The 71,443-nt window shown below is 38.8% G+C and overlaps 4 protein-coding genes across 5 annotated transcripts; 2 read left to right on the forward strand and 2 right to left on the reverse strand.

The window, feature by feature from the left end:
• Positions 1–5,638: 5,638 nt before the first annotated feature.
• On the reverse strand, positions 5,639–28,646 carry esyt1b (extended synaptotagmin-like protein 1b). Its single transcript, XM_038288030.1, has 52 exons — positions 28,009–28,646; positions 26,684–26,725; positions 25,530–25,664; positions 25,010–25,083; positions 24,846–24,918; positions 24,642–24,731; positions 24,426–24,481; positions 24,189–24,309; positions 23,917–24,093; positions 22,462–22,544; positions 22,247–22,295; positions 22,058–22,147; positions 21,862–21,957; positions 19,985–20,056; positions 19,813–19,899; positions 19,576–19,725; positions 19,362–19,475; positions 19,101–19,277; positions 17,377–17,462; positions 17,246–17,294; positions 16,951–17,040; positions 16,747–16,842; positions 16,580–16,651; positions 16,399–16,485; positions 16,162–16,308; positions 15,746–15,852; positions 15,483–15,657; positions 15,196–15,372; positions 15,033–15,115; positions 14,504–14,552; positions 14,315–14,404; positions 13,757–13,852; positions 13,457–13,528; positions 13,075–13,161; positions 12,845–12,991; positions 12,626–12,765; positions 12,421–12,487; positions 12,255–12,337; positions 11,999–12,140; positions 10,308–10,484; positions 10,135–10,217; positions 9,477–9,525; positions 9,256–9,345; positions 9,052–9,147; positions 8,893–8,964; positions 8,730–8,816; positions 8,496–8,642; positions 8,263–8,405; positions 7,089–7,220; positions 6,908–7,010; positions 6,589–6,638; positions 5,639–6,251 (listed from the first exon to the last, which is right to left on the reverse strand). Exons 1-52 carry the CDS (start codon positions 28,348–28,350, stop codon positions 6,224–6,226), a joined length of 5,427 nt encoding a protein of 1,808 aa, XP_038143958.1. The 5' UTR covers positions 28,351–28,646; the 3' UTR covers positions 5,639–6,223.
• Positions 28,647–32,905: 4,259 nt separating this feature from the next.
• zc3h10 (zinc finger CCCH-type containing 10) lies at positions 32,906–38,356 on the reverse strand. Of its 2 annotated transcripts, none has more exons than XM_038288083.1 (3): positions 38,304–38,356; positions 35,481–36,756; positions 32,906–34,370 (listed from the first exon to the last, which is right to left on the reverse strand). In XM_038288083.1, exons 2-3 carry the CDS (start codon positions 36,603–36,605, stop codon positions 33,855–33,857), a joined length of 1,641 nt encoding a protein of 546 aa, XP_038144011.1. In that variant the 5' UTR covers positions 36,606–36,756; positions 38,304–38,356; the 3' UTR covers positions 32,906–33,854. The 2 variants fall into 2 exon arrangements, with proteins under 2 accessions (XP_038144011.1, XP_038144010.1); XM_038288082.1 differs by having other exon boundaries at positions 38,161–38,340.
• A 361-nt stretch (positions 38,357–38,717) lies between these two features.
• On the forward strand, positions 38,718–41,347 carry LOC119785418 (dnaJ homolog subfamily B member 9-like). Its single transcript, XM_038288095.1, has 3 exons — positions 38,718–38,862; positions 39,013–39,259; positions 40,980–41,347. Exons 2-3 carry the CDS (start codon positions 39,022–39,024, stop codon positions 41,282–41,284), a joined length of 543 nt encoding a protein of 180 aa, XP_038144023.1. The 5' UTR covers positions 38,718–38,862; positions 39,013–39,021; the 3' UTR covers positions 41,285–41,347.
• An 823-nt stretch (positions 41,348–42,170) lies between these two features.
• Positions 42,171–50,832, forward strand: si:dkey-28n18.9 (sorting nexin-6). Its single transcript, XM_038288104.1, has 14 exons — positions 42,171–42,426; positions 42,629–42,739; positions 42,897–43,004; positions 43,403–43,463; positions 43,569–43,693; positions 45,802–45,885; positions 45,965–46,039; positions 46,139–46,169; positions 47,319–47,406; positions 49,009–49,048; positions 49,125–49,211; positions 49,302–49,391; positions 49,568–49,633; positions 49,746–50,832. The coding sequence occupies exons 1-14, from the start codon at positions 42,421–42,423 to the stop codon at positions 49,881–49,883; spliced, it is 1,110 nt and encodes a 369-aa protein (XP_038144032.1). The 5' UTR covers positions 42,171–42,420; the 3' UTR covers positions 49,884–50,832.
• The last annotated feature ends 20,611 nt before the right edge of the window (positions 50,833–71,443 follow it).

Consider the following 71,443-nt stretch of genomic DNA (forward strand, 5'->3'; position numbering starts at 1 on the left):
GACAAAATGTCTTTCACGACGTCTGCATCACCTACCTTCTCAAGTGATGAGGTTTGTTTACATTTTACAGATAGTATTTCATTAGTCTGTGTAGGGTATATATTTCATGCAGACTTTAACAACTTGCCGTAGTTACTTTCGAGCATAATGGGTAGGGATGGGGATCGTTAATATTTATTGATATCGATACCTTTATCGATACTCCTTATCGATCCGAGTCTTTATCGATACCACTATCGATACTTTTCTGTTATTTGGTGGAAAGACGATGCAACAAATTTTTTTAACAGAACTGGTATTGCTTTTATTGCTTAACAAGTGAGCATAACAAAAACGTTTCTAGCCTTCAATAAACATGGCTAATGTAATAGGCCACTATGAAATGACATAAAACTAACTAGAATATATTTTCACAATTGTTGGTTAATGTATTGTCTACTGTCACTTTTCATCATGTTTTTAGTGATTAGGAAAATATTTAACAAATAAATAATTGTATTTTAAATTAAATTAAAATTTTTAATAAATGTTGGCATCAGTAGTTTAATTATATATTCTAAAATAATTAGAGCAATATACAACTGTATTACTCATGTTTCTCGCCAAAAACTAAATTTCCCGTTTTCTTTACGTTACACTTGAACGCATCATGATAACCTAATTGTCGTTTTACTGAGCCAATCTGAACGCATCATCAGGCAGCACGTCTGAAACTATTTACTTTTCAAGCTAACTAGCTTGTATGCTTCCGATTACAAGATGGATTTCACAATTACTATTTTTAACTGACCGGACAAGCTACAAAGTCTGTGTGCGCGCTTACCAGTGGTACTCTGAGTGGATGATATAGACGGGCCCGACTGTGGTGCTGCGGCAGCAGCAGGAGGAGGAGGAGTCTTTTCCGTTCAGCCATTCTCGAGTCGCGAGCAAAGTTAAGTGCCAGACTGCACTTGTTTTACTTTTAATATCTGTTTGCTTACAATTTCATTCCAAAACATTGGTGGACATGCTGCAGTGATTGGATTGATTAGATTTAAATGCTGTGACGCGACTCAAGGGACACACAATTATGTTACAGGACCTCCGGGAGAAAAAAAAAAAAATGACCAGACTCAATAGTGGTATCGATAAGCCCAAACGTTATTGATTTTCGGGTTTTGAAAAAAGTGGAACCGGGTCCTTGATGGAACCGGGTTTCGATCCCCATCCCTAGTAATGGGCGATCTCGCAATCGCTAGTTTGTTGGCTCTGCGCTGCCGTAGTGCAAAGATGTCTGCCTCCATGGCTGCGAGACCCGCTCCTATGTAATTATAAATAACAAATTCTAAGGCAACGCAAATATTAAGGTTAAGAGGCTGAGCTCGTAGATGATGATAAATAACATAGTTATGTATAATATATTACATTTCTGACTGTATATCCCTGTAATTATTACACACTGTAGCTTTAAGCAGCTAATTAGAACTGGTTAGTCCTTTTATTTAAGTAACCTAGGTAAAGTGATTAAGGAATTAGAATTATTATTAATAGAATTATTATTAAGCAAAGTGCTATAAAACTTATAATTTAACACATGCAAACTTGCATTGTAGATCGTTTTCTTACATGACAAATGCTGAGAAAAAAAATGGTGATATAGTTAACAAAGAACTTATATATAGTATTATAGTATATATAATATACATATACGCACACACACATATATATATATACATATATATAGATATATCTATATATATATCTATATATATCTATATATATATAGATATATATATATAAAAAACTGTTTTCTCACCCCTCGTGGGGTGGTATGTGTCATCCTCAAGCTCGGGTCCTCTACCAGAGGCCTGGGAGTTTGACCCCAGGCTCACACCGACTCCGGTCTTACCGTTGCGGTGCGGTGGGTGCGGCGCCGCAGTGATTCCAAGTCATTAAAAAGACGTAAACCTCTCTCACTGGCTGCTGAGCAGTCCGGCTGCGGTTAGCGAGACACTCCGGCGCTGCAGAAAATTCCGCAAGAAAGCTATCCTTGCGGCGTGCCGGAGCCCTCCGCAACAAGCTCTCGCAAATATCCTTATTTGGGCCGTGTTATCGCTAAAGTTACGTGAACTCAAGTGAACTTCTGTTAAATCTCCGGACCTGTTGCCGGAGCCGCAGAGCCGCACCGCACCGTAGTCAAAAGGGCGGTGTGAGAGGGGGTGTGCGGGAGTTGCGGTCTCCGTCGGCTCGGTAACCGCACCGGAGCCAGTGTGAGCAAGGGGTGAGGGTTCTGCGCAGTATCTTAGCTGTTCCTAGGACTGCGCTCTTCTGGACAGAGACCTCTGATGTTTTACCTGGAATCTGCTGTAGCCACTCTCCTAGTTTGGGGGTCACAGCCCCCAGTGCTCCAATTACCACTGGCACCACTGCTGCTCTTACTTTCCACATCTTTTCTAGCTCCTCCTTCAGCCCTTGGTATTTCTCAAGCTTCTCGTGTTCTTTCTTCTTGATGTTGCTGTCGCTTGGGATTGCCACATCTATCACTCCTGCCTTCTTCTGCTGTTTGTCGATCAACACGATGTCTGGTTGGTTAGCCATCACCTGTTTGTCAGTCTGGATCTTGAAGTCCCATAGGATCTTAGCTCGGTCATTCTCAACTACCTTAGGAGGTGTCTTCCATTTTGACCTTGGGACTTCCAGCCCACACTCATGGCAGATGTTCCTGTACAGTATGACAGCTACCTGGTTGTGGCGTTCCATGTATGCACTTCCTGCCTGCATTTTACACCCTGCTGTTATGTGCTGTATTGTTTCAGAGGCATCTTTGCACAGTCTGCATCGGGGGTCCTGCCTGGTGTGGTAAACCCTGGCCTCTATTGATCTTGTACTAAGTGCCTGTTCTTGTGCTGCCATGATTAGTGCCTCTGTGCTGTCCTTCAGTCCAGCCTTTTCCAGCCACTGGTAGGATTTTTTGATATCAGCCACTTCTTCTACAGGTATTTGTCTGTGGTATACGCCGTGCAGCGGCTTGTTCCTACCATGATGGTTCTCCTTCCTCTTTCTTGTCCTCACTTTCGGTTTTCTCCTGCCTGAGGTATTCACCAAGCCATTTGTCTTTGGGGGCCATCTTTCTGATGTACTCCTGGATCTTAGTTGTTTCATCCTGGACAGTGGTCTTGACACTCACTAGCCCTCGGCCTCCCTCTCTACGCTTGGTGTACAGTCTCAGAGTGCTGGATTTGGGGTGGAACCCTCCATGCATGGTGAGGAGCTTTGTCGCCTTGATGTCAGTAGCCTCTATCTCCTATATATATATATACACTATATTGCCAAAAGTATTTGCTCACCCATCCAAATTATTGGAATCAGGTGTTCCAATCACTTCCATGGCCACAGGTGTATAAATTCAAGCACCTAGGCATGCAGACTGTTTTTACAAACATTTGTGAAAGAATGGGTCGCTCTCAGGAGCTCAGTGAATTCCAGCGTGGAACTGTGATAGGATGCCACCTGTGCAACAAATCCAGTCGTGAAATTTCCTCGCTCCTAAATATTCCACAGTCAACTGTCAGCTGTATTATAAGAAAATGGAAGTGTTTGGGAACGACAGCAACTCAGCCACGAAGTGGTAGGCCACGTAAACTGACGGAGCGGGGTCAGCGGATGCTGACGCGCATAGTGCGAAGAGGTCGCCAACTTTCTGCAGAGTCAATCACTACAGACCTCCAAACTTCATGTGGCCTTCAGATTAGCTCAAGAACAGTGCGCAGAGAGCTTCATGGAATGGGTTTCCATGGGCGAGCAGCTGCATCCAAGCCATACATCACCAAGTGCAATGCAAAGCGTCGGATGCGGTGGTGTAAAGCACGCCGCCACTGGACTCTAGAGCAGTGGAGACGCGTTCTCTGGAGTGACGAATCGCGCTTCTCCATCTGGCAATCTGATGGACGGGTCTGGGTTTGGCGGTTGCCAGGAGAACGGTACTTGTCTGACTGCATTGTGCCAAGTGTAAAGTTTGGTGGAGGGGGGATTATGGTGTGGGGTTGTTTTTCAGGAGCTGGGCTTGGCCCCTTAGTTCCAGTGAAAGGAACTCTGAATGCTTCAGCATACCAAGACATTTTGGACAATTCCATGCTCCCAACTTTGTGGGAACAGTTTGGAGCTGGCCCCTTCCTCTTCCAACATGACTGTGCACCAGTGCACAAAGCAAGGTCCATAAAGACATGGATGACAGAGTCTGGTGTGGATGAACTTGACTGGCCTGCACAGAGTCCTGACCTCAACCCGATAGAACACCTTTGGGATGAATTAGAGCGGAGACTGAGAGCCAGGCCTTCTCGTCCAACATCAGTGTGCGACCTCACAAATGCGCTTCTGGAAGAATGGTCAAAAATTCCCATAAACACACTCCTAAACCTTGTGGACAGCCTTCCCAGAAGAGTTGAAGCTGTTCTAGCTGCAAAGGGTGGACCGACGTCATATTGAACCCTATGGATTAGGAACGGGATGTCACTTAAGCTCATATGTGAGTCAAGGCAGGTGAGCAAATACTTTTGGCAATATAGTGTATATATATATATATATATATATATATATATATATATATATATATATATATATATATATATGTTATTGCTTCATTCTCCCACTCCTCGGAGTGTTGATTGCATTGCAGGATAATGTGTGGAGTGTGCACAGTAGTTTTATGATCAGCTATAATTCACCTTAAAAGACACAGAATTTACTTAATTCTTTAATAGAGGGTTAAAGACATTTTTTTAAAACCAAAATAATATTAGAAAAATCTCTTTGCTAAATTAAAATTTCTCAACAGATAATTAATATGTGGTTCTTACGACCACTTTTGAATAAAAAATTAAGATTTTTTTCTTAATTTTTTTTTTTTTTTTTTTACAATGTTTTGTGTTTCTGTATCCCACCAGAGTGCTTGAATGAATAAAATGTTTTGCACTCTAAATAACAGAAGACATTTCATTCACAAATTAAATTGATGAACAGCACATTTGTAGTAGTTGTTTTAGTGAACCAAAAAAAAAAAAATCAAATTATTTTTGATTAAATTAAAATTAGTCTTCTATCAGCAAGTGGAAAAAAAGAGCAAAAGAAATCTGTTTAAAAGAAAAAAAAAGGTATTTGATTTGATCTATGATAAGTATGTGGCAGAAATAGTTTCGGGATGTAAAGAAATCAGTAGAAATGTGTCTTCCAATGAAACATAACCGTGCACTGTTTGATTTATTTCAGTGGAGATAAGTTATTATTAATCTGTTATTAAGGTTAAAGCAGAAATAAAAATCCCATCCATCCATCCATCCATCCATCCATCCATCCATCCATCCATCCATCCATCCATCCATCCATCCATCCATCCATCCATCCATCCATCCATCAAACCTACCAGCCATTCAACCAACCAACCAATGGTATCCCTCTAGGTCTCCTCCTGGTGGGACAAGCTCGGAACAATTCACCTCGGAGGCATCCAGGAGGCATTCTAACCAGATGCCTGAGTCACCTCAACTGGCTTCTCTCTACGTGGAGAAGCAGCGGTTCTACTCCAAGTTCTCCCCTGATGACTGAGCTCCTCACCCTATCTCTAATGGAGAAATATAAATCCCCCAAAGATAAAACATTGGTCTGAAGCTGGAAAACAACTTTATTTTACACCATCTTTCAGCAATCAGGATTTAGTCTGATTTTTGCAGATATACACACAAATATATCAAAAGTCATAAGGCTAAACTGTAAAAAAAAATTTGAAAAAATGATTACAGCCAAACTCCATGGCAGAATGCACTGAAATGATTAAAACTTCAAGCTTGTTTTTAAATAAAGTTTAAAATACTGCAATGGTACCAACACATTAATTAAAGTATACATTAAACATCTCTGTCCTTCAAACAGGAAGCTCTTCTACTTTAAGATTCTCCTCACAGAAAAAAAAATCAACAAAAGTAAACAAAGTACTTCAAAGGCCTCTTCATCATTCACCTCCTCAGCTCCATCTTTCCACTCCATTTCTTTCTCTCTACTTAACTGCTTCTTTCTATTATCTTTGGTGCATGTGCAATATAATCCACTTTATACTTCATGGCAATACACAATGAGCTGCGTGGTTGCAGGTAAAACTACAGCAGTTGTGCAAAGGTGGGAAACAGAAGGCATCTGTGAGTGTGACAGCAGAGTGGATTCATTAAACTCTCCAAGTGAGCAAGCAGGGCAGCTATTCAGCATCATCAGTCAAAGTAAACCTGTAATGAAAAACAGACTAATGAAAAACAAAAACACAACCCAACATTAACTGAAGAGAGAATGTAATTAACAAGAAACCACATTGAAAGGTTTAGAGACACCTAACGGCCGGACACTTTACCATTTGATGATAATTTGCTTTTAAAACCAACTCCTCCCATGAGTTAAGTAGTTTTTAGCTAAAATTCTTTATTGGGAGAATTTATACACTATACGATAAAGTAAATGTTGCTATTTTCATATTAAATTAATAAATAAGTTTGTAAGGGATCTTATCCAGAACCAAAACAGTGCCTTTATACAGTGTTTAGGGTTTGTTCAATCAGTTAATCTCACCAGTCAGTGACTCCAGAAGTCAGGTCAATCTGGGCCAACTCAATCAGCACCTGAAAGAGTAGATTAGTAACTGGGATCAGTTAGTCTGCATGTAGCCTGTGGATTTTAGTGAGTGAAAGATAAATAGCATATTTAATGTAGAAGAAGTAATCAGCCAGGCTGCATGCCGAAGATTCTTCCTATTCATATGTACAGTTTTTTTTTCTGCACGTTTTTTGGTTGAGTTACATCACATTGCCTGTATAGTTGTTTTTTGGTTGCCATAAATGTATGGTGATAGCACAGATAAAGCTGTATATGGATGCAGCCTCACACTGACCTGTCCAATAACATCCGGGCTCCTGAAAGAGGCGGAGTTATTTTTTACTGACACACTGAGGCGCCTGAATCTGGCCTCATCCTCACGCAGATCATACTCAAACCTTGAGAGACATGAACAAATATAAGAAAACAGTTCAGAAAATAAACAGCTACAAACTATATAGAGTAAAAATGTTTACCTTTCATTGTACTCTGGGTTGAGGTCTTTTTTCCTCACTGCTGTCTTTTTCTTGGTAGCTTTACTTTTGTCTGGGAGCAGCATGATGGAGACATAGCTGTCAACAGAGTCCTTACTTGGAGAAACCAGACCTCTGTGTAAAAGGCAAAATATTTAACTTAACCTTTTTGCTTTTCTGTGTAAAAACATCCTTAATAGGAGAAAAACGTGAGCTTATTTGAAGCAGAGGCTGTATTTACAAAGTCAGGAATGCTCAGTAGATGCCAGACATAAAGTAATGTTTCATATGTCATTATTGTTTCTTTGCAGAGTGAATCCATGTAGTAACAGGATATAAACAAAAACTGGTTAGTAGAAACGATCTGTTGATGTCAGGTAGAGAATGCAGCTTTTTGAATATGACTGGTGGTTTTCAATACTAATGAAATTAATATAGAGATTTTCTGAGTTTACAACATACATGAAGTTTATTCTTTTAAATTCAATCACATATCTGCTCTGGATCAGCTGCTGGCTTTTCTTAAATGACTCTATATCGGGCAAAAGATCAGAATTTAGGGGATACAAACAAATGACAGAGGAAATAATCCAGATTTCTCCCTAAAATAGCTAAATGGCATGAATAAAATAGCTTCATTTCCAGTATAGCTGGTTTCAATTATTGAAATAATCTTCAACTAATTTAGTAATTGATTAATCATTATTTGGAGTATAGAAACTGTAAAACAAGCCTTTAGCTGACAGAATGACCCACATAGAGCAGTTATTATACCAAAATATAATATACAACATTTTTCATTCAAAAATTTGCTCTATCCAAAACTCCTCAAGTGGAAAGGTTTTAATTCAACCTGGTTTAATTTCATTAAAAAATAAAAAATTCTTTAATGAACCTTTTGCTGTCTGAGTATTAATCAATTATTGGAAAAAAATAATCAACAGATTAATTGGTTAGCAAAATAATCGTTAGTTATAGACCTAGTGACTACAGCATGATATAATCAAGCATGTCTGTCATTCTATTTAAAATTTATTCTTATTAACAATCTAAGTTTGTTCAAATGAGATCAGTGTGACATGGTTTGGTTTTTGTAACCTAAAACTAGTCTTTGTGTTAACATGGTCAAATTCAATAAGAAAAGTTACAAACACTATCTGTATGTTTCAACACACACCTGCAGGCATGGACAATCACCACCAGTTTTCTCTCCTTTGAGCTGTAAGACAGGGACAACTTCACCTGACCATTTCCAGGTGCAGGAGCAGTACAGGGCAGAGTCCCTGAATCAATCATGTCCACCATCTTGGAGTTCAGGATCTGTTAGAAACATAATAAGACTATCTGTATTACTAATCAAAGCTAAAAGCATTCAGATGAAGCGTGTCGACATTATTTTAGATCTGTCACCTTAAGTTCAGCCCTCAGCAGGATCTGACTTTCAGGTAAGGCTCCATCTAAAGGAAACCACTGATCCAGGACCAGCTGTGGTGCAGCCAGAAGATTCTTAAGTGTGATCACCAGAGCTCCAATTGGCTCATCCCAGCCACTGGACAGCTGCAATCCAACCAGAGGGATAGTTATTTTTGACAGAATTTAAGACTATTTAGTGAGCAACAACAAGAGATATGGGAACCATCCTGCCTTTGCCACAAGCATCTGACGTTTAGGATCATGGACCAGGAAGTAGAAAGACTCATTCCACTGAGGATCTGTACTCCGGTCACACAGCTGGCGAGAGGTGAAACGCAAGTTATTGGAAAAGCTGAATCACTACAAGACGAGCAAAAGGCTTTAGGAGTCTCACTTTAGTTTTGTAGGTTGTTTCACCTAGAACAAGCTCAACACCTGCTTTAGGTTCTTTTCCACTCTTCTTAAGCTGTATTAAAAAAGGAGCAATGTTTTATTTTACATGAAATCATATATGCAGCAGACAGTGATGATAGATTAACATCAGCTGACTCACTGGTAGTGAATGTGCTCCCTCCAAGTAGACAGAGAGCAGAGCGGCTGAGGGAACAGCTTTGTTCTGATATGACTGCAGAGTTTGAAGCTGCAGCACCTAGAAACATGAAGCACAGCATCTTGTTTACGTTGTTTGCACGCATCTAACCAATATTTAAAAGGTCATCACTCATAGAGGACAATTATATAGTCATAGATGGCCGACCTGTTCTACTCTTGCTGAGTTTGACACAGTAGGAACCCATTCTAGAATCAAATGAATTTGTCCAGATTTCACATCCTTCAGAGAGAACCACTGCAGCAGGGAGAGAAGAAGAGAGATAGTTACAGATAAACAGGCTGGACAACACCCTTCAATAAAATATATAACAACACAAGGTTAGGAAGTCACAAGATGAGTTTCGGGATCATGAGTTACTGACTAACCTGATCTGTGTACTGTGATCTGATGACCTCATTTAGCTGAACAGTGAATCTGTAAACGGGAAAACAGGCAAATGTTTAGCAGAATCTCACAGGGCCTTAAAAATGCTCATGCAAGCATTAAATTCCTTATATTTTATACAGATTTAATGTTAGAACAAATCAAAGGGTTTTGTAACAGAAAAGCTTAAAGAAAGAAAAACTAAAAGTGGTTAGAATTTGTATTCAGCCCACCTTAATCAGTTTGTAAGACTACATTTTGGTGCAAATAATGGTGCAAGTCTGTCTTTGTATGCCTCTATCTGCTGCACACATAAAAAGAATTAAACTGTTGCTAGTTTTTATCCCCCAAACTTCTCCATCTTGGGCAGAATGAGTTAAGAATCTCTGTGGATATTGATTTAAAGTCTAAAATGATTTAGGTATGTCTCTGACTGAGCAATTCTAACACATACATAGACTTTGATATAATCGATTCTACTATAGATCTGCATATAATTAACAGTTTTTGTCCTGTTTCACGGTTTAACATAATATCCCCTCTAAATAAGAAATGTGATATTGTTACTAAAGAATGTACATATCCAGTGAAAAAAGGGGAAAGTATAAATAGTTTTGTGAGGCAATATAAATAAAAATTGTTTCAACAATTCATACACACCGTCCTAAGAAGTCATCTGAATCTATGTCCTTATCAAATGCTTCAAACTTGATGTCCTGATTGCTGCGCCCATTCACAACTACCTGTTCAAAGAAGCATAAATAAATGCCTTCAGAAAAACAAGCAGACAGGAAGAAAACAAGCTGTTATATTTGAAGCATCATCCTGCCTACCTCGTACATCTCATTCCATGTCGGGTTTAGGTTCTCTTTGATGACATGACTTTTAAAAGAATTCTCTCCGATGTTGATTTTAACATAAGGATCACTCTTGCCCTTCACCATGCCCCCCATCAGGTTGTCTTTTGCTATTAGGTTCTTGGCTTCCAGCAGGTGGATCCTCAGCACCCCCTACAGGAAGAACATGTAAACTGTTTAAAACAAGTTCATAAACACAACTTAAAATCTGGCATTTCTCTTCATTTTGGTAAGCATTAAATCAATCAATTAGGGTAAAAGGGTGGTCACATGTTTTTTTTTTATTCTAAAATGTATAGAAAGCTGCTATATTCTTCTTGTTTTCTGTTTCAACATCAAACCAACAACACAAGCAATTTATGAGTCATCCATCCTTTGGTAAATCCCAGGCTTTATTTTGAGCTTCTGGAGATTTTACAAGCCGACACGAGACAACCACATATGCATCAAAATACTGGGAACCAGCCCCATCCATGAGACTACAGGAGGATAAACAGGCTGAAACCAGGCAGCATTTTTCCCTTCAACCATCCACCATCTGACTATATTATTATAAACACAGGCAGCTGCATCACAGACCTTAGATCAGTAGAGCTTTTTCAAACGAGTATCACCTCTTGTTATAATGCATTTTGTATGTAGTGTCATAAAGAGAGTTGTTATAAAACAACTATTTAACAGGACCTGGGCTTTGATTAGTTGGTTTTTAACATTAGCTAATCTGATTCAGATTTCACTGGTGCTGCATCAGATCCCAGTCCATATCCACAGCAGCTGTAGCAGCTGCTTCTGTCCCCTTGAACCCCAGTCGGCCAAAGCAGATGGACGCTCACACTGAGCATGCTTCTGCCTGAGTTCTCTTCTTGTTAAAAGGGAGTTTTCCTCTTCACTGTCGCTACAAGCATGCTTGGTAACTATGAACCAATCTGACTATATGATCTGGTTGAATTGTCTCTGTAAAGTCCCTTGAGATAATGTGTTGTGTTTTGGCGCTATATAAATAAACAGAATTTAATTTAATTAACTAACTGAAGGTTGTTGGTTTGTTTTACAAACTGATGAAAATCATATGCTGCTAAATCATTAGTTTGATGATCCTATTAGTCCATGGGCAAGGCAGCAATCCCCCTAAGTAAGCCCTCTGTATCTATAGCTTTCCACTTTATTGCATGTATTATCCAACTGTGGTTAACATGCCTTGTTACACAACACTTATGGGATTTGAGGTGAATGCAAAACTTGAAGTTGAGACTAAAAGATTTCTATTCTTCTTTTAAATGATTAGAGATCAATTAAGAGCTTTGATTGTCATAAATGTTTAGTCAGAACAATAAGCAAACACACTTTTAATTGCAACCACGAAACTATTTTCTACTGCGTTATTATTTTAGTACTAATTAATTAGACTATCATCACGCTGCAAATTGACAATGGGAATCTGCTTGGGGGTCTTTTATTTAAAAAACAAAACAGATTTATAATTAGAAAGTTAAAAACACATCAGTACTTCATTTCTTTCTTTTTTTATCCTCCACACTTGAATTCCGGCTCTTCTAGCAGCATGTGACTGTTTGTGGACGTTGCCAAAAACACAAATACTTAAAAAAGAAACAATGCTGGCTGTTGGAAGCCAGTTGTTACACTTAAGACTTTATTTGAAAACGTACCTCTTTACCAAAGTCTTGACTCGGCACCGTGTGTGGAGGAAGTTTTGGACCCACTTTGGGAACGTCTACGACCTCTACTGAGGGTGCTGGATCAGTGGGTATACCTGTCACTGTAGCCTTTGCAAGACCTCCTAAACCTGTCCTGCACACATTGACATCCAGAAAACACTGCTTACTGTGCTGTTTTATAGCTATTTTTTTCCAAAATGAATTTGTTGTGGTAAAATGGTGAAAAGGGATTATTTGATTCACTCACTCTGGCTGTGGCTTCATGTCTCTTTCAACCTTAATGAGTGATTCAGTTGGAGCCTCTTCTGCAGGTGCTGGCTCCTCCACTCGCTAATAGAACAGTATATTGGTTACAAGGGTTTAAACAGACAATGAGGACAGAGTTATTTCTGCCTGTAAGCTATGTGACGTACAGCAGGAGAATGGGATGTATCATGCTTGGCTTCAGGGTGTGCAGGATGGACCGACACAACAGGGGAACTGAAAACACAGTGAACATAAAAGTCCGTCATCAGTAAAACTATTGGAATATAATATTTAACAAGATGTCTAATTTTCACTACAGTATAAAGTTTAAATTATTCATTATTTAAGGCACATACTGTATGGATAACTCACTCATCTGTTGCCAAGTTTTGTCTTTTTTCCTCCTCTTCAGCTGTTTCCAGCATCTTTTCAGCAGCAGCAGCAGTTTTACTTTCTTCTTCTGAAACAGCTACAGATGTCTGTGGAACTTCTGTCAGCCGTGTGTCAAGAATCTTCCAACAACAAATTTCCACTTAGTGTCTCTGTTGTCAGTTGAAAGGAGATAATCTGAGCATGTAAATGTTGTCCTACTTTCAGCTCTGCTCTGAGGAGGATCTTGCTTTCAGGTAAGGCTCCATCCAGAGGCATCCACTGGTCCAGGAGCAGCTGAGGCTCAGAGAGGAGCTGCCTCACAGGGAGCACCAGGGATCCCATCGGCTGATCCCATGCACTGGATAACTTCAAACCACAGGATACATTAACGTCACTATTTGACAGGAGCAGACACCTCAGTGGTTTTGTGAAGCATTCAGGACATGTACCTTCACTATGAGCATCTCTTCATTTGGGTCATGGACCTGGAAGTGGAACGCTTCACTCCATTGTGGAGATCTGGAGCGATCACAAACCTGCCGACAGTAAAGCAGAGATAAAAGATGATAAGGAGATGGTATAAATACATTGTTCTTGAGTAACAATTTACATTTTATCTTTCTACTACATATTCCTATCAAGTCTGGTGGGGTTTTTGGTGAGAACAACCGCTTTGTATGTTCAGAATATTTGCTTTTATTTAGCTATCATCACCATTACACAGCTGTGATGAAGTGGTACAAATAAAATAAGTAGCTAAAAAGTATTTAATGCAGATAAACTCATGTAGACTTTGTAGATTATTTAATTATTTTGTTTTCAGTTTCATACCTTGGTTCTGTGAGTTGTGCTCCCAAATACAAGTTCAGCTCCAGCTTTTGGTTCCTTACCACTCTTCTTAAACTGCACACAGCAAAACACATCCCAACATTATAAAACCTTGTATCCCTTCCAGTAATTATGGCTGCATATCCAACACAAAAACCTCAAAACTGCTCTTTAACCAGTAGTTCCCTTCTGGGAGCATTTCTATGTATGACTAAATGAGTGCATGCACTTTGGACCTCTCATCCATCTAATTCCAAATAACAAACTTGTATGTTTCAGGATACTAAACTGGAGACCACTCACAGGCAATAAGTGTGCTCTGTCCATGTAAACAAAGAGCAGGGCTGCAGAGGGAACAGTCTTGTTTTGGTAGGACTGGAGAGACTGCAGCTGCATCACCTGGAATCAGATCAAAAACTCATCACAGTGACTCAGCACTCAGAGAGAAGCACAACGCAGAGTAACTGGGATCAGATATACAACTAAAGATGGAGCAGCTAGGCTTTTTCCTGACATACCATACACAGATAACAGTTTGAGCTTTTCTGTAACATCTGACCAACAAGTTATTACAAAAACATAGATTGGGAAAACATGGAATTAGAGGATTATCCCCATGTCTGCATCAGAGCTTATGACCCCCTCCTTCAATAAGCATTTTATTTAAACCCATGGAAATGAATCAAACATGCTCTGTCAACTAACAAAATGCAGAACATTTTTCCGAGCTACCAAACATTAACCAGAGCTAATCAGCAAAAGATTTTTAGTCCACTGACTGCATTTAACTTAAGAGAATCGAAAAATTTAATTAAAATATAGGATTGGAATTAGAGAAAAAAATTATAATAATGTACTAACCTGTTCCAGCTTGTCATTACTGGACACGGTTGGCACCCACTCCAGTATAAGACGAAGGCGACCGGACTTTACATCATTCAGGCTGTACCACTGAGACAAAAATATTGATTTACAGACATTATTTATTAATTCATACATTAGCCATCTAGGAAGATTGATCAACACTGCACTAGCAAGAGAAATACCAACCTGATCTATGAGTTGGGAACGGATGATGTCTGAGAGATTGATCTTTAAGCTGTTGAGAAGGAACAACAGAATGTAGCAACATGAATACAGACATTTGCTAAATGAAGTCAGATTTTAGGAATGCACCAATCCACATATTTAGTGCAGATTCCAATACTTTTCCTAACCAGGGCTGCGTTTACTTTAATGTTATTATCATCATTACTGATGACATTTTAGAAGCTTTCATAAACTCCGATTTACAACCAAGGAAAATAGACTAAATACATTTACCCCTACAAATTGGACACGTTTTCCAATAGCTAACAGATAAAGATATTAATATCGGATTAGTGCATCTCTACTTAGACTGATAGACTGTCTATTATTAAGGAATTGGAGGAGATATTTTTTTTAGGGATGCACAGGAAATCAACAGAATATGTATTAAAAAAAACTTTTATTAAAAATATAGATTTTTCAAAATTTGCAGAGGTTCTTTATTCCTTTGTCACCACATTATGGCAACATAAAAATTAAGCAGCCTTACCGGCCCAAGAAGTCATCTTTGTCCATATCTTTGTCAAACAGTTCCACCTGAACCACCTGCCCTGGCTGAGGTCTTAGAACCACCTGGTCAAACACAAAGCTGTTTAAAGAACAGTTCTACAGATGCTATAAAGTCAAAAGGTGTGTCGCTGTAAATCACAGACCTCATACAGCTCATTCCAGACTGGGTTGAGGTTTTCCTTTACCACAGCGCTCTTAAACGTGGCCTGACCTATGCTGATCTTTGCGTAGGGGTCACTTTTGCCTTTCTTCAGACCACCCATTATGGTATCTTTGGCAACCAGACTCTGAGCCTCCAAAAGGATGAGTCTAAGTAGTCCCTATAAGGATGGAAAACATAAATGTGTATTTATTTAGATTTAAAAAGCTTGTAATGCACTGGAGCTTAAATGGAATGATACAAGCTATGGTTGAGCTCTTTATTTATTACCTCACTGGCAAAGGTGAGGTCTGGGGATGAGTGAGGAGGTAGTGATACAGTTGGGCTCTCTAATTCTTCCTCTTGATCTTCCTTCAATGCAGTTTCCTTTACTTTATGAAACTCCTCATCCAAAGGCAATGTGGGAACAATGGTTTCCACAGGAGGAGTTTCCACAGAGGCTGTCCTAAAACAGAAGCACCATCAAGATATGATTCAATTAAAGAGATTCTCAGGCAGAATAAGTGGAAATAGACTTTTCTGAACTATCTCACTTGAGGATTGTGTCTGTTTCTGGTAGGGGCTTGGCTGGAGCAGGGTCTAACACTTCAGACATCTTAGCCTTTTCAGTAGGAACGGGGCATTTGGTAGGAACCAACACCTGTAATTAGTTTAGTGAAAATAAGCAATGGTTTGATTAACATGAGCATGATAAGAAAAACAAAACAAACCAAGAAACTAGAGCTTAAGAAAGTCTAAATAAGCCTCAGTATGTATGCTACATGATCATGATCAACTTATTTCTGCTGTGACGTTACACCACGTCTGTAATATTCAAGGACCATCTGAAATCAGGTTATTGTTGGTAAATAATCTAAAACAGCTCATAAGTGATTTTAAATTAGTTTTATATATTTAAATCATTCAATCTTAGATGCTTGCTAAAAAATTAGAGTTTAGATGATCCTACCTTAAGTTCAGTCCTTAAAAGGATTTGACTCTCAGGCGAGGCTCCATCCAAATGGAACCACTGATCCAGGACAAGATCTGGTTCAGACAGCAGCTCTCTGATAGGAACAATCAGAGAACCAATAGGCAGTGTCCAGCTGTGGGAAAGCTGAACAAAAAGACAAACCATATTGTTTCATGTTACCTCAGGAGCCTTGTGACAAATCTCTCTTTAAAATCTACATGTCCCACTACTTACCTTGAGAATGAGGATATCCTGTCTTGGATCACGAACAGGGAAGTAGAATGCCTCGTTCCATTTAGGAGAGGTTGTACGATCGCATACCTTCAGAACAGATGGAAAATCAGCAAGAATTAACCAACAACTAAAGCATTGGGCCAACAGGCGCAAACAATATTAGTGGAGTTTAGGATCTTACTGTAGTTTTGCGTGACATTTCACGAAGACTTAACTCCACTCCTACTTTTGGATCCTTTCCACTCTTCTTTACCTAAAGACAACAAGAGGAAACCGTATTTTAAGGGAGATCCTAAACTAACAGAGTATTTTACCTATCATCCAACATAATGGTATAAAAGGACTCACTGGTAGGCCATCTGCTTGTTCGACATACACAAACAGGAGCCCTGCTGAGGGCACTGCCTTGTTTTGATAGGACTGTCTAGAGTGGAACTGAAGGACCTGAAGCCACAGAAAATATTAAAAGAGGTAATTAAGTATTTTCTTTATTTAAAGAAAACTCAGACTAGGTGAATTTTAACGATTCAGTCAATTTTAGCACGTTCTCACCTGGTCTAGCCCGTCTGGTTCTGAAGATGTTGGAACCCATTCCAGGACCATGTGAACTCTACCAGACTTCACATCGTTCAGCGTGTACCACTGACAAATAAAAACACATTACTTCAATATGAGAACAACTGGGTCTGCTTCAAGCAAACTCCTTAATTATTATATTAATTTATGGAATAATATGCTCGACTTTTCGCAAACTAAATATCAACACTTGAGTAAAGCATATGGATAAACCACTTTTTTTTTATTAGTTTCTCATGTTTTGCTTTTTGAATTCTATGTAAACTTCTACCTGGTCTGTGTACTGAGAGTCGATGATATCCTTCAGACTTATCTTCAGCCTGCAATTCATGAAACAGAATGTTTAAAGTGATCATTTAAAAACGATTTGTCATACAATTTGATAAAGAGATGCAAAGTTACCTTCCCATGAAGTCATCTTTCATGTCCATGTCTTTGTCAAACATCTCCACATGCAGCTCCTGACCAGCGAGCTCCGTCAGAATAACCTGCAAAGCACAGAAGTCATATTGCTTTCAGGCGACATTAAAAAAACTTATTGGAATTAGCAAACTCCAGTCACCATTTGAAATGAATAATTAACAGCTACAATGTCCTACCCAGATTCCACTTATCAAGTCTACATACAGAGTAAAGCTTTTTGAAATATCCACCAAAAAGTCCCTGTCGAAGCTCAACTACTTATACCCTTTCGGTTATATATTTCCTTTGATTCTATGTCTGTTTTGCCTCCAGGAAAACATGCATCTCAATTTTCTGCAGTAGAAGTTTTGGTTTTCATGTATTAAAAAACAGTTTTGTAGATTTTGGTTCATCATTTTCTTGATCAAACACATCTGCATTTTCTCTACCACCTTTTACAATGCTTACAGTGAAAGGGAAACTGTATTGGTGGATGCAGCTTTCTGTCTCTTTTTACCAAGGTTTTAATCATTAACTAAAACTAATGAAATAGAATAAAAAAACAAACATTTGTATTAACTGGAATAAAAAAAAAAACTGCAACTCACAAAAAATGAACTGAAACTATAATTAGAGTTTACAAATCTTATTAAAACAGAATATAGAATGTGCTTAATTGTAGTTTGCATTTTATCATAATGCATTAACAGGAGGTCTAGTTTACAGTCACTTTTTTGCTGTGTACCGTGTGTACCGTGGCACAACAGCAGACGGCAAGTACAGCAGGCAGGTCATTTGTGTTGCTGCAGCAGTCTGTCCTCATTAGCGATTTTATAACTAATTCAGTAAGTCGTATTACACAAAAGACTAAAACGTATAATAATAATAATTGAACTTTACTGATCTCACATTGGAGAAATTTATCTCTGCATTTAACCCATCCCCTTGGGAAGCTGTGGGCTGCCATCTTGCGGCGCCCGTGAGCAGCGTGGGGTTAAGGGTCTTTGCTCAGGGACCCAAAGTGGCAGTCTGTGGGATTGGGGCTCGAACTCAGAACCTCAGGAATCCAAGCTCTATGGTCTAACAACTAGGCTGCCACTCCCCACTATTATGTAAACTAATAGAAACTAAACCAAAGACTAAGCATTTTCCGAAAAAAAAAAAAAAATAAACTTAACTAGCCAACAAATACCATTAAACAAATGAAACCTGAAATAAAAAATATCTCAAAAGTCAAACCTAGATGAAAAAAACTAATAAAACATTTCCAAATTATTTCGGCCTCGGTTTGCTGTGCTTTCAAACCAACAGACAGATGTCTGTGCTAAGAGTTTTAATTTATTTAAAGTATAACTAACTGCTCCATACACTGATGAATGTAGATACATTTGTCAAATCTGATTTCTATTTTTAAAAAGGTGAGAAATTATTGATAAAACTTTGTGGGTTTGAGGGTCATGCATTTTCAGAAATAAATTAAAATGAAAAGTAAAACCACGAATGATGGGTTATCTGTCACTGCCAGATGAACGTTAGGGTGACTCCCTTCAACATAATGGTAAGGAGGTGGGGACTGCTTCCAATATCAATAGACCATTTCAAACTGCAGAAACAAGTGTGTATTTTTTCCACATACATGCCAATCAACAGCAAATAGATTGGGAATGGCAAGCTAAAACAAAAAATTTATTCTGACTCAGAACATGTGCAGGTGCCAGATCTACCTCATACATCTCATTCCAGGTTGGGTTCAGATTTCCCTTTATAACTTGACTTGTGAATGTTTCACCCCCAATGTTAATCTTGACATACGGGTCACTCTTTCCTTTCACCATTCCACCCATCAGGTTGTCTTTCGGAATGAGATTCTGACCCGCCAGGAGGTGGATTCTAAACAGCCCCTGAAAACAAAAACATGGTTGAAGACGTACACTAACCTTAGCAGCAGCTGTTGAAATAGATTTAGTGACATTGTATTTTAATACCTCTGTAGCAAAGCTGGGATGAGGGGAGGCCTGCATGGGCAACTGTTTAGAAACTCCAGCAGCCAAATTAGAAGAGACTTCAGCTGAAATACGATCCTCATCCAACCACAAGACCTGTGTTGGAAGAAGAACGACCAAAAATATAAATGAACTTCTGATTATTTGATTTGTAGAATTAACAGCAGAAAAAAAGATAAACTTTGCTGTTATTCACCCTGAGAACTGAGTTGATATAGATGCGACTAGCAGTTCCAGAGTCTTCCAACTGAAACCACTGGTCTAGAGAAAGATGGGATGTCTTCATGACATGGGAGAGAGGGATGGTCACTTTGCCCAGAGTCTGCACGCGGTCAGCATCCTTCACCTGATTATAGGAAGCAATTTCAGGTTTATGATCTTTTAAGGTGTACTGAATCATCTATGCTTTGTTTCAAATCTTGATGGCTGTTACCTGAATGTTTATTTCTTGCGTGCGAGGATCTTGGATGAAAAAGGTAAAAGCTTCCTCCCATTCTGGGTTGATAGTTGTGTAACAAATCTTAAAGAATAAATCAATGATAAATAAATAACAACAGAAAGTAGAAGAAAAGCCACAGTTCCATCAGTTCTCACAGCATTTTCACCTTGCTGTCTTTAGTGGTTCCCTGCACGGATATCTGCACCATGGGATTGGGCTCCTTATTTCCCTTCTTCATCTAAATTTCAGACAAAATAAGAATACAATGTAAAAAAAAATAAACACACATATATTTCAAGGAAACATTACAGAGTTACATGTTGACAAGTTTGTGATTATGGTCTTTTTGATTATCAAAACTCACAGCCACAGCTGGAGATTGGATGGATGGATGGATGGATGGATGGATGGATGGATGGATGGATGGATGGATGGATGGATGGATGGATGGATGGATGGATGGATGGATGGATGGATGGATTGATGGATGGATGGATGGATGGATGGATGGATGGATGGATGGATGGATGGATGGATGGATGGATGGATGGATGGATGGAAGGTTGGACATTTTGCATCCAATAAAACCCAAATTCAGTAACTCAGTAATTTAAAATGTTTCAGATTTGAAGTATAAGTTTTGCTATGACTAACCCAGTAAACAAATTATACTGCTGACAGTCACTGTCATCCTCCACAACAAGCATCAGCCTCAAAAAGTAATTTATAAAGACACTGGCTGCTTATGGAGGGTGGTAGAAACAGGACACAAGGAACAGAGATAACCACAGCCTCCAGGGAACTGGGAAAAACAGTCCACTTAAGGATTTGAGATAATAACAAGGTGCAGAATGCAGCTGGAGTTACACTGAGACATACCAAGGGTACAACTAGAGCTGAACAATTTTTGCCAAAAATCAAAACTGTAATTATTTGCAACTAATGTTGTGATTGCAACTTTTCATTGTACTAAGTACCAGCATGTAAATGTTAGCCTCCATGCTTTTAGTTTTCATGGCTTGAAAGCTGACTTGTTTTGAGTCCATTGTTTCAGGACTGTACTGTAACCTTTGAGTGAAAAAGCTCTAACTTCTGCTATCGTGCATGGATCTGCATGCTAGCTGCAACTCTCTCATTTCCTTCTGTGTGATGGCAAAGTCACTTTGTTTTTTGCCAGCATTTTATTAACCCACTTTAAGTGTATTACCTCCATCTAAAGGGCTAAAGGGAGAAATTTGGTCTATTACTCTTTTTAAATGTAATATTACAACAAATGAGTGTCCTTTGTGATTATTGTGTTTTTCTAAATTGTGATTATATTGCAAAAGCAATTAATTGCCCAGCCATAGCTATAACAACCTCAAGGACATAATCTGTAGATATCCCAAGAGGAAGATGAGCATCACAATACCCAACAATGCAGGTGAGCTTCATGCTGCTATCATAGCAACCTGTGCTTTCTTTATACCTCAGCAGATGCATCAAACATATGAGGGTGTAAAGTGCTAATTTTATGGGCAAAGGTTTCAATAGATTTGAATTTTTGCATTAAAATCATGTTTTTAATGGTCCTTATAAATTTTATTAAACCATCATATAAAAAATCCCAATTATTTTGAATGCATTACTCTGTGTTTAATGAATAATGAGATGCACCTACAGTCAGTAGCTCAGAAAACGTGGTTATGTTATGGCTGTGTGTTTGAGGCTACCATGGTTACAGCAAGGAGTCACACTCTAAAGTAAAAAAAAGGAACTGTGCTTAATGCAACCCCCTCAACCACACAACAAATATTAGATATGACTCTCATTCCAGTCTTCTTTGCTTATGTTACCAAATGTTAACCCAAGCTGAAACTGGGAGTCAAGCAGCTTTAAGTTGGGGGCATTTTTCCACAACCAACAGAGCGGCTGGAGAGCAACTCAACCAAGATGAGGAATGTGAGAGAGGCAGCAGCTCCAGCTCTGCCCCAGTTTAACCACACAGGAAGCAGCACTGAGCTAGGCACGAATGCGGGCAGAGGGCAGAGATATTTGACTCACGGGAAGTGCCTCAGCTTTGTCAAGATACACAACCAAGATAGCTGAGGAGGGGGGGTGCGAGTTCTTGCTGGTGACGCTTTCATTCCTTTTCAGGACCTGGAGGAAATCCAGACACATGTAAAAGGAAATACTTACTTATCTTTATTTGTTTATCATTTAACAAAGTTATATTTAAACAGAACATAAAGCCTCCAACCTGCTCAAGTTGTTCAGTGTTTGGCTGCAAGGCCAACCACTCCAGTTTGAAATGAACACGTCCAGATGTCGTCTCTTTCAGTGTGAACCACTGGAAAAACAAATGCACTCGTATTTTAGTTTATAGCCTAAACACATAAAAAGCTGCTTCAAGACAATTTAATTAAAGCGATAAAAGCTGCTGACTTACATCATCAACAGCGATGGATCTCTTCACAATGCCCAAATCTAATTTAGTCCTGCAGAGAAATAAGTTGCAACACAGTATGGAAAACAATTCATTACTGTTAATAACCAACAAGCTAGCATATAGGGATTTTTTTCCCCTACTGTTTGCAATAGGCAACCAATGAAGGGTGAGAAGTGAATATGATAGATACAAAGACATGAATTATGCACATGTACCTTCCCAAGAAATCATCCTTGTCTGTGTCTTTGTCATAAACCTCCACCTCCAGCTCCTGACCCGGCACTTCATGGACAATAACCTTACGTACAACACACACATAATGGCATGAGGACTGACAGAGGGATTCGTATGGGTGCTGTCTTTGTGATGTATGAATGAAAACTTTTCAACACAATATGAGTCTGATCCCTCTAAGTGAAATGAACCTCTATAAACTGATGAAATAGAGAAAGTTCTTCAGTTGTATACAGCTGTGGTCACAACTATACAAACTTTATTTTCAGGCATGAACAGGGTTAAGGTCGAAGCTTGGGGAAATAATTCATAATGGATACAATGATGCTGCTTTATGCATTCCAGTCCTGCTAGAGCACCTAGCTGTTTGTCAACCATCTGACCCAAACTCTGAGCCTTACACTAAAGTATATTGGTTGGAATATTCAAGAACATCCAGTCTACTGCCTGTATCGATGTCCAAATTAAAAGAAGTTTACAATGGACATGGAGAAAGAAGAGAGAGGTACCTGCTTCAAAATCTGCACCCTAATCCCGGATTGAAATTTACAAAATGAATGTACTTCAGAGCTAAAGCCTTTCATTAAAAAAAAATAAATAAATTATTAAAATATTGTAAGAAATGCTTAATTTAGACCAGAGTCCCTCAATCCAAGTTCTCAGGTTTTGGCGTCCTGCACCTTTTAGATACGTTTCTGCTTCATATAATGAGTCAAATAACCAGAACATTAGCAGGACTGTGGAGAACATGACTACATACCGTGGAAATAAAGTTATTTGATTCAAAAATGAGGAAACAAAAAAGTGCAGAACTGGACTTGAACATGTTCTCTTTTCTAAAGTAGGTAATCTGTGATAATCTATTTCACTTCTATGATCTATAGCTAGAAAAATATAATAGATTGTAAGTATTGTAGGCAAAATAGTAAACCGTTGAACTTGCCTATTGGTTTTTTTGGGGGGTCAATGTATATATGATGATGCTGCACTGCATGCAAACACAATTATAGTACCGGTAAGCACTAAGTTCAGCTCCTTTAGCAGGGAAAGGGGGAATAAAGTGGGATTTGAAAGCCCACCTTTCTGTTTTTAAATAGAAATTTACAGACTATAGCTTTACATATCAACACAAGTATCAACTATACGTATATTTTAACCGTGGTATTTGATTAAAGCCAATTTCTACATAACGTTTAGTAATACATTCACTCCAGCCAAAAGAACTGGATCTTTTCAGTTCTATTTCAATTAAAGAGCTAAATTGTGAACATTTGTAATTTAAGGTCTTCTAAAAGAATAAGGATCCATGACACACCTCAGAACTGGTTCTGAAATATATCAAAGCTTCAGGAAGGTCCTGATCTCTTCTCTATTCAATGATGTAAATGTATTACATACATTTTAAGCCTTTTGAGAACATATCTGCTATTCCTCACCTCATACATCTCTCCCCACTTAGGAGAGTCGGTGTTATCGATGTGTTTGGAGGTAAAGGTCTGAGGACCCACCCTTAATATGGCATATGGGTCAGATAAGCCAGCCATGACACCTTTCACATAGTTGTCTTTGGCTGCAAGACTCTGCGCCTCCAGCAGATGGATGCGCACCACTCCCTGAGAAAGAGAACAGATGTGAAAAACAGAATCAACTAACTCAATTATTTGTAGGCAGTAATCTAATGTAGACCATGCAGGTATTGCAGCCTCACCCTGGGTAGGGGACAGCGCAGCTGAGCCACGTGCAAACCAGGGACCAGAGGGACAACTAGACGGTTTGGCAGCACCAAGAACGAAGCTATGGCGTCCATGATCATGCTGTCTGACATAACACTGTAACAAATGACAGTTTTTTATTTTCATTTTATTCAATTAGGTTTAGAGAAAAAAAAAGCAGGAGTCATTGCAACTGAGTGAAATCTAAGAAAGCCCATCTCAGCATGACTTACTTGAGTCCAGGAATGTCCAATAAATTGGTCAGTCCAGTCCAGTTGATGTCTAGTTTCTGGGAAGAAATGAGAGCACTGACCTTAGGGAAAATCAATGGGAACTGACAGAGAATCAATAGCAAGATAAGACTACAGAGGGACACGTGATAGTCACATCAAAGAAAGGTTATAAAGCAGCATTAAAAGGACAAATAGAAGTGACTTAAATAGACCTACAGGTCGACGGATGAAAAACATGGTGACGGCGCCCACTATGGGGACATCTCCAATCAGTGGCTCCAGAATCACTCGCATCATCCCATGTAGCTAACAGTGGAGAAACAAAAAAAAGGTTGAAAAGAGGTTTAGTTGGAAACCTTAGGTGGCATGTTGTTGTTAAAGAAGCAGACATGTATCTGAAGGCTGGACACAAGAACACACCTGTATTCCTTTCACTCCCGCTTTGCAGAAATATCTTTTCACCTCAACATTGATCTCCACATTTCCTACATAACTGAGGAGAAGAGAGCAGAGGTGTTAGTTACAGTAACGCCCGGCTAAAAGTTACTGGGACGTGGGAAATATATAAAAACAGAGGCAGACACCTGATGTAGAGGTCAAGCAGAACTTGACCTTTGTCATTCTCTGTGTGCGCCTTGATGCCCACCACCTTCATGGGCTGAAGCAAAAAAAAGGACAGAATATGAATAAGGAAAGCATCATCTAGCATCAATATTACAAGAATCTTTAATTTGATTTAGACCAATTTAACACATTTTAAACATGCTTTAATTCTAACCCATTCGGCTGTATTTTTAGGATCATACCCCTAGCATGATGGTGCCACCAGCATATTTCAGTGTGATACTCAAGGTGATGTTCAATGGTAGTATTTTATCACACTCAGGATTTTGCAGGTAGTTAACACTTATTTACGCACATCTACTTGTGAAAGCAACGTTTTTACTCAAATGCAGAATTTCCTCACTTCTCTGTGAAAACTATGTCTCTAAAAAGCAGCAGACAGATGGAAGGTTAATTCCATCTGTCTGCTGCTTTTTGTTAATCCATCACATTAAAGTTTATGGTTTTCAACCCTTCACTGTATTCTCTCAATGCCATCACCTTGTCTCCCATGTCCACTTTGGTGAAGTTGAGGGTCTGGAGGTGAGCGCTTGAGGCTCTGATAGAGGGAGCGATCGTTTCTATCAGCAGCTTCTCCAGGTACTGGCCGACAAAGGGCCACACCTGCTGCAGCACCTGGATGGGAAAATTAGCACATGGTATGAGGAGGATTTACATGTGAAAAAAAAAGCTATACATATTTGTAAACAGCTGCTTTCTGCTGTGGTAAATAAAAACATGGGGATTTGTCAGTTAAATAACAAAACTATTACTCAAATCTTCAGCTGCCAAAGGCAATAATAAAAGAATGACAGTGGCAGCTGAGAAGGGTAGAGACTTCTCAGCTGTTAGTCTGATAAGTTGTTTGGTTACTGACATGCGGTTCCTACATACATGTTACTACATACATGTAGAAACAGGTTTTTATCATCAACACTATGTAGAGATCTGTGCTCTGTGTGAACAATACTGCAATGAAATAATGTTGTTAAGAGTTTAGTTCAGTTCTTCCAGGGAAAGAATCTGAAGCCAAAGGCAGAGCTTGGCTCAAAGCCTCGGTGACTCTGGAAAAAAAAAAAAAAAAACACAGACGTTTATAGTCTGGCATAATTATGGAGTGAGTCATCAGCAGCCTTCTCCTGTGGAGGACAAAGAGAATCTGCTGACTGTCCCTCATATAAGCAGTCTCAAACCAAAGCTTTGTCAGTAGTCAGACGCCTAGATCTCGTGGTCCTTCAAGCTGGATTTATTTTTTTTATGTGTATAAAAGTGATCATAGTTTCTCTGGCCTAAAGCACAAAGGGGCTGCATCTTTTCTTTTTTTAGTTTTAAGGGCATGAGCAACTCCTCCCCCTTCCTGTCAGCCCGGTTGACTGCAATGAAATGGAAATGTTGAGTGGGCTGCCTGGCGCAGGGCCTGCTCTCTGCAGTACAATACCTTTACTAATAGGGGTGTGGCCCTTTAAGGGGACTAGCAGCAGCAGCAGTGCTACTGTTTATCATATAACACCATGTAATAACCTACCATATGCTTTCAACTTTCAATCAACACTGCAGCTGGTCTATTGGATGGACAAACCTGCTGTTTGCACGTATAAGGAACTGAAAGTATTAAATTGAAGATTGGAAATAAAACAGATCATGCAAAGTCTCACCTTATTCAGCCATTCAACCTTCTCCACGTCTGGAAAGTTTACCTAAAAAACAATGCAATGAAATACTTTAACTGTCTGGAGCATAATAAAACACATAACAGCATGGAGAAACAATCAGACAGAAAGAATACCTGGAAATCTCACCAGGTACCACCAGACACGCCTGAAACAAATCATTTCAAAACAGAGGGAAGAACTCCAACAAAGCAGGTCTCAGGATAAAGATAACTTTACATAAAAAACTGGAGGATTGCTCATCGATCTAAATGTATCAAGAGTTTTTGCTATCAATATTTTATTGTGTTTTTTTTGTTTTAAAGGGGACTCTGAATTTACAATGTAAGTTGAGTGGAAATCGATCCAGACTGGTGCTTAGTTTTAACTGCTTTAGAGGAAGGTTGCGTGCTGCCAGGTTATGCAAGCAATCACGGAAATCACAAAAGGTACCCACAGCCACCTCATTTGGGTGCAGCACGATGCTTTCAGTCAAATCAGGCACATGTGGCTTCTGCATGGTAGTTTTTTTTTCTGAGCACTTCAGAACCATGCAGCATGTATGAGCCCGCATGGCCTGCAGCACAGATCTCTAAGCCAAGTTTGATTTCAGCTGCAAACGATCAGTGTTTGAACATGCTATTAAGTGGTTGTTGTTGTTTTTTTTTTAGTGAAAATAAGTATTAACTCTCACTGCTGGATTTGACAAACACAAAACCTTTTAAAAAGTGCATTCAACACTAGCTAGTTAATGACGACAACTGATCCGTTGCTATTAGTTACCGCTATGGTGGAAAAGTGACTTTCAAATGATTTCAACCAATATATTCTAAATAATTCAACTTCTATTTGTGTTGCATGGGATGATCTTTAGTAATGGAATCTCATCATTCAAGCTGCATTTATAACAACAAAAAACCAAAACACATTTGAATGCACATGGTCCAATTTACTCCAGTAATTTTTGGAATGTTAGATTTGATCTGATTGCACCAATTTATGACAAAATAGGAAAACAAATAAAAAAAAAAATCAGTACCTTACATATACCTAAGTGAGCAACACTGTGTTTTAACTGATTTGATTTATTTTAAATAAAAGCCTTGCAAAAAGGAATGGTATTTAAGCAAATAAAAAACTATATATATATATTCTAAAGATAGTGGTTGGAGGATTTGAGACCAAAAACATCCAAATAACAGGCATTGGTTTGGTTAGTCAGCTGTAATAATTGAATTGGCATGAATGGGGTGTAATCTCCAGAGGATGTATTACTGATACCAGGCATTTTTTAATCTTTATATTTCAGAGGTATGGGTGTTGGTCCCTACCCACGCAGGGAGGTCTCTCTTGATCGTGGACGCTCTCTTCCATGTGTGCTCCTCCTCGTTGTCCAGCAGCTGTATGGCCGACTTGAGGCGCTCCTCCTTCGCCTCTCGGGCATGTTTCCATCCCGTATAGACCATCATGCCGCACACGAGCAGGCTGGTGCTGACCCGATAGTAGCCGGCCAGATAGACAGGGAGCAAAGCGCTGAGACATTTCCCGAAGGTCCACAGCACAGCCACGGCGCTGATTCCTTTGGGTTTGGAGGCTTCTGCGGCTCTCAGGTTACTTAACGCATTCTCCTCAGCGCCCTTGGCTTCGGTCGGCTCCGACTTTTCACTTTGCATTTCTCTGGTTTTTATATTTAACGCAGTTTAATAAGGGTGATGCGGTCGTAGTGATCGGTGTATGGACGCACCTAAAGGCTACAGGTCCATATCAACATCAGCGCGCGGTGGAACAAACGGACGGCTGCGCGTGAACTTCAGATTCCGCTGCTAGTGAAATGAGAGCATTAGTGTTCAAACATGCTGTAATGGAAGTTAAATAGCGCAGTAGGTCTGAAGGAACACCAGAGAAGAGAACCAAGTTTGTGCCTCACCAGCGGTCCGTTAGCTGGATGAAAACACGCCCACTGCCACCACAGGGGGAAAAAATGCATCCATGAGTTTTTCGGTTCTGCGTCACACTGTCTACTTCACCATTGGCCTATAACGAAGATAATTAGGGCCACTGAAAAAATTAAAAAAAAGTTAATTGACTTTTAAATATAATTTCAGTTTATTATGGGGAAAAAGTCAGAATTCTGACCTTAATTTCAGAATTCTGACTTTTTTCTCAGAATTGTTACTTTTTTATAAGAATTCTGACTTTAATCTCAGAATTTTTTACTTTTCCTCAGAATTCTGACTCTAATCCCAGAATTCCGACTTTAATCTCAGAAATCTGACTTTTTTTCTCAAAATTCTGACTTTTTTTCCTATGAATTCTGAATTTAATCTCACAATTCTGACTTTAATCATACAATTCTGACTTTAATCTTATAATTCTGACTTTAATCTCAGAATTCCGACTTTAATCTCAGAATTCTGACATCCATATTTTCTAAATAAAGACAAACCATACTTTCCTGCAGCCTTTGCTAACAAATAGACAAATATATTTAACACCTATGCTGTGTAAATAAAAGGTAAAGTGGACAAAATTCTTTCAGGTTTGAGTTCTGGGGCGAACATACTTTACATTGTCGTTACTTACTTTTATCAATAATCATTCTGCAAATAAATGATATATAAATCTACTAATATCCACATTTAATGAATTTTTAAGGTTTTATTAAAGTAGTTATTTATCTATGATTTCACTGAAGATAATATGATTAATATAATTTTATCTTTACCCCAAATAATTCACAATTTAGTTCTCAAAAGAGCATGAATTCTACATATTTAATGTTTGTATATTGATGTGCATAATTAACCACATTGTTTCTGTTGTCAAGGAGTTGTAAATATATAAACAATTTTATTCTTCAATAAGTTTGACATTCCTCCATTAGAGTATTACTGGGAAAAAAATGGTAGGGGTGGCCATGGCCACCCTTAGCCCCCATCTAGCTCCGCCCCTGCCCAAAAGCCTCCACAGTGTGTTGCAAAATGAATCATTGTCAGAGACCTTTTGCCCATTTTATGTAACAACCATAAATCTACTGCAATTAATTTAATTTTGACTTTTTTTTTTTTTTGTGACTACGTGAAAAGGGGCTGTCTCACAAATTAAAAAAACACCCCCATCCCCAGGCAATACCACCCTTCAGTCTTCAAGGTTATGACTCTATAAGTCCTTCCTTTTTTGCAGTGTCTTTGAAGTCCCACCCATTCCTTAATTAGACTTAGGTTGGACCAACAATTCTAAATGTTTTTTTATTTGCCACATTGAATCATCATCATTAGTTAAACAGTTAAAAAATGTTAGTCTAGGATTTGAATCTCTATCTATCCTTTTAACTTATGATCTGAAGGATTCCATTGTTGCTCTGGCTGTGTTTAGTGTCATTTAAGAACTTTCCCATCATTGTTAATATTTTTGAAATCTCAAACTTTTTAAATTCATATTCCCATCATCTCTTGATCAGCTTTCCTGCTCCTGTTAAAGTAAAACAATCCCACATAATGAGGCTACCGATACCATCCTTCATGGGGGGTTTTAGATTTCCCCCTCACACTTTTGCATTTACTGTAGTGAAAATATTCATGTTGTAGTCTGACTAGAGCTCTTACTAGTCTCTTTCTGTGTTTGCTGTGTCCACTATGTGTTCAGTGGGACTGAAAATTGAACCTCTATAGGTCCTTCTCAAAATATTAGCATATTTTGATAAAGTTCAATATTTTCCATAATGTAATGATCAAATTTGAACATTCATATATTTTAGATTCATTGCACACTAAATAAAATATTTCAGGTCTTTTATTGTTTTAATACGGATGATTTTGACATACAGCTCATGAAAATCCAAAATTCCTAAATCACAATATTACTATATTTCATCTGACCAATAAAAGAAAAGTGTTCTTAATACAAAAAAGTCCATCTTTAAATAATTATGTACAGTTATGCACTCAATACTTGCTGGGGAATCCTTTTGCAGAAATGACTGCTTCAATGCAGCATGGCATGGAGGCAATCAGCCTGTGGCATGGCTGAGGTATTATGAAGGCCCAGGATGCTTCGATAGCCGCCTTTAGCTCATCCACAGTGTTGGGTCTTGCATCTCTCAACTTTCTCTTCACAATATCCCTCAGAATCTCTATGGGGTTCAGGTCAGTAGAGTTGGCAGGCCAATTGAGCACATTGATACCATGATCAGTAAACCATTTACCAGTGGTTTTTGCACTGTGAACAGGTGCCAGGTCGTGCTGAATAATGAAATCTTCCTCTCCATAAAGCTTTTCAGCAGATGGAAGCATGCAGTGCTCCAAAAATCTCCTGATAGCTAGCTGCATTGACCCTGCCCTTGATAAAACACAGTGGACCAACACCAGCAGCTGACATGGCACCCCAGACCATCACTGACTGTGCGTACTTGACACTGGACTTCTGGCATTTTGGCATTTCCTTCTCCCCAGTCTCCCTCCAAACTCTGGCACCTTGATTTCAAAGTGACATGCAAAACTAAGCAACAGTCCAGTGCTGCTTCTCTGCAGCTCAGGTCAGGCGCCTCTGCTGCTGTATCTGGTTCAAAAGTGGCTTGACCTGGGGAATGCGGCACCTGTAGCCCATTTCCTGCACACGCCTGTGCACCGTGGCTCTGGATGTTTCTAGTCCAGAGTCAGTCCACTGCTTCCGCATGTACCACAAGGTCTGGAATCGGCATTTCTCCACAATCCTCCTCTAGTGCTTAGGGAGGGGTTTGAGATTCAGCCTTAGGCAGAACCATACAGGATGGTTGCCTGAAGAGGAATAAGGACTTAAGGCCTATTGGCTGGAGCGTTGGCGCCTGATGAGGTGACTGAATGCAGGTAATGCTGGGATGAGTCTTCCAGTTTGAATATGCATCTAAACCTCATATTAAAGGATTAACTGTTGCACTGTTATTTTAGTTTCATTTTTCCCCTACGAAGGAAAAACATACAAATAAATAAACTGGCCCCATCCTGACCCTCCTGGTAAATTTAGTCTAGAACCGCCACTGGGGCCTCTTGGCTGTGTTTCTCATTATTATCCTGCGTTTCATTACTGTTGACTTAAGAAGTCAGAGTGACATCATCTCCAAGGTGATATAGCTTTCCAGTTTCCCACTTTCGGACACTCTTATATTATTGGCCACTAAGACTGGTGTACCATAACAAAGACAAACAAATCCCAAAACACTGTTCTCTGTATTTTTTGCATACAAAAAGTTTGGAAAGCGCTTGTTTTATAAACATTTAAAAGTAGTAAGTACACAAATAACTATATGTAAAAAATAAAAAGGACTGATAAAAAAGTTAAAAGTCAGAAAGTTCTACTATTGTTGATACCATGAGCCATCTTGTAGCTGTTGGGGTTTAGTTGTATTGCCCTGAGTTTTCAACTAGTAATTCAGTTTTAATTTTTATTTGTATACTAGGTAGGTTTATAGTCATCTCGTACTTTCTATTACTCATTTCTCTTAAATGTTCAGTCCGGCCTGTCTTGGCTGTTCTCTACAGGTATTGAAACTTTTGATACATTCAGACAACAAACAGAGAGTAAATAACGTTAAAGCACTACCAGCTGCACATAACAATGAAGGGGATGAATACCTACACTGCATACTTGGGAAGTAAACAACCCTTAAGGATGCATTGTATCATTTCCTTTCACTACATAACTATGCACTCATTTGTGTCGTTTTTCACTTTAAAATGCAGCCTAGTCGTTCTGATAGAAAAACCTTTCCTGCATCTTTGGAACTCCTTACTAAAAATAAGATACAAAAACTAGATGCTGAGGCTCGATTCCAGTGAGTTTTAGGAAGTGACTGATGTGAATAAACAGGGACTGACTTCCCATACTCTCTGGGAGTCCCGTCTGGTGAGCAGGCATTAGATACGGGCCGTTTCAGGAAGGAAGGACCAAATTTAATGCTGTGCTCACAAGCGACCCTGGTTAAAAAAAAAAAAAAAAATCTATTTTTAGCTGTATGCCCAAAAAAGGGCCAGATATTTCTTTTTTTTATCTAATTTCAGTTGATATATTTTTCAAACCACCAACTGTTTACCCACTGATTACAACCAATTTTGTCAGCATTTTGTCTTTGGATTCCGGCTCTTTTGGGGCTTTAAGCAACCAAAGTGTGTTTATAATTCAGGCCAACCCTGACAACAGTAACATAACAAAGTTGGAATATTTTCACCCAAAAAAAACAAACAGATACCTGTAGTCATTCTACAATCTTCAAGCTCAACTCAAGACATTAAGCTGAGCATCTTTATTAAAACCCAACTGATTCTGAGACCCAACAGATTCAGTGACTCAAATTCTGTAAGGGCTTTAAGTCACGTTTTAACTATATACATAAAAAAAAAAACTTCCAAACATAAGGTCCATACAAATCAAACTCCAAATCTTAAGAGTGACATAGAAAAACTCACTACAGAGTTCACAATTCACAAAAATAACATTAAAAAAATACAAATGAAAATGCCAAAAAGCAAGCTACTGTCTGATGGACATCACAATTTCCCATGGTGATGAAAACAGACAGACGGTGCCAAATGTTACAGCTGTTTGAGGAGGGACATATCTGAGGCTCCTGAAGAAACAGATTAAGTTCAAGTTTACACAGCATAACTCCACCCAAACATCTGAACCAACAGGATGTTGAAGGCTTTAACCACTTGAAACCATGTCTGCCTACAGTTGACTTAAGTATCTCCACCTACCAGTTCAAGTGTAGGCATAAAACATACATATAATGAAACAGGGACATAAAACAGGACTCATCATGGCTGTTAAAGTACCAAAATTAATTTACAACAAACCAATCCACAAAAATATAAACACAGATGGATTTCCTCTGTCTTCATGTGCAGCCACGGAGAATCTGGAATCTTTAAGGGAGGGAAACTTCACACTTTGAGTTTATGTCTGGGTGAAAAATCCCCTCTAGGTAAATACACGTTCCAGACACTTAACAGATCAATCAGTCTCCTGGAAGCTGATATTTATAATGTTGCCATGCAACCCAAGTCTTCAAAGTATCCTGGTGTGGGGGAATAACATTTCATTGTTTTGTTTATTATATTAGTCCTAAACTTTAAATAAAAGTCTCTATGTTAAAAACTCCCCTCCAGGACACTAAAGTCTAACTGAAGAATCCAGCAGTTATTCAGTGAGGCAGGGTTGTGATTCTCATGCTTTGACTTGCGATGGGGTACGACACCATTGGGGTGGTAGCGTGACTCATGGTGATCCCAGGCAGAGGCTGCGTCATGGACACGGCCACCGGCGCCACGGACACCGCCACCTGGGCCATGGAGACGGGTGGTGCCATTCCCTGGGCGATGGTCTGTGCGAGGGCAGCTGATAGAGGGGTAATCTCAGCGGGGTTGAGGTGAGGTGGGGGAGCTGTGGGTGGGGCTGCATTGGTAGGCGGAGCAGCGGGGGCACCGGTGGGAGCCACCAGGTCCTGCTGAGTGACAGGCCGGGGCTGCAGTCCTGCGCTGCTGAGGGTGGTGTGGGTCTGGGCGATGCTGTGGTTGTAGGAGCTCACTGCACCCACAGGGGGCGCCAGATTCTGCTCGGAGGGAGCAGGCGTGGAGGACAGCGTCATCACCTTGGCTTGGCTACGAAACTGGGCGTTCTGCTCCAGGAGGACCTCGTTGGTGGCAATGAGATTGGAGACCTGAGGAGAAAACAGAACATGACTGATCAGGCATTGATCTTATGGTTTATGTTTTATGCATTAAAAGGTTTGTCTTTTTCCTGTAAGTTCTACCTGATTACCTAAAAATCATAAAACAACAAAAATAAATAGAAACTAAAAAGTGTGTAACTGAGCTCTGTTACAGCTAGATGGAGCTGTTGCATTCAGTAATAAATGCTTTTTATATTAACTTCAGGCCTGGTATTTCTATTTTTTTGTTCTTTAAATTGAGGTCATTATATTTCTATTTCCAAAATGATGTTGGAAATTTTTTTACAGTAATATATAATGTTTAATCAAGAATTTTAAGACCCCAAAGAGGAAAATGTAATAATCCTCTCTGCTGATTATTTTCCCCTCTGTCTAAAACCTAAAAATCAATAATTACTATCTCTTTAGAAATGACAGTTTCCTTTTCTAGATATTAATTAAAAAAAAATAAAAATAAAAGCTGCTTTCTTTGACAAAGCCATGCAACATTAGTGGCTCAAAGCTGTTCGATTTTGCTTGACTACGAGCCAAAGTGACTCTTTAAACAATTAAGAAGGCAGACCCCTCACCAAAACCTTTGAAAACCAAACCCTGATTTTAAATACTGCATTTAAAGGAGACGTAACTGAATAAAATGTTTCTTGAAAATATAAAAAGAAAAAATCCCCCCAGGTGTTGGAAAAAAAAATTCTTAGAAAGTGCCCAAAAGACAGTTTAGTTGTTCTGGTCTGTCAGAGGGAGAACAACAAAAATATTTGTGGAAATATATAGATACATTTCAGACTAAACATGCTTCTGTTCCTGTCAAGCAAAGATAAATTCCCAGAGAAATCCTGAATTCATGATACCATTTCTAATAAAGCAGTTACTGATTCTATTGAGAGCGTTTTAGGTAAAGCTAATGACGGTTTGTGGGACTCATCACCATTGCTTTAGATTCTCAGGTTTACGCTTAAACAGGTTGCAGGCTAATTAACATCAGATTAACTTTATTTTTCATGACAAGAATTTCTATTTGAAAAAAAAGTAAAGAAAAAAAAAATGATTTGATTGTGCATAAATACAGATATACAAGAGAGTATATAAAATGCACTTAACCTGCTTCTTTAACTCTTCCACTCTCTTCCTCAGCAGTGAATTTTCTTCTTCCAGGAATCTGTACTCCAAAGGACGAGGTGGCAGCGCAGCTTGAACCCCCAGCTCGTAATGACCCCCTCCACTTCCATCGGTTAAACGAAGACCTTCCAATCGCCGCCTCTTCAGCTGTAGAGCGGTGTGATCCATAGAAGCCTCTAAAGAGCTAGTGTCAAACAGCCCATTTTCAAGCAGGGGATCATACACAGAGCTCCTGTCATACCGCCGCTGTCCCGAAGAACCGATGGACAGACAACCACTGATTCCTCCTCCACCGAGTCCCCCAACCCCTGAGAGACCTACATCTCTGCAGCTACCGAGGCTGGGGCAGCCGGTCCCCATCATGTTACCTCCACCTCCCACAAGTCCTTGGATTCCTCCACAAGTGCCTCCTCCGCTCATCCCTCCCCCAGTGTTCACCATCCCAATGGCTCCCTGTCCTACGACACCGCCCACACCAGCTCTTGAGGGTTCGTATTCATAGTCCTTTTTGACATGGCGAAATTTACATTTGTTTCCTCTCTGGCACTCTCCCTTAAGGAAGTCTCTACAGATTGGCACCTCCCCTCGGCTCAGAGGAAGATCCATCAGAGACAGGCCAAGTCGCGCTGCAACCTTCCCTCGCAGCCTGGGGGGCAGCTCTCCTGTTTTCTTGTAGTAGTCCTCATCCTCCTTTGATCCGTGCACAAAGCGGCAGTTAGTGCGCATGCAGTCCTTATTCTGGTAGTCATGACAGAAGATGAACTCGTTCTTTTGCACTCCCAGATCTGGTACCTCATTGAAGTCTGGGTGTTTAAAGCGGCAGCGCTTCCCTCTCTTGCACACATTGCGGATGAAGTCCCTGCAAACGCCATCCAGAGCCAGTCCTGCACCTGCCCCCCCTCCTCCACCGTTCCCAAATCCATTACTGTTTCCGGGCGCCCCTCCTCCACCCATGCCCCCAGAGCCAGAGACGTTCCCACCTCCCCCAGAACCACCTCTGCCGTCCGCCGAGCCCCCCACCAAACCGGACCCAGGTCCTCCTTCTTCCCCCAGAGTACCGCCGCTCCCACTGCCACCTGCCAGGTAGGAATTGTCCCGGTCAGGCATGGCGCTTGGCCCTGCTCTGAGAGAATATTGGACTCATGTGTAGGCGGGGCTGGCTGACTTGACCTCACAGATATATCATACACAGGTCAGGGGGTCATGGAATGCTTTCTTTTTTTTATGTCAAAGGTAATCAATCCAGTTTTTTGCACATCTGAAAGACAAAATTTAAAAAACAAACAACAATTAGAATAAACAGATTCACAAACTGTTTTAAAAATGTTAATGTTAAAGAAGCCAAATAAAGGTTCTAATTATACAAAATCTAGCATAAATAATAAGCATTGTGGAAACCAACTTGAATGAGATTGTGACCTAAAATCTGAAATTACTTAAAGTCAACAGAAGAGAGTAAAGAACTTGTTTTAATTTTTAATAACTGTTTCCTAAATCATTGTAAATGTTTTAATATTGTCAGTGTGTATTTTCAATTTGATGTTGGATGTAGAAATTGTATAAAAAAATCCATCCATAACAGCATATATATATATATATATATATATATATATATATATATATATATATATATATATATATATATATATATATATATATATATATATATATATATTTTATAGGCAGCTGAGCAGAACTTTTGGAAATGTAGTTTATGTTCACCACTATATCAGTAAACCATAAGTATTCTATCTTTAAAACAGTGAACAATTCCGCTTAAATTCTTTGTCACATGCAAACATTATGGTGTAATCTGGAGCAAACGAGCAACTTTGCTTCCAAGTAACATGCAATTTGTGACCTGGAATAATCACAGGTTAATGGAGAATCAACTAAAAAGTTGTTAGTTTTAAACCAAATGTACTTGTTATTTTATACTGTTATTTTAACTAAAAGGGTTCTTGATGTATTAACCAAATTAAACTTACTTTTATAAGAACAAGTCCATATTGTTACAGGCATAGAAAAGGCTAATACTAAAGGGGAAACCCGAATCAACCATGATAAGAAAGTCAAATGTTAATATCAATAATAATAAAAAAAACTTCCAAGTTAACATTTATATTATTGTTTTGTTATTAGGGATTAATTGAGTTCATATTGCTTCATTTAGTAAACATTACCATAATCTCAGCAATCCCACTGCTTTAAATGATTAAGGGTATTTTAGTAAACCTTTTAACAACTTTCTATGCTAAGCTATATTAATAAGAAGACCGTTGATGAGTTGTATGACTTGCCTGACCTTGTCCTTTGTTAAAATTATATTAATTTGTTAACTTTTCTTGATAAAATTTCAGCATGTGTGATTTAGACAAAAGCAAATAATAAGACTATAGATGAAACACACGTGACAAACAGAAAATTATTGTTAGCACCATTGTTGTTACTAGCTAATGGTGACCAGAGGCCACTGGCCTGGTGAAATAACACAGAATTACAGCTTATTTGTTTATAGCTGAAAAACATTTTTTTCTTCTATAAAGAAAGAGAAATTCTATCAGATCTTAAAGGGAGACACTCTAATAGGGTGAGGCGACCTCGTCGAAGAGCTAACCACTAGCAAACTTCGCTAACTAGCTAATTCCTTAAATGTTCTCACCAGACAGAAACAACAGCCGAGTCGCTAACAGCCCAAATGGCCTCCAAAAGCTCCGCGATCCGTCCAACAATAATACACCTATCAACAAGATGCCTGGGATATATATGGAAATAGCTCACGGCCTGGCCAAAGCTGCTGTTTACCTCCTCGCATCTTTAATTACCAACGAAGAAGACTTTTTCCCAGTTGGTTGTCTTCTGCCCTCTAGCGTCCGATAAGCAAACGGACACATACAAGTCTCCTTGAAGAATGAAGTTTTTTTTTTTTAAAGTTGTGGGTTAATACTGTTTTGTGCACCATTTCTGATGAGGGAGAGCTAAAATATAACAAGCTGCTAATGTAATAATGTATTGTTGACCTGAGTTTTTAACTTTTGGTTAAATTATTGTTTAATAAATTCTTTGTTTAAAAAATAAAATAAAATAAAATAAAATAATAATAATAATAATAATAATAATAATAATAATAATAATAATCTTCTTCCTCTGTTCTATTATGGCGGATCGCAAGCAACTTTAAGGTGCATACCGCCACCTACTGTACATGAGTGTGTAGCAACATTTCTTCACCACATAATAGTCATGCAGTGTGCTCGCATGTATCAAGGAAATAACTCATGCTTGGTATGAAGATGCCTTTACGTATTTCAGAACCAGCTGTTAGCTACGTTACAAGGCTTTAACTTTCTTTGGCGCAGTTTTGGTGAGTTAAAATATTCGTAAACACCCTCCTCTGCTGCTCATGAGTCAGTTAGATAGCTTTGTCTCCATATGGAAATGAGTCTGTCAAAAAGCCAGGAAGCAAATGCTCTGAGCTCTAGATAAACACTGGAGTGTCTCCGCTGTGTTTCAGGTTCTTAACATGGCAGCACAAGGTGCATTCAGGAGGATGGCAGCCTGTTTGGTCCTGGTGCTCCTCTGTCTGACTGAAGACCAGCAAGCCTCAAAGACAGTCAGGAGTTACTATGATACTCTGAATGTTGAGCCAACAGCCACGGACAGCCAGATTAAAAAGTCTTTTCGTAGCCTGGCAGTGAGGTACCACCCTGATAAGAACAAGAGCGCCCAAGCTGAAACCACCTTCAGGGAGATTGCAGAAGGTAAACAATGCTGCAACATACTGACATTTCATTTCATCATGTTTGATGGTTTTCTCCAATAAAGTAACTTATATGTAATCAAAACAGAATAGTTATGCATAATAATTTGATTTGTGGCACTAATCCCACTTCATATTTATTGTTTAAATGGATGTAAATAAATTATTTGTTTCTCTGACCTGATAATTCAGTCTGTCAATCATGTCTAGAGGAGAATGTTTAATGCAAACTCAAATCAGTTCGAAGAAGTAACATCTTTAACATCCTAAATGTGAGTCCGGCACAAAGAGCATGAAAATTATCAAACTATTAAAACGATCATAATAAGCTTGCTGCTTTTTTTTGTGTGTGTTTGTTTTGTTTTTTTAGGATAAATGACTGCAAGCATTGGTACATGTTGCCATTTCGTACCTACATGTCCCCTTAATTGCAAGAGATCAATGCACTGAAACTGTTGCATTGCAGTTTGTTCCTCTTTGCAGAAAGGGATTGTTATGGTTGTGTTAATACATAACACATAATAATAACGTAGCTGCATATAATGTGTCTTGATCCCTGGTCAATCAATTGTAAAGTGCCTTGAGATGACGTGTTCTGAATTGGTGCTATATAAATAAACTGAACTGAATTAAGCAAAAGCAGGTCGTGCTTGTGGCTATGAACTGATGCATGGCTGTAACAAAAAACTCAGCAAACAACTTTGCAACTGCCATGTTTAACAAGCAGAAAGACAAAAACTAAAGTAGAGTAACATATACCTTTAGTATGAACAGTGCGCTCAGTTAGGTGGGACAAAGGAAATCATGTAGACTGAAGAAAAGCTTAAAGTACACACGTGACTAAATAGTATTAAAAATAACAAAACAAACCCCCCCAAACTAAAGTCTTATCTCCTTTCTAATCATACCTTACAAAGGAGAAAAAAACCCCAACAACACTGAGGTTATTAATAACATGGCACATTAAAGCTAAAATGAGAAATGTACAAATTAATAAGAAACAGAACGATGGCAAAATTGTGAAATAAGGATGATTTGTAGAAAAATTGCGACCAAGCATGAGTGTAGGAAAAATGAAACATTTCAAGAACAGATAAAAAAAAGAAAAACAAAACTGTGCAAATATTCATTAATGCCTATGCAGTTAAAGTGGTTGATGTACAAAATACATTTTGAGCAGATAAAAAAGATTAAAAATTATGATAGAAAAAAACAGTTTTTGTTCAGATAAACATCCAGAAACAAGCAGCATGGTTGGACTCACTTATTGGACTTTTTGCAAGCCTGTGAAATGACAAAATGTACAGTAAGCAGATTATGCATGTTTATATTTACATAGTTTTTATTCTTTTTTTAGTATAGGCATTGAAAATCAAACATTTGTTTTGCCCAAAGTTTTACCAAAACCCTTGATTATAATATAAATTTGGATTTGTGCATTTTGACTTTCATATGGTTATGCATTTATTAATATTTTCCTCTGAATGGTTACAAATTGTTTTGTCACTGTTTGTGTTTAGTGAAACAAAAGATGCAGAAATTTTGAGATCAATATTTAGTCCATATGTTGCTCTTGGGGGCCCCCTGCTGGCTTAAAGGGGGCAAAGCAGCAGCTTACTTGGACTATGCCTTCAGATTATGCCTTTATATTATAATACTGCATAACCTTTCATATTACCAGAAGTTAAAACAACCTTTTTCCCTGTTTTGTTGTTGGCTAGCCTATGCTGTGCTCTCTGATAAGAAGAAAAGACGTCTCTATGACAACGTGGGCCATGAAGCTTTCCTAGAAAACCAGGCCTCCTTTGAGGCCGAGGATGAAGATGATGAGACCAGCTTCCACTTCAGTTTCTCAGACATCTTACAGGATTTCCATGACAGTCCGTTTTTGGATGAACCACGCTTCCACTGGAGCTTTCTCCAGGAAGTGGAAGAAGAGGATTTTCAGAACAAACATTACAGTTTTGAAGAGTCGACATTCAGCTTTTATTTTGATGATGAAAACGATGGGGAGCATTACTATTAATCTCTATTTTCCTTTATGTTGTGTTTTATTATGTCATCTTTCATTTATAATAAAGTTTTTCAAAGAAGATGTTTCCTGTATTCAGTGATTACATTTACTTCCCAGCTCTTTATTGTCTGTCCACCGTCACAAGTACAGAGCAATGAAAAGAACACTCTTTATTTAACTTATCCCCTTGGGGAGCAGTGGGCAGCCATTGTGCAGCACCTAGGGAGCAGTATGGGGTTAAGGGTCTTTGCTCAGGGATTCAGAGTGGCAGTAGTCTGTGGCAATGGGGCTTCCAAGTGCAATGCCCTAACCACTATGCCGCCACTCCCTATTTATGTATTCTTGATTAAGATGCCTCTGGATAAGCTGCTGATGTGAAAATGAACTTACTTTTTGCTTAAAAGGGTAGAAAGATAACTGGATGGCCCATTCTAATTCCAGGCAGAAATTCAATAGAGAATCTGTCGCATCACTTAAAGTGCTCAAGGTATTTTCCAAATGTTTAAAGATTTGCAAAACTGGTTAGGAACCCATCTTAAAATATTTGCAGCTATGAACTGCTGTTAAACATGTCTCTAACTAATAAACTATTGGCTTAAGCTGAATACAAAAGGGTGTTTTTGTAAAAAAAAAATAAAATAATGTAAAACACTACACCATGTATGTTAAAATACATTGAAGTTTGTGGTTGTCATTTGGTAACATTTAAAAGAGTTAAACAGGAATAACTAAGAGGAATAACATGTCAGTTGGTGGCACTTTTCCCTCTTATTCTAATAAAATGTCTTGCAAATTTGGTGGGCTGTTAAAGTGACGGGTAGATAAGAGAAGGGACCGTTAGGGCCGTTTTTCCTGTGTCGGCGTGCCAACAGTCCAGAGTTAAAGCCTAACACACCGTTTACTCATCTGTTTCCCTGTGACAGCATTTTTAGATTTGCCACAGTTTTACTTTTCTCGTGTCTCTTAGGCCCAGTTTGCACTTTGACCCAGAGGATATCCTGTTCCTTCTCAGCAGCAGAGGACAGAAAAAAGCAAGCAGCCAAAGGATCCGCTCAGTTTTTAGGCTTTCCTGTTGAAAGGAAGACAGAATCTTTTTACGAAAGCAGAAAAAAAGCTGGACTTTGAGGCATTAAATTAAAGGTTTTAAAATGATGGTAAGTGAACATGGGATGTTTTTATGGGAGGGCTAACTTGCGAGTGTCATGTGATAGTGTTTTGCTTCATCCAAACATCAGTTTCTTCATTGTAGGGTTATTTATTTCTATTAAAACAAAAGTTAAATGTAAGTATTAATCTTATTCTGAGTAAAATTCACTGCAAGTCCCATGAAATTTCCTTTTTTTTTTTTTTACATAGGAAGAGGTGACTGAGGCGCCTTCTCTTCTGAGCGTCTATGGAAATACAATCAAAGTTACAGAAGTGCTGCAGGAGGGGGAAACCCTTACCTTTATAATTGTTTCTCAAAAGGTAGGAAAATGCTAGTAGTTTTTGGACTGTATTGGCTGCATAATGTGTGTCAATCAGGTTTTTGTTTGTTGTTTGAACATAAACTTCACCATCTGATTGCTTTTATAAGTTGTGTTAAATGCACTAACTAAATGCTATGACCCACTCTCTGTTCAAGCTGTCTGGGACAGGAGAGTACCATGTACACCGGACGTACGATGACTTTGAATGGCTGCAGCAGCATCTCTACGCTCAGGAGGATGTGCCAGGGATACAAGGAGTCATAGTAGATACTTGCTTTTTTTCCTACTCATTTAAATTGCAAAGTTATACCTTCTGAGATGCTTTTTGTTGTTCAATCGAAAGTGAATATATAGATAAAGCTGTACAAATTGTTTAAATACCAGTTAGCCTGTAAAATATTTCTCTTGATAAGTTTAAATGAGCATGATTACAAATACTATGCACATAGCCTTAATGATTTGAACTACTATTGAGCCACTAATGTATTTCACAAAGTTTGCTTTCAAAACTGCAAAAAACATGTCATGAAGTTTTGTCAGTTTATAAAAGAAATTCAGAGTATATATTTTCCTGTTTGATATGTCTAACAGCAGCTAAATCTAGCTGTTTTTGGAAGAAATGGGAACAAAACAGATTAAATGTTTCTCTCTTTTTTTTAAGTTTCCTCCTCTTCCATTGAGGCCTCAGGTGACTGCATCTGCTAAAACGATGAAGCAGCTTGGTGAGTTTGCATTAACATCAGCTCAACGCAAAAACAGCAAGGTGATTTCATGAATTACCAGTTTTTTGAGTGGATTAAATGTTTTTTTTTTTTTTTTCACTGCAGGTTTCCTCTGTTTAGGAGAGTGGCAGCCGTACTGCAAAGCCCTGGAAACGTTCCTCAGGCAGGTTGCTGCTCACAGCATACTCAGCAAAAATAAAGCTGTGGAGATCTTCCTGACAAACACTGAAGTAGGTAGCTACAGCCGATTTAAATGCCAATAACCATTGCTGGTTAACAGAGTGTGATGGAAAAGCTTTATATGAGACAGACTCACGTTAAATGGTTAAACTTTCACCAAGGTTGTTTGACAATAGAGATTGCCATGTGACCCACATGGCAATCTCAGAATAAGTCAAGGTTTTATTGTGTCATCTTTTGCTTGTGTGGGTTCTTTGGAATCTTTATGCAACGCTGCCTCAGAGACATTCCGCTAAGGTCTGGACCGCCCCCTTCCTGCTCCACAACACAGAATTCCTCATCACTTGTACTGTAGCCCTTTACTAAGCTGAAATCAGTTATGGGGGAAATTATAACGCTGCATAGCAGATCTTGTATTTGTCTAATACATTTGAAGAAATGGATATTCAATTTAAATCGTAGTAAATCTAAGAAGGTCAAATTATAAAACTGAGTAATAAAATGGAAGAAAATGCACCTGGGAGTCTTCTTGAAAGAATAGACGGATGTACTATATCAGTATAATAACTCATCAGTTATTCTGTAAATACACCTTTAATCTAACAAGATCTAAAGAGTTCTCTGTGGCTCTCAGAGAGATGATTGTTTAAGTTAAGAGTCTCATAAGTGCTAATAAATACCTCAAACACAAACAATTGAAGGTAGGTGGTTTAATTGTATTAAAATAGTCTAGAACTGGAGGATACATAGAGCAACTCCAAAAGACCCTGGTCTGGCTGGTGGTGTGAGTTTAATCTGAGAATAAAAATCAAAAAGTCTTCAAAAGTCCTAAAATGTTGAGATTTAGATGCACAATTTCCATAGGAAGAAACCTTTGCTTTATAATAAAAACATCCCGACCAGATTGAGGTTTGCCAGAGACCCAGGCTCACCAACCTTTTTATAACCGAGGCAAGGGAAGGCCATTTTATTTGTATTGCACAGTTCAGTACATGGACAATTCAAAGTGCTTTACATGAATTTGTTAATAGAATCGAAGCAGAATAAAATCAAAAAACAAAACAAAAAACTAAGAAAATTATATGGAGCACAAAAATGCAGAAAAAAAGCAAGTAAAAAAAATGATGAAATGAAAACAGTTGGATCACAACCTTAAACTGATACCTTAGTCATCAGTTTAACTTCAACGGTCAAAGGAAGTTCTAAACAAGTGCGTTTTTAACTTTGACATCAAAGAACTCAGGCTTCTTGGAGTTTGGATTTTAAAGTCTATTCTCTGAGCTACAGGGAGCCAGTGGAAGGACTGCAAAACCAGGCTGATGTTCTCTACTTTCTTAGTTTTAGTGAGAACCCGGGATCAGGTACAGTTGTCTGATTGACTTTTTAGGCAAACCTATGAAGACACTGTTGCAGCAAACAATTCTACTAAAGATAAATACATGAATGAGTTTTTTTAGTTCCTGATTGGACATTAGTCCTTCAATCCTGGAGATGTTCTTCAGGTGATAAAAGGCTGAGGCTTGTTTCATTGGCACTGCGTGATAGGAAGGGCTACCGATACTCACCCATTTACTAGACAGCATTCACCCAAACTTCATACATAATATACAATTTTTTATTGTTTCTTTTCATTTCTATTTTTTATTTAAATGTGGTAATTTTGAAATATCTATAAGGATTGAATGCTCTGTATGATTAATGTGGTAAAATGCTCTATAAATTATCAAAAAAGAAGAACAACACAATAAAATGAAATATTGTGTTCAGAAGACAATAAGGGCACCCCATGTGGTCCTGGAGGGTGCCTTGGCACCCATGGGGACTACTTTGGTGACCCCTGCCTTAAACATATAGGGCTCCTGGAGTATTGTTCTTTGGACATATCCATTTACAATTGGATTATTTTCTCTCCTTATAATGTTCTTTAATATGAACCAAAGAGCATTTCAAAAGAAAAACAACCCTCATATAAACTATGGAGGTGTAAGTGTCTGCTCATCATACAGAGCTAGCACTACTAATTTTAAAGTTCATCAGAAAACCTGACACCGATTCAATCAGAAGCTGAACCTGCAGCATGGACATAACCCAGAACATGCAAAGAATTATCAGTATTTTAATGTAATCTCTGTTTGAGCTGATGTGATCTTGTTTCCAGCCCCCAGGTAGACAGAAAGCTAAGAGAAACATCTTCAACCGCCTGAGTCAAGCTGTGGAAGAAATGAGGAAAGAAGGACATAAGGTTTGCAACATGGACTTGTACCATCAGGATGTCTGCACAGGTGTTAAAAAGTGTAAAAGCTTTAAAAATCTATCCACAGGATGTAGATGAGTTTTTTCAGACAGAACGTGATCATAACCTTCTTCTAACTGCACACACCAGGGCTGCAGCAGAGGTGAGTCAGCTATTTCTGTAATTGGTCTTCTTTGTTTCTCACCGACTAACAGAAGATGTTTTTTTTTTTTTTTTTTTTTTTTTTTATCCTTTTCTGCAGAAATTCCTCGATGTGGTTTTAACCGAACAAAGTAAGAAACTCTCTGCTTTACCATCCTTTTTTTCAACCATAGAAACGTATTCATCTCAATTCAATGCACCCATCCATATACTTTCTAGATCAATTGAATCCTTTCAGGTTCACAGGTGGGCCTGGTGTCTGTCTACAGCAGTCAACTGGTTGGGCGCCCCTTGGCTGGTTATCAGCCTGCCACAAAGAAACACAGAGACAACCTTAATGACAATTCAGACTAACCATCTAATATCCTTGGTATTTATATTTAGATTATAAAGGTGAGGGCATGTGAGGAGAACCCACTTATGCATGGGGGGAACCAGTTGCAAGTTCTAGGAACTGTGCCACTTTTTGGTTCTCCATCAGTGCTATTAAAGGGAGATCAGGTCCAACAATCTTCCTGGCTCTTAATGCATATGTTTTCTGTATCTGGTTTATTTGAGTCTTCTCTTAAATGCGAACCAATTTAGTACTAGTCCATCCATTTTCTTACTACTAAACAAATAACATCTTTCTGCCATTAATCATGAACCTAACCATTTCTCTTTACTTTATCTATCTAGTTTTTAATTTTGAGATTGTAATCCCAAAGCTCCTCAAATCTCATGTATAATTAAATTAATTTTACTTTTTTTTTTCTGAACACATTTCAGACATCCTGTGTCAACTAATTGGGATTTTGATTCCCATATAGACAAGTCCAAACAATCATCTCCCAAGATCAAAATACCTTTAAGGGACTTTCTGATGATAGATGATAATTATGAGTCCCACTATTATTATTTTCTTCACTGGTTTTAATGTTTACTTTATTTGTCACCCAGCTGGAACAAAGCATATTTTTTTTGCTTTAGTACAGCCTGTCCAAGAAAAGACAAAACAGACATTTTAAATGGGGGATGTGGTGTCCAAGGTGCTGCCCTAACAGTTAGGAAAGAAAAGTATCACAATGGATGAGGGAAAAACCAAGAGTTTGTAAAAGTAAAACACTTTAAATCATTTTTTGTCGAAAAACATCCCTAACTACTGAAGAGTGGTCAGGTTTCTGTTGTGCTGAAAAGTCATGCATTAATGAAACATTGCTGCACAAATACAAAAACTCACAAAACAAACAAACAAAAAAAAAAATGAAATAAAAAACGGCATCCATTGTTTTTCTTTGCAGAAATAGCCGTGGCCTGTGGGCACTTTGCTGCTGCGCTGCACCTTTGTGTTGAAAATGGGGATGATCCTGAAAAACAGGCCTTTTCTTGGTGGGAAAATAAATTTTGGGTTCATTTGTCTCAATTTCTCATGTTTATAGTTTATATAAAAGCTGGATATAAGGTAAATAAAATGTAATAGATGTGGTGATATGAAAACAAAGAATTAGATTGTATTCATCCTTTATGTTTACATTTCTGCTCAGTAGTTCAGTGCCTCCTTTTATTTAGATTAGCTGCTTCCAAATGGTTACAGGATAGAGCCAAGGTCAGGCCAGCGTATCAGCTAGCAAAATGCTTGAATGCTTAATAAAATAATATCTTTAAAAGCCCATTTCTTGTCTCATTCCTATTAGAGATAAGAAAGTCATTGGCTTTGTAAAAGCCTGCCTTTAGCGATAGACAATCACATCCAACATCAAATGTACTCTTTATGAAGCCTATAATAACTGCTTATGTTTTCTCCTTTGTATTGTGAGGAACTGCTGCTTGCAGTATTGACTTATAACCAAATCTGGGTTTTGTGATTTTAAAATAAATCAGTCTTTGCTTTCAACAGTTCAGGTGCTTCCTAGATCATTTCCCTAACTCTAAAGAAGCTCATTCTCTCACAGAGGAGAAATGCTATCAACTTATATTAGAGACACAGATCATATGAAAGATTAATAGTTTAAGAGAAAGTCCAACAGTAGAATACAACTAAAACTCTAGAAAGGTATGACTATGTAGTTTAGATGCTTCAAAGATCCACAGCTGAGATGTAAATTTTTTTTTCAACCTAACATCTACTTATGAGTCACTGCCTAATCGGGCCTTTATTAGAAATTAAATTGCTAACAGAAAGCCACTAGGAGTCCATTTTAAATCTGATCATAAATCATGTAGAAATCTGGAACCTTTTGTTTCAAACATTAAACCGCTATGTGTGGTAAAAACCTAACATTGTGCACGTCACACACCCAGTCTGTGAATCATGGTGGTGACAGTATCATGCTGAGGGAATGCTTCAACAGCAGGGCTGGAGAAGCTGTTGGAGAGAAGGGCATGAGGAAATAAGTGTAGGATAGATCTGGAGGAAAACCCTATAAAAGGTCTAAGACTCCAGTGAACTTTCATATTCCAGACAGACATCCGGAAACATACAGCTTGAGCTACAGTTGATTAGCTCACTAATTTATTAGAACTGAAAAGTCAAAAGCTGCTAGACTAAGAAATTCACAGATGCTCTCCAGCCTCTTCCAGTATGCTCAAGCTAATCCACAAAGATAAAACCTTACAGTTGTATTCACAGTAAAATTATCTTCAAACTACTACCTATCATCCTCAATATAAATTAATCCCAAACCATTCCTATTTTGAGTTGTTAAATAATAAAAAAAAAAAACTCTTTATGCTTTCTCTGTACCTCAGCATTAGGCTTTATTCTGTGTTGGACTATCACATAATTTCCCAACAAAGTACATCGAACTTTGATTTTTTTTTAGTAGAAAATAAAAGGTTTGACTTCTTCAATACCTTTTCAAAGCATTTTAAAAGTTGCATCTAAAGCTTCAGTGCAATATTACATAACTGTTCACAATCATGATGATATGATTATGTGACATTTCTCTTTCAAACAATTTAACATGTCAATTAAAAACTCTGTGCTTGCAGGGCTTGTGTGAAATTGTCAGAAGCCTTTGATTCCATAAAGGTGAAATTTTGTCCTTTTTATAGTAGATATTGATTGCATTAGTGCGGTACTGACCCAAGTTCTTCTGTGTAAGTAGAAAAACATGATGAGCGTTGCTGTAAACGACATGAACACTCTTGGATTGGGTCTTGACCTTGACTCACGTTACCAGGAGTCAGAAAAGGTAAGTGTTTCAGTCCTATAGGGTCAATTGGTATGAATTATTTCTCTCTGATTCGTATCGCTTGTTTGACTAAACGATTCTGCTGAATAGGAAATGCTCTTCAGAAGAACCTGCAAACTGGTTGAGTTGGAAAATGCCAGAAGAAACGCAGAGAGGGCCAAACCTGTAAAGAAAAATGCTGTGAGTCACTTTATGTTTTTTTGTTTTTATCAAGTGATTATTGTTTATATGAGATGCACATCCTAAAAATTGGACAGCAGATGGCAGCAAAATTCTCCAGTAGTTTGGCGTTGGCACACCAAGCGATAAAATCCTCCCATAACTGATATATTGATGTTGATGCTGATTTTTTTCAGATGGAGGAGGTAAAGAAAGCTGCAGAGGGAGAGTTTGATCAGATCTGTAAAGTTGCAAAACAGGAGGTAAACTGTCATTAATGCAACCATGATATCACTTAATTCTCAACACTCATGACAAGCAGTGTTTGCATATTCCAACAGTCAAACGTTGTGTTTTATGTATTATCTTTTGCAGATTGTTCAACTCAAGCAGGAGCGTGTTGGACTGGTACAGAGAAGTTTGACTCAGTGGTGTGAGCAGCAGCTCCAGACAGCCAAAGAAGGGGCAGACATTTTCAATCAGCACCTACAAGCCTTTAAAGCTATGGCCTAAGGCATAGACCCTAAGGGACACCATGGCTTTCATGAGATATAAGCAATCCGTCTATTAGTTTCTCCTTATGTTGCCTTATGCGTTGTTAGACATACATTTTGTGCTGAACCTGAACCACTGGTTGCTAAAAATCATCTGTTTTCTCAACCAGACCTTTTCCCAAATTTCCACAATGACACTGTGTAAACAGACCCTGAAAATTATCATCAAGCTTCCAAATGTAATCACACTAACTTTTATAAAACTTGCCAGATTTAACACTGTTAATCTTTGATTGCACATGCGCTTTATAAAATGCTCCTGGAATGCGCTAAGATTGTATTCTACTGGTTTTTAGCTGCTATATCAGCTGAGGGTCAGGCATGAAATAAATTGTGATGAATTGATTCCTAAAGCAACTGCTCCTATATCATAAATCAGTTTATTTGTCCTGCAAGGACATGGCTGCTAGGACTCTCTGTTCTTGCCTCCTGAAACAACCCCACTGTTTTTTAATATCAGAAAATGCCTTTTTATGGTTTAAAGACATTTTAAAAATATCAGTCAAAATTAAGATGTACTTAGCTGATATTTCTGCACATAACCTTGTAAAGGAGATGTTGTCTGCTGTGGCTTGGACTTTCATGTCAAAGCAATGCTGTGTGCTTCATCTTATCTGCTCCATCCGGGGATGTCTGCTGAGTGAAAAACAGGTGAAGCAGCTAAGATTGAAGGGAATGAGTCAGCATGAGACTGATGAATGCTTTCATATGTGGAGACAGGAGAGGCTTCACAAAAGTCCAAGAGAAGGAAAGCAAGTTATTCCACCACAATAATGAGTGAAAGAGGTTGATACTGTCTGCAATTAACCTACAGATTGAATTACTATTTGTTTTATTCATTGCTTAAATGGTAATTGTTTATGAGCTTGTATTTTTTTTGTAAAACATAAAATAGTTTATTTGCAAGATTCACTATTAGCAGGCATGTTGTATTGTTAGTTTCTCATTTACCAGGAAGCTTTGCATAATTCATAGCTATACAAAAATACCTAGTTTTATTTAATGAATGCAACATGAACTGCATTAAGAAGCAAAACAATACAGAGGGATTTTGGGACGTTGCTACTATACTGCAAAGGCGTCCCTTCTAGTTTTGTAACTTTTGAAATCATAATGCTTGAAATAACTTATGACATTTACAATCTATGACAACTTAGTGTTTTTCAGGCTAAAATAATTTAAACTTAAAGGTATAGAGGACAACCTTTTATTTTCGAGTGGATCATCTAGATAAGTGGTCCACCTAATTGTCAATCATTCTGGTGATATGTTTACGTAAGGGTGTCCTATGTGCTTGTCCCGTTAGCTATCTTTTTCTGGGCATGCGCACTTTCAGGCATATATCTGTGGTGAGCTTCAGTTTCAGACAGTCATTGACGCTCACCTTTCTCAGTACGGTTCTCTGAACATGGTTGAGGGTCGTAAGAGAGAAAGTGTCTCTTAAATGTATGAGAAGAGAAGAAAAGCCTCAGAAGAGGCAGATATGCCCAGAATGCTTTGCGCTTAGAGCTCTCCTTGCAAATCATTATGGGATTTGCTGTCATGGTGGCCCGATGACGCCATAGGCTGTCGCTACCCAACAGCGGGGACTAATAACAAAGATGGCGCAGGCACCGCGAAGTGGAGGAGGAGTTACCTGACCAACGAGGAGCAAAAAGCAGTGATCATCTGTCCAAACGGTCAGTTAATTCAGTTTGTTATAAAGTCCACCAAAGAGTCCCAGCTCTATATAGTGATTGAGGGATTTAAGGGTTAGGGCGGACGTTCGGGCACAGCAAGCTTCTATGAGCTTTGCAAACAGTAACTTTTAAACAGAGCATGCACCATGAGAAATGGGCTCCTGAATGCTCTTGTGCGTTCCCTCTCGAGAGCAGGTACAGGGTTGTGCATTTTTTTTAAAAGTGGAGAGGGTGGGTCTTTTCACGAAAATCCTCCACTATACCTTTAATGACGTAAAGCCTTGAAAGATGAGTTGTTATGAATTAGTATGAATCACAAAAGTAATCATATGCATTTAGCGTCAACCAGAGGCATCAGTGTTAATATTTTATGTGGCAGACAACACAAAAGACCCAATCTTCTAAAGATTTGCCTTTACTTAAACTTATGCAGCTTGTTTGCACACTGCAAAACTGATACAAGTGGTGCAAAGCAATTAGCGTGTTCACTTAAATGGTTGCAAACTTGTTTTGCAGTTGTGCATTTATGAATATGCTGATCATATTTTAATTGCCTAACTGCTCAACTGTATGGGTGGAGGATACGCATATGTAAATACTTACCATGCAAAAATACTTCATAATAGATTTATGAACCTGAAAGAGACTGCAGATGCAGTTTTTGCATTTGTTTGGAGCATATTTGAACATTAAGTCCAAATTAAAGTGCAAAGGTTTCTGTCATCATGGGATCATGGAGCAGACTGGCAGATTTTCTCGGTTTTTCAATTGATATTTGATATTTTACATTTAAATCTATTATCTTAATTTATAGCAGATTAAGGCAACAGTCTGGAGCCAATGTAAACAGAGTAAGAATTGGAAGATATGAGAGAATTTGCTTGATTTAGTAAGAAATATGGCTGCTGTATTCTGTATATACTAAAGGCATGAAATCTACTACTGTTTTTATTCCATTTGTCAAAATGCTTACAATACTGGATAAATTGGGTTTCTTACCCCAATAATAGGTAAGAAACCCATTTTTTGTGTGGGAAATGAAATCTAGGGACACACAAAATATTGGAGGAATGCCATATTAAGTTTTTGATATGCCATATTAAAGTTGTTATGAATTAGTGTGAATAATATGCCATATTAAGTTTTTAGTAAAACTTTTTACAAACATACAAGTGCAAAAGTTGTTCATTTCTATAACCTTGTCTCTCACAGTCAGCCATCTTTGTCCATTTTGTTCTTTGATAGAATTAATTCTAGCAGCAGCTAGTGAAAATATTTTATTCACTTAATGTCAATTCAGCGCCAGGAATGAGGTGAGAGCAGCACTTTCACTTTTAAAGCTGGTAATTCAAGAAGAAATGTATAATGTCACTGGATGGAGACAGGAATAAAGAACAGCTGAACAGCTTCTTGGCTGCAACCACCGGACAAAATTTCTCTCATTGGTTCCATCTATGCCTCCACCAGACTCTTGATTCTCCTCCTTGAAGTTGGTGGACATCCTATTACTGTTCACTTGATGTTCCCATTAAACACAATAGAAAGCGAGGGTCCTTACACAGATGTTACAGGACATAAAAATACCTTCTGACTCAGTCTAAAATCTGAAATCACAGGATTGAAAAAGCTGGAATGTATGCCCTGCAGGTGACCATCTCCTTTTCAGAAAAAAGGTTTAAATGTTTCAGTCCCCTGCTGGTTTAATTAGGTTATGTGTAGCGTGATCCGCCCTAGACTGGTTGGGGAGCAGGATGCAGGAAAAAGTCCTGTCCTTCTCAAATAAAAAGAAATCAGAGTACAGAACAAGAAAGAAGAACAAAGAAACCTAAGGCACAGATCATGTATATAACTTTGAGAAGACTGGGAAGCAGCACAAGAAAGCACATTATTACCGGGATCTAGCCCCAAACATGCTCACTGGAACAAAGTGGAACAAAGTTTAGAAATCTTTTTTCTGGCAACAGTAGGCTTTGGAGGTCTTGAGAGAGATCCTTTCTTTTACCCATTATGAGATGTTTGTTATGGGGCACGACCTTTTATGGGTCATTAGTTTGGATTGAACCAGCTGCTATTATTTTACACTGACCAAGGCCAGGACGGCTTTCTGATCACTTATGGATTTCAACCCCATGTCTTGACATCCGTTCCTTTTTTTTCCACCTCCGTTTCTGCATATGTTATCTATTTTCTCTTTTTTCAAATTTTTTACAAAAAACTTTATTTCTGAACTTGTTTGTTTTGGTCAATTTCTATATGGATTACAGGAGATGTTACCATCACCTGATGAAGTGATGACCGGATTTTATGAAATGTTATTTAACATTTTTACTTTATAAAATGGAGACTTTTTCAATTCTTATTTTAGCTGCAATTATATGTTGTTTTATGTTATTTATACACACACCCACCCACCCACACACTCCCCTATGTGTGTGCAATACACCAATGCTACATGAGTTTAAGCCTGCGTCTCTGCATTGAGTATGTTTTCAAAACTGCCTCCATTAAAGTCAGCGCTTTGCTGCTCGGCTGTGTAATTATAGGAAAGTAATCAGGTTTTTTCCTCCTTCCTTATTTTCATCCTTCCTGCTTGTGTCTTATTGCTTGCAAGAGGCACATCAAGCACCAAAAGTTGCTGAAGTGGTAATTATTATTTAAGTGTTTTTTTTACTTTTGTCTCCCACCTCTCACAAGTGAGCAGTACACACTGAAAAAACAAGGCCTATTTCTGCAGGATTCATCATATTGCAGCATTGTTCTATGTTCTTTACAGTAATGCTGTGATGTTTTGCAAAGCCATTTAAGCAGATCAAATTGACAACAGGGGAGCTTCAGTTTTGCTGGTTTCATCCAACTGCTGCAGTAACTAGTGAAAATGATGGGTGCAGACTCATACAGTCATAAGAGCCATTCACAGCTATCAACAGCATAACCCAGATCAAGTAGTGAAGGGGTTTGTTCCTTTGTGTGTATAAATCCCATTAAAAACAGCTATTTAAAACTGATTTGCCAAAGTGAGAGCATATCATCCTGTGACTTAGACAACTTTACACAGGAAAAAGAGAAGCATGGAGCTCATCCGACAATGCTCAGTGACAACGCATTATGACATTTGATCTATCTGATGAATCACATTTAGACGACAAACTGTATGGATGCACCCAACATTCTGTGCAGGACCTCAGAAGCACAGAAGTATTGATAAGGTTTATTCTACAAAGGCTCCTATAGGCTGAAAACTTAGCTCAGAATGGAAAGGACATTTTTCTTAGACAGATCTCAATTGTTCTGAGAAGTTTAAATCCACTCATCATTTGCATGTTAAATGAGTTATTAAATTTAAACTTCTCAGTTTTTAATGAGTAAAAATATGAATTTATGTGGATTTATTCTATTCTATATGGGACCAACATTACACATCCATCCATCCATCCATGCATTGGATAAATGCTCCTTATTTAGTCACAGTCCACAAAACCACATACCTTTGTGAGACTAACAAGCTCCTTCCATAACTTTGGTTGGACGTTCAATAAAATTATAGATCAAGACTCTTAGGACCTGATCCTAAACATGTATCGTCTGTGTATATTTCTTCAGACAGGTAATCAGGCACAGGTCCTTCTAACCATAACAAATTAGGAGGGGCATATTGGAGGATTGTTTGGTGAAGAAGAAGAAGCTAAATATTTCTCACTCACTCACAAAGAACAAAGTTGAGATGAGAAATAAGTAAACTAGAATGTCTATAAAAAAAAACTAATCAGAAATATAAACTAATAAAACTCAAGAAAACAATCAAAAAAACCAGAATCAAACCCCCAAAAAACCCAGATCCTGAAAGAAACAGTCCATAATAAACTTTGAAGTAAACACATCTACTATATTAAACAACCCATGTATTTTAGGGTTTAGAAAGCCATTTTATGAGTGGTAAAGAAAATCTCTAAAAATTATTTCCAATTATAATTATTAATAATCTTCACAATAAAAAATTACCTTCAAATTCAACTCAAATCAAGAGCTAGAGGGTTGAAACAATCAGTACGATCATCTCAAACACACATCATGTATGACAGTACCAAATAAAAGAAAGTATAGTATGCATATATCAGAAGATGGGTTTACAACATTGACTTATTCTGGATTACAAAACATTTCAATACATTCAAAATCAAATATTGTTTTTCATTCATAATCATAGAACTTGTCCAGAGTAAAACACTTGTTTTAAGAATAAAAAACTGTTCAAATGCATCATTGTATGTAAAGAAACTAAGACATTCTTTCCCATGATGGCATAATGTAAACAAATGACCAGCACCTTAAATAAACCAACAATGGAAGTAATTCAATTCAGTTTATTGATATAGCATCAATTTCAAACATGTCAACTCAAGATAATTTACACAGACAATTAAACCATACATTACTGACAGAGTAGTTCAATGTTTTTATCAAAGGAAATTCAGCTGATTCAAGTCATTTACCATGCAGGATTGGCTCATTGTTTTAAGACTGATTTTAGCCATGACTTTTTTCTCTGCATCTATTTCTTTCTTTTATTAAACTGAGTGTTCAAATTAATGAAATATAACAGAAAAAAATAACATTCCAGAACTGTCCCTATTTCCAGGCACCCCTCCAATGCTCCATCTCTCATGCAGTCTTTGATATCTCTGAGAATATGCCACCACAGGGAAGTTATGAGGACACAGGCTGGAGATCTAAAGTTTTCTGCTTTCAACTTTCCAGATGAGACTTGACATTCGTTCCAATTACACAGACTTTGACATCAAAAAACATACAGAAACTGAGAGCTTTAATCCTATATTTATCTGCAAGGTATTTTTTCCCTCAAACATCCAAAAGTTTGAAATCATACATCTGGGTTGTTGGAACAGCTTAAAGTTGAGTTGCAGTTATGAACATGCTTGCAAGCCATCAACTTTATTTCTTCATATTTTCACAGGGGACAGTATTTTAGATTCAATAAAATAGAGCCCCCATGTCTTTGACATAAACCTAATGGTAGTGCTTGACTGATATTTTGGATGTCCTATCAATTCCTCTTCCTCTGCAAAGCATTAGACTTGCAAATCTAGTCCATTTTCCTGTTCAGCGCTGAATGGATCTATAAATATTAATATATTCACACTACCCTCTTGGCAGCTTGTCATGCATTCAAGGGATTATGGGTGATGGTATTATATTGTTAATTAGTTTTGCAGGACTAATGTTAGCAGTGAACCTACAGACAGGCTGACATGCAGAGGTGATGACTTTCTGGAAATACTTCAGATCTCAGGGTAGTCTCCCAAGATACACAGAGAAGGGTTTGGTTGTACTTCTAGATTTACAAGATCATGATTTATTTACTCTACAACTGAAAATGAAAAAAAAGGGAAAGCTCAAAACAAAAAATATATTTTTTGCAATGATCACTAATGAGAGCAAAAATATAAACAAACACATTTACACACTCACAGAGGTACAGCAATTAAAGTCAAATTAATTAGCAATTTGTTTTTCTTTTCTGCTAAGGTGCTGCCTAGAATAAAAAGCAACACAGGCTGGGTTTTTACTTATAGGAGTCACACACATAGTCTCACACTTTTAACATGCAGCACTTCTTGTTCAATTCAATTCAGTTTATCCATCCATCCATCCATCCATCCATCCATCCATCCATCCATCCATCCATCCATCCATCCATCCATCCATCCATCCATCCATCCATCCATCCATCCATCCATCCATCTTCTCACTTATTCCATCAGGGTTGAGGTGAGGCTGGTTTCTATCTTACCTGAGGGAGGACCTATGCACTCCTGTTTCTCATCTAACTGCTAGTGTATATTAGGAGTTGGCTGCTATTATTTGCTTGAGTGATGACTTGTGAAAACCAAAGCTCTCTGAGTTTTATTTTTGAGCCCTGTGTTTTGTTTTGTTGACCTAAAGCCTCTCTAAATTTCCATATGCCACCTGTTCGAGACCAAGTCTCTCTTTCATGTACCGGTATGTATCTCGATTTAAAGACTACACTTTGCCTGCGGTAAATGGTAATCTGATCTCAAGTCTCTTTTTAATCTTATTAATGTTTTATAATTGTATCAAGAATTATTGGGAATGAGAAGATTATTAAACATAACCTTAAAACTCCAAATCATTATCATATTTGTGCAATCAATGAAATACCACAGTTCCCCTTAAATATGCCATTTATTGTATATTCTAAAACACCACATGTATCATGATTAAAGGGGTCATAGAATGATTATATAGGGTATATGGTGCTGGTCCTTAAGGTCTCTGAATAGGGTGTGTAACATGGGTTGGGCTGAAAATGGCATATTTGCTGTTGTATAAGCCCTAATGCAAGCCTGGTTAAAAGCCCTAGAATGAAACGACAGGTTTTCTTCCTTTTATGGTATGCTCATGAATATTTAGATGAGCTGTGCGCTGATTGGTTGGTTCACAACGAGCAAAGCTGCTGAGCAAAGACGCATCATAGCAACAAGCACTCACTCACTGAAACATCAAGTTGTTGATATGGTAGGGTGACCAGAAGTCCTCTTTTTCTTGGACATGTCCTACTTTTTATTCCTAAAAAAATGTCCGGGGGAAATTTCAAAATCATCCGGGATTTTATGTCGGCTATAGTTCAGCATAACCGAGCCGTCAGCTCCAGGGTTGGTCCGGGAACCCCGGCTGACGGGGGCGGGTAGCCAGCAGGGGATGGTGTGACCGAACCCGACCTGGTGAGGATAGCCTGGACACCAGCGGCCCTGTGCTTCCCCCTGCCTGCCCGGTAACTGTCCAAGATTTTGAAAGCTGTCTTCAGTAAAATGCTTAGAGTAAATGAACAGCTGAGCATCAAACTTTGCAGGAATCTTCTGATAGACAAAAATAATCCATGTCTGTCGATGCTTTGTAATTCTTGTAGAAGTAAACCCAACTGTAGGCTAAACAGCTAAACTGGTGTCTTACATCTACCTCTATTCATGTTCTCTTGGGCCAGTGAACCAGTGGGCTAGTCTGTATGTCAATTTCGGGGCATGACAACATCCCCAGGTGCTTCGTTAGGATTCGCCCGTTTTATGATGGAAGTTTGCAATTGTGAGATTTGCAGAGAAAGGAGGTGTCGAAGGGGTTTGAACACCTCTGTACGTCCATTTCATTAATTATCTATGGCAATGTAAACTCGGTTTTGCGTTATATGACCCCTTTAAACAAACACTGACTAAGAAAATAACATTGAAGAGAGGTAAACAATGCAAAAAAATAATCTTTAATTCTCTTATGGTAGTGAAACAAAAAAATGTCACCCTGAAGAAAAAATATATAAATAACATTTGCTTTTCTTCAGACTGAAGAAGTCTTTGGAGAGGGAATGAAACATTTCAACAAAGAACCCTTCCAGAAGATTTTCTCAACATTTTTTGGTTTCCTTTGCACTCTGTTTTTAGAATCAACACATGAAAAAAAGGAATACTTTGATTCCCCTCATGATTTTCATGTCTTTGGTTTTATTTACCAGAACCATTTAATGAAAAAACACAATCATCAGGATGGAGGCAAACCCCACATGTCTTCAAATCATATCAGGAGTTAATAACAATCAGAATGCATTATCTCAGTGCCAAATTTAATAGGAGTAGCTGAAGGGCAGACATGACTGTGTCTTCCATTTTGTTGCCAGATCAGTCAGAGGAAATAACAGAGAAGGAAAGATGGAAACCGTGTTACACAGAAGCATCCCTGCAGCAGATGTTTGCCTGCCGTTTCCCTCGGATGACTATCTGTCTACTCTGTTTGTCCTTGAATGTTAGGAACTGATTGTGGAAAAAGAGAGCAGGGAGGCTGTCCTTCATTTAATGTAGTAGGTCCTGCTCTAAGCCCCTCAGGCTTCAAACAGCACCCTGCTGAGGTGCCCTTGAATTAAAAACAGTCACACCGTTTCCACAAACAACTATTTTATCAGGGAAGTCAAAAACTGTTTACCCCACAGAAACTAAAGTAGGTTGGGGTGCATGAATTTTTGAGTTTGTAAAATCCCTCTTCAAATCTTTTATTGCTGGAAGAGAACAGACTTCCAAGGAAAACAAGAAAAAAGAAGCAGCAGGAGCCATTTTTCAGCTGAGTAAAGGATGTTTGACTTCATTCACAGTAGCCTCCACATTTGTTTGCATCAGTACCCTTCAACACTTCATACTTTTCTCCAGAAGCATATTCTAACACTTGAAAATATGCTTCAGTTCTCCAAGAAGGAGTTGTTGCCTTTTTTCTAACCTGAGTTACCTTCATGCTCACTCTTTGATAACACAACCACAAAGGTCTACTGTTTTGACTGCAAATATGGGCATATATATAGGCCAGTAACCATTTTTGTACATATTCACCATTTTAAAAAGATCAAAACATAGCCTTATTTAAATCAGAGACTCTCTGCCCTCGATTTTTAACAATGGCTGAGCAAAACAGGTCACGTCAAATGCACATCTAAGGGAAGCTGAAGGTCTTGAATGACTGATTCAGAGTTATTTATGACACTCATTCTCTGGTTTGAACCATAATAAAATACTTGTTAAAAACATGCAACGATGGCACTGAGATTAAATAATAAAGTAACATATTAAAAAATTGTTACTTTTCAAATATTAGACTTAATAATGGAGGCTCATTTTCAGCACTCCAGTAAAAAAAAAACACCAAATAAACAATTTACATCCCCTGATTATCTCATAATTATGAAATAGGCAAGTAATTATTAGGAGATAATATTTCCCATTTATAGCTGATTATCATGAGACACTAAAGGCTCAGCTTGATGCACATATGTTTGATGTGGAAAGTGAGACCCAACATCTGCAGCACCTATACTCTGTCTGGTTTTCCCATATGTTCCTTAATCTTTTGTGACATCCTGGATGAGTCTACAACAACAAACCGTAGACTCATCCAGGGTTTCACAAAATAATCTACATCGTCCAAGCACTGCTTGTCTTATTTACCTCAGATAAATCAGTGCTCATGACTCAAAAAAGACCTTGGAAAAGGTTATTCATTTATAGATTTCAAAGGCCAAAACCACTGCATCCATTGGGAAGTTTTCCATCCCATCAAAGCTGATTTAAAGCTAACAATCCATATTTTAAATATAGTGATCTCAAAACTCTTTTTTAATTTAAATATTTGCTCTGCAACATGCAGTAAGAGTACTCATAATGATAGGATACTCTAGATTTAAAGGAAGCCTTTCACACAGTAAGGAAAAATAAGTTATAGGTCTGGATTAGAGAAATTACAAGATGGCAGTTTCCTAAGGAAGGGATACAAGTTAAGCAATGAGATGAAGTAAGAAACGAACACTTCCTCTTAAGGATTTTCTTAATGCAGAGGCCCGCCTGCTGGATTATAAAGCTTATTATGTAAAGACTTAAGCTGAAGGGATATAAAAAAGTTTATGAGTCATTAGAATTTGTCTTGCTCTTGAAAATACATGGGTTTTTTTTTCATAAAGTTTGTGTATTTAGACAAATAGAGCTGCACTATAATATAATCTGTGAATCGTCTTTTCTCTAATGCACGCGGTTCTATATCTGTTTCCACTAAGTGTCAGAAAGACACAGGGCTCTGGGGCTACGCGCATTAAAAGCTGATTTTCTGCTGATTACAGCAGTTGCAGACAGCCTACGGGGGAAAGGGAGATGCTGTTGAGAGGGCCTGAAACATTGTCCTTTTATTGTAGGGAAACAATAACAATGATGTATTCACTTCTCACTAAAGAAAGCTACAGATGTAAACACATACTGCTGGAGACAAAGTATGTGCAGTAACAAAAAAACTAAATTCACAGAAGAACAGACTTGATTAGGTTAAAAAAAATTTATCAGGTTGCATCTTTTTTGGTTGCTGGTTCAAAATTACACATCTAGTAGGTGCTTATGACCCTCTATCATATTTACATATGTATTAAAGATCTACAGTCATGAATTACAGCAGATCAATATTTTAAATCCCTAATCATGGAGTAGTTTCAATGCAAATAGACACATATTTGTGCATTTTATTGACTGGACAAGAATAAATTAAGCAAAACAAACATTCTTAGGAGAACCATTTGTGTTAGGACTCAGAACGTTGGACCCAGAATTCAGGCAGACACACTGACTTATAAAAGTATTTATTGACTCCTTGGAAAGTCTGCGGGTCAGCAGCTAGGACTACTGTAAATGGCTGGAACTTCTATAGAGGGGAAAACACAGGTTAGTGACCACGTAACTCTGTCGGAGGACGGTGACGAGCGTGTGAGTCACTAGCCAGGTTATCAAGGTCAGACCAAACCCAGAGGAAGGAGTGGAATCCAGCAGGATGTTTTTCCGCAACGTGCGGCGGACGCTGCCCAGAGAGTTCGAGGAGCCGAAGCCAAGAAGGCTGCTGAGCTGGCTGATAAGCCAGCAGACGAGGAAGAATATCCAGAAGAAGAAGCCAAAGCCAGTGTCGTTGAGGGAGCAGAAGTCCAGGCCAAAAGATCAGAGATCTGAAGAGGTACCATAGGGAAATCCAAGCTGGGTAGGGAGATAGATCCAAGGTTGTAAGTAGGCAGAATCCAGGAGTCTGAAGACAGGTCCGGCTCCTTCCTCCGGCACTGGGACAGGCGGGCTCAGAGGTCTGGGAGCAGAAACTAGTCAGGATCAGGCAATCGGTAGAAAACAGATTGAGAACTTTTACCTATGGCTCCAATTATCTGGCACTGATGGCTGGGACCAAAAGTTTAAGTAGGAGCTGGTCCAGGTGGATCTGATGAAAGATAATGAAAACTGGTCGGGGCTAGGCAGGTGGAAGGAATGAACCGATAATCCAGTCATCAGTGCCAAGATCGTGACAATTTGTGGGATAGCATTTATTTGAGCTCTTTTTGTTTTGATTAGGAACGCATTCTGTAAAAGTCTTGGTTAGAGCATTAAATTCCTGCAAAAGGTTGAGTTTCTGAGAGTCCAGATTGCCACACATGTCATTATAACAATAACTGCTGGATGGTAATGTTCTGTACCAGCCTCCTTTATTTTTTTTCTTTCATAAAGCTCCCATAAAGCTATTATGCAGCCACTCACAGACTCATTGTGAGAAAATACGGGGAATTTTGTTGAAAGTTGGGGTGGAGGGGATGTGGGGTAAACAAAAGCCTAAAATTATCTTTGTGAGAAAATTTTAATAACAACTGTGACGCAAATTACTTTCTTAAAGGAATGATGAATGATGCTGGGGAGTGTGTCCACTGTGGAGCTTCTGAGGAATACAGAAATAGAGCATCTGCATGAGTCAGACCTAAATTACTGATGGGAGCCATCATCACTACACCCACAAGGTAAGTTGTGATGTGTTTACTTTATTGATGTATTCTCAGGTGACTGGATGCTCTGTCAGTGATCTATCTTGGTTTTATTAGGCCTGCTGGGTCAACATCAAAGCCCATCTTGCAGAGAATCTAGCCAAGGCTGGAAACACACTGGTTTGCCTCTCAGCAGCAGCCTATCATTGATCACCCTCAACACACATAGATCAGATGTTTATTTAAATTTCATTTAAGTCGATAGTATATAAAAAAATTACTGAATTAACATCTTATAAATTGGGTCAAAAATGACAAGAGGAAGGGGCAAACCTCAAGTCACATCATCTTCTTTATGTTTTTTTAGATGTGGACTCTTAGGATAATGAGTCGTTACAGAATCCACAACCTGTTTCTGCACCCCTGCATGCTCAGTGAAGTGCATAGGGGTTGAACAATCCAGATCCATCATTGCTTTGTTGCTGATTTATTTAAACATCTATCTATGTACTGCCCTGTAATTGATGTCAAATGCTTTTAGGATTGACCAAAGTACAACAAACCTCTATCCGATACTGATTGCTCCACATAGGGTCATCTCTCCTCAACGGCACAACTGTTTTTTTTTTTTTGTTTTTTTTTAACAGTGTCCTGTCTAGTGATCTGGAAATCAGAATATTAGTCTTGATGCCAAAAAGAGTCCAACAGATTTTACTTTCACAAGTGGAGCAGAACGGCTATCGCCATAGTGTTCCGCTTGTTTTATGCATATAAATTGCTTTATTATAATTATGCAGGGAGTTTTACAGATTATATGGACACTTCAATGCAAGTAGAACAGGAAAGGAAAAACAGAAAAAAAGAGAAGAAAAGAGAAAAGGAAGATAATGACAAAACATTTTCAGTCTGCTTCATCACCTGCACAGAGATGCAAAAAGAACAGCACAACTAACAGACATGGTACGAGACATACAATAAAGTAACTCCTAGATACTATCGCTGAAGTATAAGTAGTATTATTTAATCTGACACAGAATCTGTATTCTATGTTACCTGAAGATAAGAATATGATAAGAAAGATAAGAAAGTGAATCTCTGAGTACCTGGAACCAAGCACCTGTAGTTGGTAGTGAAAGTGCACTTGTGCATGTTAAGTTTATCCAAAGAAAAAATGCTCAATAGTGGTTGTGAAGAGCAGAAGAGGCGCCCCCCCTCAGAGCACCGAGTCCAGCGCCTGGAGGCCCAAAGCCCCAGACGCCCAAAGGGACCCAAAGATAGGTGCCAAAAATCCAACCCCCACCAAGGGAGGAGGAGAGACAGCCCCGAGGAAGTCCCCCAGCCACCTCAATGCCAGAGCCCCCGGGTGCCGCGGGGACGAGTCTGCGGGCTCTGCCAGCAGTCAGCCACCCCGAAGTGAATCCGGCCATGGGCCCCAGGGATCTGAGGCCCCAGGGGCGCCTCATCCCCCTGGCAGGAGCCCCAGCTGGGCCCCGGCTGGCCAGGCCCCACGGAGAAGCCGCCAGGAATAAGCCAGCTGCCACCCGGGCATCCACCCTCAAACCCCGAGCTCCACCAGCGGATCGGCGGGCCCAGGCGCCAGCCAGTGGAGGGAGAGCAGGATGGGGGGAATGGGCTCCGCACTTGGCGCAGACTTGACATGTGCTTGGGAGAGGGGGCAGTTCAGACCCCAAAAAATTAAATAATTAGTTTTAGTTTCACTAATAAGTGAAACGAAAATTTGGATGGGGGAAAGGGGAGCAGTGGCATCGCCACACCAACCCATCTCGTTCCTGCTTCGGGCCCGGCCCCCCACCCTGCACCCGGACCAGACCACCCCAAATAAAAGCACCCCCGTGATCGGGGCCTTCATGCCCCTCACAGGCCACCCAACCAGAGTCCCCCCACCCTCCCAACTAACTCACCCAGCCACTTCCTCCCCACAATTGCTACACGCCCCTCCCTCCATCGTCGTTTAGGGATAGCAGAAGTGACAGCCCCGACACCAGCAGGCCACCCAGGCCCCTCAGCAGCCCCCCGCCAAGACCACGGACCAGGCGGCTAGCTCTTCCTCCAGGCCCCAGACTCGGGGTGGCAGCCGGAGAACAACTGTTTCTTTAGGCGGAAAGTTTATCGTTCTCTGGTTGCCTTTCTACTTGCAAACACTGCCATTACTGTACATCATATCAGCTTTCTTTTGTAGGCTTACTGTAAATAATGCTGAATTTTAGACAGATGGATAAATAGATAATATTTAATGAATCCCAAGAGAGGAAATTTGAATATATATTAGCAACATATTCATACATAAATAAGTAAACACAGGTTAGAAGATTAAAAATACCTAATAATGGCACTAAGTGCACATGTTCAGCAGAAGCTGTTTTATAGTCTCATAGCAGAAGGAAGAAATCTAGAGATCATTACCAGCAATACGTTATGAGCATACGGTAATTACCTGTTATTCTGTTCACTGTAATATAACGCAGCAAAGAAATGGTGTGACAGTCAGCTCATTATCACAGATGATGATCTGCAGAAATTGACACAAAGCTCGCTCCGCTTCATGCAGTCACTGATGAATATGAATGAACACATAGCAGTAAATGAGATAAAAGCTAATTTTTATTGATGAAGACAGTTTCCCCTCCCTCTGACTGATTATGTGAGGACACAGAGTGGAACCAATTCATGCATGCAGATGATTGGCAGGCTGGCGTGTCGGTCTATGTGAGTGTAACGGCTTGTCAGAATGAGTATACAGCTTGAGTCTTTGTGTTAAAAACAAAATGAATATAAATATGTGATTATGAACAGTCCTCTAGCTTGAAATGTCTGGTTCTGTCGTTTTTATTTAACACCTATAGTGTTTTATTTGAAAAGAAATTAGAGGCTGAAAAGCAGAGCAGTTCTTTGAAGGATCAATTATATACAAAACAAGTGCTTTCATTTTCATCCTTGTGACACTGATTAAAACTCCTTCAGTCTGCAATCAAATATGAGATGAGCTGATGACAGTTTGTAAAATAAGGAGGGTTATTATTTTATTCCTTAAATTAAACAGTAACAATTAGAGCACTGTTGTTCTGGATGTTAGATCATGTTGTTCGTTCAGGCTGATTTTTTTTTTCTTAAATGAAATCTCACATGCAGGTTCAATCTTCTAAAGGACGATTTGCTGCTTCCTCACTTTGTTCTTCTAATTAAGCCCACTGTTCCCATTCCAGAGACTGGACCGAACTGGTAGCATTGCAACTACCGACTGAGGGGCATCCTGTGCACAGCATTTATTCCTGTAAAGATTAAAGACTGTTGTCTTGATCTCAACACTAGTGCCTGTTTTGATTATTCATTTCACACACCTGCTTAGCTCCGCCCAGTCGTCATTACCCACTCATCTTAACCATATGCATTAATGACTATATAACCAGCCTTCAGACCAGTCATCAGTGCTAGATTATTTTGAGCCTTTGGTTAGAATTATTCTAGCGTTCCTGTGTTTTGCCTCTTGACCTCCAAGCCTGTCTGTTACCATCTGATCTGTTTGTCTGAACTCTTGTCTGACTCCTGCCTGATCTCTGCCTGCTTTGTGTACCGAACGGAACCGTTTCCCGACCACTGAGACTGCCTGCCCTCATCCGGCCTGTCAACTGCAGTGTAAACTGTACCTGGTACTGTGACCCAACTCCATCCTGGATTCTCCTTTGCCACCTTACCAGATACTGTATGTTATCTCCTTGCTCTGCAATGTCACCGACTTTGGCTTTGGCTTCATCGTCTGGATCATCTGCTTGGATCTGATCTCCTCCCTGCTTGCTATGCAGCGACTGCCGAACCGCATTAGCTGGAACCATCCTCACCCCCTGGGCTCAGACTGAACTATAAGACCAGGTTAGTGACTCACATGTTCGTGATCATTCACTTCCAGAAAGATGTGGTGACTAACCTGCCGTCTCCACCTGCAGAGGTTCCTACCTTAGACGGCGACGCCACTTACTCTGATTCTGCTTTCAATAAACGTTCTGAGAAATCTGTTTGTCCGTCTTAAATACTAGATTCTTCTGTTTTAAATTTGACATGTGTAAAGTATAAATATATATGTGTTCTCAGTTTGTCACACTACAGAAATATGTTTTATTATTCACCCACCCGAATTTAGATGACACAGAACTAAGCACTTGAAATTAGGTCTCAAAAGTAATGAAAAACATCAGTTTTCTCTGCCCTGAGACACTGGGGCTGTGTCCGACAGTGTCGCAATTTTACTGCATTCCTAAATTGAAGCAGCTCTGCAAAGGGATGGATAGAAATACCTCCAGAAGGATCTGAAACAGTCATTTCCAGTTACTGCAAAAACTCAAAGGCAGTTGTTGCCGCCAAGGGTGTCACAACTAGTTATTAGATGTAGGGTGCCATTACTTTCTCAGATATGGTTTGTCTGGATCGCCTTTTCTATAAAATAAAGGAAATCATCAAATTATCTTTACTTAATTTTCAGACTTTGTCTGATGATCTGACACATTAAAGCGTGTCACTGAATGAGCTGTTTAATCTTCCTGACTATTTCCTAATAAACCTGTTTCCTGTTTTATGGTTTGCCTTTATGTGAAAAGGATTATTGATTTTTTTTCCTTCTTTCTTTCTGACTGCTGCACCTGCAGATGATGAAGCTGTTCAATAACACGGATGTTTGTCACTGCCCTCCTCTCTCTCTCGCATATCACACGAGACATGAGCCAGGACTGAATTAATTCAGAGACCTTTATTTTGCCCTGAATTAAAATTTTGATAGAAATATCCATGGGGGTAGTGGCTGCAATCAATGTCCCACTTCCATTTCATCCACATATTTGATCTGCTACCAGGGCTGCATCAAAGCATAGTCTGGGTAGCTGCTTTGAGGAAATGGTGAGATGTTTCTAAAGCAGCAGAGCAACACAGTCTAAATGACCCTTGCAACTGTCTTACCTGCATTGTGAATAAGATTTTTCAGTAATGTGCATGACATCACCCAAAGTGACACTTCGAAATCCCTGGCATCTCTCAAAAACACAGAGTGCGTATAACGGGAAAAATCCTGAATCTGCAAGCCTTCATGGGCGTAATTAGCGGATCATTTGTGGCCATGCAAAATAAAATGTTACATGATTATCTCTGAGTAGGGGATAATCGGCTTACAAAAAAAACATCCAGAGGGCTTTTAGCCAAACGAAGGTGGCTTCTCCCTGAGGCTGCACATTTCGGCTCATCTTTTGCATACAGCACAATACAACACAACATAAGGATTTTAAGGGATCTGTAATAAAAAAATGTTTCTAATAATCCACATTAGTGATCCTATAAGGGATACATTTGCCTCATTAATATTGGTAAATTGATTATAAATTGGGATGTGACTGCATGTTGATAAAATATAGATGTGTTTAAATGGAGAAACAGAACGCTAAGGTCCAATAAATCACAAACTCCTCGTCTGTCTCCACAGTAGAACCAATTAGTCAGATGGATGTGCAGGGGGATCTTCACTCTGGCTCATCTCTATTCTATCAGTCACACAGCACCTTTGGGTAACTACTGCCAGAAAAGATCAGCATAACAAACACTATGCAGCTTATCACCAAATTTAAAGGAGAAAATATCCAGACATAAACCAAAATATTTGAAATCACTTTATAAAACCAACAGGAACCAACAAGCCTCCTATGTTTATGCACTGTTCTGCCCTGCGGCAGAAACATTAGAGTCTTGGGGCCTGATCTTCTAAAGGTTTCTGTGCAGTAGAATCCATGCAAACTTGTTTGCACCCTCAGAGCAGATCTTAATTTATAACTTTTTAACCCTGCCAAGGCGGTTATACTTTTAGTCGAGTTTGTGTGGGTTTGTTTGCTGTTTGTCTGTCTGTGCACAGGAAAACTTGAACAGATTTTAATGGTCAGCAGCACCATCAGGCTGTTGAAGTGTTGAAATTCTAATCAAGACTCTGCATCACACTTGAAAAACTCATATTTGCTGTGCCAACGTGGCTGATTTTTTCATAATCCCTTTAAATAGAGCGCAACTCTATGTTCTCCAGCATTTTACAGCATATTTATCTATTTTTTTCTTGCACTGCACTGAACCTTTCCATATCAATGACTTATGCACCATGATTTTATCTCTTACTTTGTCTACATTCTTGATCACTTCTGGTCTTTATAAATGGAAATGTTCATTACACTGTTATAAGCTGCTCATTCATTGTTGAAAGGGTGTATGCATCAAAAATTTGTTTTGCACACAGTCTGTGTATACCAGATGACAATAAAGTTTGTTTAAGACTAAGTCTATGTCTAAGGAATTTTTGGGTGATAATCCATGCAGGATTTTTTTAAAAGAGTTTTTAACACTATTTGTTTGAACAAGCAGATCGGCCCTGAACAAGAGAGTGACAGCAATGACTGATGACAGCTTCGGCATCGGACTCAAAAAAAGCATTATACTGAAGACAAAAACACTGCAAAGTTGAGTCGTTCCTCTTTTGAAGTCTCGATCTTTTGATCGGAGAGTGCAGAGCAGAACAAACACCAGAGGCTACAGACATACGCTGTGCCTTATTACTTAAGGTGCTCCTCATACAGAGGAACATTTCATTAAAATTTGGTAAAGATCCAGATCATGTGTGAATTTTAACTATAGGTGTAAGTTAAAATATGGGCTAAAATGTGTTGCTTGGCACTGGTTCCATGCTCTCTGAGTGCTCTTCTAGTTTTTGCATTGTGAACCATAAATGATGATAACACCCCGTACTCATGGAGCACCAATCCAAATCAGGGAAATCCGAAGCCCTTTACGCTTCAATCTGTCATTCTCCCATTCCCACTCTGATGGTGGCAAACTACATTGTAGCTACAGCTACCCTGGGGCTCACTGACAGAAGAGAGGCGCACTAGACAATGCAGGGGAAGTGTTTTGCCCGAGGACACAGAGACTTAGACGTGGTTTGAATAGGCCATCCTCTGGTTGCTATGATAAAGTTTTGCTTCTTACATCACTGTAACTTCCATGACAGCTTTTATCATTATCATTCATTCATTTTTTTTTATCATTATTACCTCCAACTAACAATTATTGCACAAACATCCGGAGTAGCACAAGAAATCCTCACAATCCCCAAGAAAATGAAAAAGAACTTAAAAGACAATGAAACTGGTGACATAAAAAACAGGATCAGGCGAAGCTTCACAGTGGGAAGGAGCTGATGAAGGAAAAAGATTTGAAAAGGGCCACTGAAGTTCCATGTTTCTCCTTGACAAGTCAGTGAACTGTACTGCCTTAATAGTGCAAAGCTTACTATTTCCATCTGGTTCAGGCATAACAGTAGACCCTGCATACATATTTCATTCTTTTTGGTACAGAATTGTAGGTTTACTTGGGTTTAGCAGCTCTCAAAGCCGTGTTGTACACTGGCTATTTGTCATAGTAAATACCAGCTTTTAGAGACCTTACATCCACTTTCAGGCTGCAGCTATTTAAACCATGTAAACATTAATTTCTCTGCACTGTCTGTGTTGCTGCATTTCTCGTTTTCTTTCATGTTTTATTTTATTCTATTTATTAATTTACTGGCTTTTGCGAGGCTTTTGTGTTGCTGAAGTGTTTGAGGCAGTGACATGCTGGGGCATTGTGTTTGTTTTAGTGAAATAACCACATTTCACTGCTAGATTGCAGTAATTCTTGCAAATATCCCTTTAAAGTCATAGTCATATTAATTAATATAAATTCAATTAAGTTCAAGATAACTAGAATATCCTATTGATCCCAAGGGTGAATTAACTGCTGTAACTGATAATATATAAAATAAACTTTTTTCATTCTTTCAACACTCCACTGGAGAAAAATTATAGAAAATTGTACTATTGTGGCATTTAGCTGATTATTTTAGTGAAATGTACTGTGTAGTTCCTTCAGTGACAGCAGCTTTTAGGCAACACAGTGTGCTATAAGCAAAGGTTACAGTACTGGATAGCAATGTCAAATGATTACTCAGATGAACTTTTCCTTAAAATATCACCTATCACCTTTTTAGTTTAACAAAGCTCTGAAATGTTATTTCACAGCTGTAAAATGGTAACAGAGTCACAATTTAATGGGAGAGGTCAAGTAAATTCAAACAGATACGTGTGTTGTTTGCTTTGTTTGTACCCTATTTATTCATTTTTAATTCCTCTTTCACACTAAACATTAACAGGCTGTACATGGCCTATAAAAAACCTAGTCATCTGGTCAAAGGCCACCAACACAAACTGATGGCATGCTTCAACATCCTTTCTTCGTTTTCCAAATCCCTACTCCAAACCTTCACTCTGTGGGACGCTATGTGGTCGGGACAGATGTCCACTTCCAGAGACGACACCCCATCAGAGCCTGGGAAACCATGAGAAATCACACCATGCTTTGGCTCACTCTGTTGCTCACATCTTTCCAAATGTCTTCACTCAGAGGGGTCTGGCACCCATCCATCCTGGAGGT

The sequence above is a fragment of the Cyprinodon tularosa genome, unplaced genomic scaffold (genome assembly GCF_016077235.1).
Source record: "Cyprinodon tularosa strain WSP-4 unplaced genomic scaffold, ASM1607723v1 ctg248, whole genome shotgun sequence".
Classification (NCBI taxonomy): Eukaryota; Metazoa; Chordata; class Actinopteri; order Cyprinodontiformes; family Cyprinodontidae; genus Cyprinodon; species Cyprinodon tularosa.

What these genes read in the sequence shown, in the direction of transcription:
- esyt1b (XM_038288030.1), bottom strand. Translation starts at nt 28,350, where the DNA reads ATGCAAAGTGAAAAGTCGGAGCCGACCGAAGCCAAGGGCGCTGAGGAG. An exon ending in AGTGGGGAGAGATGTATGAG is followed by an intron (nt 22,545 to 23,916) that starts GTGAGGAATAGC and finishes GTTGTACGTAAG; the next exon opens with GTTATTGTCCATGAAGTGCC. An exon ending in AAACAACCTACAAAACTAAA is followed by an intron (nt 8,817 to 8,892) that starts GTGAGACTCCTA and finishes ACCTCTCGCCAG; the next exon opens with CTGTGTGACCGGAGTACAGA.
- zc3h10 (XM_038288083.1), bottom strand. Translation starts at nt 36,605, where the DNA reads ATGCCTGACCGGGACAATTCCTACCTGGCAGGTGGCAGTGGGAGCGGC. An exon ending in TGGAAGAGTTAAAGAAGCAG is followed by an intron (nt 34,371 to 35,480) that starts GTTAAGTGCATT and finishes TTTTCTCCTCAG; the next exon opens with GTCTCCAATCTCATTGCCAC.
- LOC119785418 (XM_038288095.1), top strand. Translation starts at nt 39,022, where the DNA reads ATGGCAGCACAAGGTGCATTCAGGAGGATGGCAGCCTGTTTGGTCCTG. An exon ending in CTTCAGGGAGATTGCAGAAG is followed by an intron (nt 39,260 to 40,979) that starts GTAAACAATGCT and finishes GTTGTTGGCTAG; the next exon opens with CCTATGCTGTGCTCTCTGAT.
- si:dkey-28n18.9 (XM_038288104.1), top strand. An exon ending in TAAAACGATGAAGCAGCTTG is followed by an intron (nt 43,464 to 43,568) that starts GTGAGTTTGCAT and finishes TTTTCACTGCAG; the next exon opens with GTTTCCTCTGTTTAGGAGAG. An exon ending in GTAAAGTTGCAAAACAGGAG is followed by an intron (nt 49,634 to 49,745) that starts GTAAACTGTCAT and finishes TATCTTTTGCAG; the next exon opens with ATTGTTCAACTCAAGCAGGA.